Raw genomic sequence first — 72,089 nt, 5'->3', positions numbered from 1 at the left:
AAAATAATAAAAAATATTTAGATATTATTAATAAACATTACAATTTACAAATACTAGTTTTTTTTTTACCCATGCATCGTATTAACTAAATTACATTTAATTGTTTCTTAAATTTTTTCATAAATTTGGAGAAGTTTCATTAATAATATATAATTTTAATTTTAAAAACATGATAATTGATATTAGACTAAATTTAAATAAATAATATTTTAAAATTATTTTTAAAAATTAAATATTATAACAATAGATTGTGTGAAATTCTATTTTTATATGTAATTTCTAACTTGATTTTATTTATTAATTAGTGAATGTAGAGTGTTAATTAAATCTAAATATTGTGACCACTTCTAAATTATTGTAATATTATTTATATTTTAAATATCTATTTTAAATTTATATATAAATATCTCAAATATAATTATTTTTATATGTGAAATATTTCAAATAATTATTTCAAATATAATTATTTTTATATATTCAAATTTACCATACACATATAAGTAGGTGAAAAATAATAATATTTGAAATAATTATTTTTATAACATTAAAAATTTTCATACTTACAATATACATGAAAAAAATAAATATTTAATATATAAAATTATATATAAAGAAAAATAAAAAATTAGTTGATATTTTTAAATTAATATATATTTAACATAATAATATATATAAAAAAACATGTTTTCATTATATAATTACATATTTATTATTTTGTCTATATAAATAAAGCAATTATTAGTTAAAGAGTAAAAATAAAATTAAATAAATAACTTAAAAACATGTTTATTAATTAAAAACATGAAAATAACATGCTTATTTATTTTTTTAAAAAAGCTTGAAACAACGTGCATTAAAAAAAACCCAAATAAATAAGGAAAATGATTTAAACCTAAACATTTGAATGGAAATCACAAACATTTATCCATTTAAATAAAGAAGTTGATCCTCAAAGGAAAGCGCATTTAGTATAAAGTGCTTCATGAAAAATCCTTTTTACGAGAGTGTCTTTTTTACCATGCCAATTCTTAAAATCAATTTATTTAATGATCTACTTCATTATTATTTTTTTAAAAGTAACATTTACCACTAATTTTGCCTTAAAAATAAATTTTATTTTATTTTATTTTTATTAATTTTTCAAGTATTGATTAGTAATTTATCTGTCACCCAATTAAGAAAAGGATACAAAATGGTCACTCAACCATTCAATTTTATTTCTTTGTCACTAACTAGCTAACAGTAGTATCTTTTAAAATTGTCATAATAACAATACTTAACATTTATAAATTATGTCAATTTAGTTTTGATTCTAAAAAAATTTAACCTTCAACATTTACATATTATGTAATTTAGTTTGCTTTTCTAGTTTTGGTTTTTTAGGTGTTCCCATTTTTTGTATCTTTTTAATTAAATATAGCTAACAAATTTATTTTTTTAGTGTTTAGGAAAAAGAGTCACATAAAAAAGTAAAATTATAAAAAAAAATTAAATTACATAATGTATAAATATTAAAGATTAATTCTTTTTTTAAATCAAGAATAAATTGATACAATATATAAATGTTGGGGTATATCACTTTTAAAAAACTACCACTATTAGTTTACTAGTGATAAAAAAGATAAAATTAAATAACCGGTAATAATTTTATGATTTTCATAATTGATAAAAATAATTTTAGTTTCATATTAAAATATGAAATTTTGCCTTTAGAAAACTCTTTCTTTCGCAAAAAAATATGTGTTATTTTGATAATTAATTTAGAAAGAGTATTATTTGGGATTTTTTTTTATGTTATTAGGATAAAAGAAACGAAATATTGAGGAAAAAGGAAAAATCTATGGGCAGGGGTGCATAGTTTGCGTTGGTTCAGACCCATGGTATGTGTTAAAGCTTGTCCAACTGATTTGACATTCCTGCTGTTAAAAGACGAGGCAGGAGAAGGGCGAGACGAGGGAGATTTTTAGTGGCTCAAAGAAACATCGAATGTATGAATGAATGTAGTGGCCTTAGCGTTTCCACTTGGGAAATTCCAGTTGTCGCTCCGCCTTTTCATGGTTGTTGGGTCAAATAACAATAACCTCGGAAACCCGGAAAGGCTAAAACTGTCCAATGAGGCATGACCAATGTCAAGTCAAAAATCAACTAAATCTATTGTTGTTCAAAAATGCATCACAATTAAAAAAATGGAAATTGAAGGAATAGGTTCTGCCTTTGCAGGGATTCCAGCCTTGTTCCTCAAGCAATACCAAAGGTCCAAAACCAAACCAACAAAGCAAAGCTCTTTTTTTTTTAAATAAATAAATACTAAAACAAAAGTCGTCAAACGCGACTCTCTGCTCTCATCTAATTTTCAACCTTTACTCTTCTGTGTGAGGAGAAAAAGGAAAAACCTTTCCACAAATCTCTATCTGCATCTGCTTTGAAACTAAAAATGGAAATCAATAACCACCATGAAGGAGGTTTCGAAATGGAGAAGAAGCCCAAGACGAAGATCGTATGCACTCTGGGTCCTGCATCCAGGTCCGTCCCTATGATCGAGAAGCTGTTGAGGGCAGGCATGAACGTCGCTCGTTTCAACTTCTCTCATGGATCTCATGCCTACCATCAGGAAACCCTTGACAATCTCAGGGCAGCTATGCTCAACACCGGTATTCTCTGCGCCGTCATGCTCGATACTAAGGCTCGTATTCCTTTTTTTCTTTTCTTTCTTTTAATCCTTTAATTTCACTTGTTACTTTAGTTTAACCTCTCTTCGCTCCTTTTTTTTGCTTGGATCCGACTGCTTGTTTCTTCTGTTCCCAACATCAGTAGGATCACAGATCTAAATTTCAATCTGTATGCTTCAATAGTTTTCTTGGAAAACAGTCAAAAGTGCTCAAGGATAAGTTCCAACTCTTCCATTTGCGACTTTTGAGATTAAGCCAAATCGAAGGACGTTAGCCTTTTAATAGACCATAAGTTCAATTATGCAAGAATCAACTGCCTTTGTTAGTATATTTCAGGGATTGCATACTCTTGTTAGCATACGATTATGAAGTTTAAACATAATCGGCCACGAAAAGGTAATGTTTGCGATTGTTTTCTTTTGTGATTGACCCGGTAGCCAACTAGAGAAGAATAGATGGTAATGATGATGATTTTGTGATTGCATACTTTTGATTTGATGACTGATGCTATTTGCTTATAAGCCACCGTTATTATTCTTCATAAAGCCAACGCTTGGGTTCAACGCCTCCCAAGATCCTCCAAATATATGAAAAACATAAAAGAATCTGAACATACCCCTGTTACTAACATAGAAATCTATCAGAAACTGCTTTATCCTTTTTTTCTTTAAACATAGGATATCTGAAGAGCTCTGTGTATTTGCACAACCAGTGTCCGTAATCTTTTATAAAGTATGGAATTTTATTGATTTTTGTCTTGATTACAACATGGTAAAGCTGATTAATTGTAACTGTTTCTTCGTATGTAAACTTCCAGGGTCCCGAGATCCGAACTGGTTTTCTTAAGGATGGAAAAATTCAACTCAAACAGGGTCAAGAAATCACCATAACAACTGACTATAGCATAAAGGGTGATGAGACACTGATAAGTATGAGTTACAAAAAGTTGGCCGAGGATGTCAAACCAGGGATGGTCATACTTTGTGCAGATGGGACAATCTCTTTTACAGTCTTATCTTGTGACAAACAAAAGGGTTTGGTTCACTGTCGCTGTGAGAATTCTGCAGTTCTTGGTGAGAGGAAGAACGTTAATCTTCCAGGGGTCGTTGTTGACCTCCCAACCTTGACTGAAAAGGACAAGGAAGATATCTTGGAATGGGGAGTTCCGAACCAAATTGACATGATTGCTCTTTCTTTTGTTCGAAAAGGATCAGACCTCGTGGAGGTTCGGAAGCTGCTTGGAAAGCATGCTAAGAATATTCTTCTAATGTCGAAGGTATGTCTGAAGAATTTTAGACATGATTTTTATTCTGTTTACATTTTGCTAGCAGAGATTTTTGAAGAAGCAAATCATATAATAGTGGGATCCAATGGTTGTTTTCTTCCCTTTAAAATTCTATGGCAGGTTGAAAATCAAGAAGGGGTAGCAAATTTTGATGACATCCTTACAAATTCAGATGCATTTATGGTGGCACGAGGTGACCTTGGAATGGAGATTCCCATTGAAAAGATATTTCTGGCACAGAAGGTGATGATTTACAAGTGTAACATCCAAGGAAAACCTGTTGTCACTGCAACACAGATGTTGGAATCCATGATAAAGTCTCCCCGGCCAACTAGGGCTGAGGCCACTGATGTTGCCAATGCAGTTCTTGATGGCACAGACTGTGTGATGTTAAGTGGTGAAACCGCAGCTGGAGCTTACCCGGAACTTGCTGTTCAGACCATGGCCAAAATATGTGTAGAAGCAGAAAGCACTCTTGATTATGGAGATGTCTTCAAAAGGATTATGGAACACTCGCTAGTGCCAATGAGTCCGTTAGAAAGCCTGGCTTCTTCAGCTGTTAGAACAGCAAATTCAGCAAAAGCATCTCTTATATTGGTCTTAACCAGGGGAGGAAGTACTGCAAAGCTGGTGGCTAAGTATAGGCCTGGAATGCCCATTTTATCCATGGTTGTCCCTGAGATCCAGACTGATTCGTTCGATTGGTCGTGCAGCGATGAAGCTCCAGCAAGGCACAGCTTAGTGTATCGGGGTTTGATCCCAGTTTTATATGCTGGATCTGCCAGAGCTTCTCATGAAGAGACAACAGAGGAAGCATTGGAGTTTGCTATTCAGCATGCCAAGGCAAAGGGATTATGCCAAAATGGGGATTCGATTGTTGCTCTGCATCGGATTGGGACTGCATCCGTGATCAAGATCTTGACTGCAAAGTGATTTTTGGTTCGCATTTTCAATGTCATTTTTTGGGAGGTTCCCTGGTACAAGGGGTAAGACACTGCTATTCTTATGCATCAGCTTTTTGATGTTCTCTTTTTGGATGAGAAACAAAACTCATTAAGATCACAAGTATAATGTCATGACTATTTTTGGTGTTCCCTGGTAAAAAGAAAAAAGGAAGTGTGATTTTTGGTTCACGTTTTGAATGTTTTACGTAACTATGTTTTTATGGACATTTTGATTCCTTTTGAACTTACAACTGTTTTTGCTTTGCATATCTCCATATACTGTACCTCTGTTGGTACGCCATGTTTGATGCAACCGGGGGAGTTGCTGTTTTTGCTGGTTTTTCTAATTGATGCTGTGGATGCTCTTCTATACTATTTACTTTACTTTTTTAAAAATTAGTAGCGAGATTAGGTCTAGAGTCTAGCTAAATGTTAGGTAATAATAACTTCGCTATTAAAACAAAAATAAAAGAAAGAAATGGAATGGTAGGACTTGAATGTTAGGTAAAGTTATTTGCTTGATCAAAATCTACATCTGATTAATAAATAGGATTTCCCTTGTGCGGACTAGAGTTGTCCGTAGGTTGAGCCAGATTGGATCAGGCGCCCGTCAACGTCTTTCATTTATTTTGTTCTTGATTCCCTTTCCGATGGAGTTTCATTTTCAATGTTATTTAATGTTTGTAGTAATCTTCCTAGTTGTTTAGAACCGTCATTATTGGCGGATAAACATGGTTGTGTTATATTATATATCAAGCTCGACTCTTCTAATGTTTTATAATCCTTTTTCTTCCCAAAAGAAAGGGGTTGAGTAAAATTATATTGAGTTTACGTTTTAAATGATGTGTTATTTTTATTTGGGATTAGATCCAAGTATAAATATTATAATTGGACCGAAATTAAATTTTACTTAATCGAAATGATTTGATTAAATTGTGAAATTAGCTCGATTCAGTCATTTAAGTTAGTTTTAATCGTTAACTATAATAGATTATTTATCTATTTTTAAAATTATTAATGCATATATATATAACTTTAATATAGTATAGATTATATGATATGATATGATATAGCATTACATGATATAATAAACAATACATATATAACAGTTAATATATTATGTATTGCTAGTATAACATATGATAGAATATTACATAAATTTATAACTATTAATGCACGCACATATATATATATATATGATATTAATCTATCTAAAATCAATCACATATATATATAATTTGATTTGATTGAATTGCCTTAATTTGATCAATTAAATTGATTTCTAATCATTAACTATAATAGATGATCAATAGAATAATATAGGATAGAGTTATTACTAAAAGTATTAATATATGTATATATATAACTCTTTGTGTAATTAATATTTTAACAATAAAATCATTGAATAGTATTACGTAAAATAATAATATACATTACAGTATCAGTAGTTATGTAAAACTTATTATATTTCAATAAATGTATATAATTAGTAATATATTAAATGCTATTAAAATTTTAATATCAACTAGTACAAGTCAATAAGCATCAGTATAAGTTGGTATCAGATGAAATTAGTCAAAATACATCGAAATTGTCAAAACACACCTAAATCTTAATCATAACGGAACTTAGATTACTTGTATCAATTGAGGAACTGATTGATACATACCGACTAATAGAGTACCAACTACTATGATCTCTATTAAATATATATATAATTTATGCTTTTTGCAAGACGAATTTGAATTGTGTTGTTAAATATAAAAGTAAAATGAATTATTATATTGAATTCAAAATTATTTAAAACTTAGAAATTTTAGAAAATTTAAAAATATTTAAATATGTCCACTCAATCCAAAGAATCTTAATCTAAAAGAATCTGAATTAAGAAAACTTAAACCTGAAAAACCCGAGTTTGAGAAAATTCAAATCCATACTTATGTGAGGAGAAAAAAATCCAAACTTGAGACATTCAGTCCGAGAAAAACCTGATCCAGGCTACTCGAACAGTTGGTTTACCCTCCTCTAGGTATCAGTTATTTCTATGGGAGGTTTTTACCTTCAACTTCTTATTGTGAAGACGAAGTTGTGTATCACTTGCATTCCCCTTTTTAGCTTGGTTTTGGGTCTCTCCTTTCTAGAAATCCATTCCTGGTTCTCCACGAACTTGGCATCCATGTTTTTCTTTTGTTCTTCCCACCCGAGGTATAGAATCATTGGCAATCTTCATCATCTCCATGTCCATATGTGATTGTAATGCCAACCATCAGTTTTCTCAGTTTATCTTGCAAAGAAAAAAGGAGAAATTTTGGATTTCATTCAACGTAATTCTTGCCGGTAGAATTGTAGTCAATACTATATCCTTAGGAGCTCATTCTCCCATCAATGTTATCCAACTTAACAGAATCATCCTATTCCTATAGCCGTATCACCTCATTCTCCCACAACTTCACTTTTAACTTTCATCACATTCTGATCAGTCAACCTCGTTGTAAGGTTTGCAGACAAGAGGATAGTTGAAACAATTTTTTGTCTCTTTGGTGTTTTGAAGTTTTTTCTTTTCCCTATTATTCAAGGACCTGAAACTTTATCAAGCTTGTTATAGAGAAGCTCATAACCCAAAATCCAACCCAACCTTGTGACCCATAACGCAATCTCGCAAGGTGAACACGATGGAATGCCTTGCAAGGCCAGCTCCTCGTGAGAGAGATATGCCAACACTCCTTGCAACCTTGCAAGGCGGGACACATGAACATGTACGATGATTTTTGGATACGAATCCTGTCGGAAAGATACGTCCAGCATACATGTCAAACCTAAAGGGGAGTACATGTCGTCCTGAGTTATATGCATGACACCTAATTACCCTCTAATATGTCACATCAAGTGATCAATGCCTTATAAATAAATAAGAATCAGTCCCTAAAGGAGGTAGAGAAAACAAATCTCAACAAAGCCTAAATTTTTAAATAAATAAATAAGTGAGATTAATTTTTTTTTAAAATTAAGAATGTAAGACTAAATGTGCAAAGAGTACAGAAACTTAAACAAAACTTGACCATTCTCTTAGCCAAAATGTCTCATCCAGGTGCCGACGAATTTAGTCGATACTAGATTCTAAAGTTATTCTTTCCCTTCCCCCTTCCCATTCCCACAAGCATCATTTACAACACAGATGAAACTTTCAACCAGCCCAAGCAAGCAAATAATAAATAAATAAAACAAATAGGATCACTCAAATTTATAGAAACAAAATTACATCATATGGCATAATTCAGGATTTCGTAAAAAGAATTGTTCAAGGGGCAAGAATCTACAAGAATACAGGGAAAAAAAAAACCAAAACACTTTTGCAAGATGGAAATTCAACTTAAACTAACTATTGTACATTATAGGGAAGGCAGAATGGAAAACTGAAGCATCAATCATATTGAACAATAAACAGGGTGCTAATACCAAACAAACTCAGTTCTCATTTGTTTGAGAAGCATTTCCGGATTGAGAGCTTGAAGCCGTCGAGGACGATGAATTCCCTCTGCCGGACTGTGATCCTGATGTGAACAAGCCATTGAATGGCCATGGAAATGAGAACCTTCTCCCACTTCTCCCATCCCCTTCACCCTCTCCTTCCCCACTACCACGTCCATGAACATTACTTTCACTTTCTCTTCTGTCGCTATTATTCCCAGGCCTCTCTGAATTGAGTTTCTGTCCAACAGCAGGTATTTGATATCTGCAAACTGGACAAGAACTATGGATCTCCAACCATGGCAATATACACCCACTATGAAACTTATGCTTACATGGCATTTCCCTTGCTTCACTACCAGCCTCGAAATCATCCATACACACACAACATTTCAAATTCTCCTCAATTTTCACGGTTGGCAAGGCCATGATTGCCTCTACTTGTGCTGGTGGTGTTCCATATCTTTCGGGATCATTTTGTGCCACTGCCAAATGCTGCAACAATATATCTAAACCAGGACCGATGAAATAATCACCTATAGAACCTATGCGGTCGGAGTTTCGGTTTTGACCACCCTGATTGGAATCATAAGAGCCCTGGACAATGATAGTCTGATTGAAAGGATTGATGAAAATTACTCCATCCCTGTCCCTATCCCTATCCCTATCCCTATCATTCTCAGAATTCTCGCCTTCAGATACCATTCTCTCTCTAACACCTTGAAGCAGCTGCACGATCGATGCAGAGTTCCTTCTTCTATTCCTAATGATGGATTCAAGTTCTCGGTCCAAGTCAGTATCGCCTCCATGGTGAGCTTCGCCATCAGAATTCTCAGCATCCTCTTCTTCAAACTCGATACGTCTAAGTCTTCTGCGGCGACAAGGATTACCCAGCATACCTAACAAGATGGGTGCCCATAGTGAGAGTGCTCGATCAGATTGGATATGGGAATCCATGTCTGGAGCACTGTCTGTCGTACCATTGCTCATTTCTTCAATAAACCCACCCCGACAAAATGGGCATTTAATCTCAGCTTCCATGATGGGAGTAACCACTTGAGAACACTGATAACACCAGTACCTTGCTGCCATTGCTTCCTCAAAAACCTGCTAGGCCTTTCCCTTTCCTATACTCCTATTTCATTAAGGTTCTGTCACAAAAAACAGCAAATAGCATCATCAAAACCAATTACAGTCAATTAAAATGGAAAGCGATCTGCCCAAAAAGATCATTTTATTTGGAACGATTTTGCAGATCTACATAAATAATTTTCCAGATAAAAAGTTCCAGCATATGATTTGAGGAAAAAAAAATCCTTAAGCTACACGCTTATGTAATTAGATCCAACTCCTAAACCCTTCAAAAATTCACTTCTTTCCCGTTTTCTTTTCTTTTTATCCTCAAAGAGACCATCCATACAAAATAAATCAAAAAAATTACAGATTCAGAAGAACCCCAAACTAAACAACTTACAGAATTCCAAGTCATGACAATAAAATCAGTAAAGGATATCTTAAAGAGCATACTCCCTGTTTTTTTGGGGGGGTGGATAAAAAATTGTTTACATGAGAAAGGGGCAACGTACAAGGATCTATGATTCTCAAACCAAACATGAATCTCCCCAGTAAAGATGAAAATCCAAATCAGTGCAATAATTATAATCAACAAAACAAAAGATTTCAGACACGGAAACATACCGCAGAGATGTTCCGATTTCTCTTACCTTGAATTACGACAGCAACACTTGAAGAAAAACAAGAAGAAAGAAGAAGAATGTATTGTGTCCAAACTCCAAACAAGAAATGAGATGAAATGGCTACAGTTGCACTTTTTCCTTTTATTATTGTAATAACATCATCCAAACGCGTTCTCTCTCTCTCTCTCTCTCCTCTATTATTTTTATTTTATTTTACCCAAATATTATTACTAATTAACTAATTCTCATTTTACCCAATTACCCTTTACTTACCTACTTGCATATATGAGAGAAAACCTTGACTTGACTTATTTTACCTAGTCATTAAAAATTTTTGTTAAATTTGCATTTCACATGTCAAATCAAACATCTTATATTTACATTAAATTTTTCATTATTATTATCTTTTTATCATTTCCTACAATCAATTTTTTTAAACAGTACTTTGATGGGGTTTAGGTAGGTTTAAGTATAATATTAGTATATTTTATATTTTTTTAAGTGTAATTTGGTTCGAAATATAGGTTTAAAATTTTATCCAACCCACTCATATTATTTTTAAATTTTTTAAAAAAAATTAGTTATATTATATTATTTTAATATATAATAATTTTATACAGTTTTTTTAATTATTGAAATTTTTTATATAATCATCTTAATATTATTTTAATATTTAAATGAGAGTAATATTATATAGTTAGTATAGGTTTATTATTTTAATATCTTCTAAATTACATAATATATAAAAATAACATAATATAAAGTATTATAAACTTAAAAATGAGTCAACCCAGGCTCGGGCCTTAAATGTTCAAACCCTAGTCGAACCCATATTTTAAACAAGTCTAATTTTTTTGCCCAAGCCCTCTTAAATTTCAGGCAAACTTTCAAACCTAGGCGAGTAGCTCAACCCATGAACGAGTATATTTACAAGTGTGTTGAATAATATATATATAGATATATATATATATAAAAATATAATTTGCTACCTAATTATTTAGTGATGATAAAAAAATATAACTATAAACTCGACACCTACATATACCAAGATTCCAATGATCACTTTTTAAGATTTCCTTATGGATAGAAATTTTGATATGATGGAATAAAAACTCTACTCTAATACGTGTCAAATTTAAATATTTTGTGACACTTATGAGTATTAACTTTAAATAGATTTTGTAGTTTCGTATAAGAAAGAAAAAGAAAAAATAAATATTCCTAAACAACTCTCTCAAAATCCTATTCCTAATCCTCAAAAAAGGCATTCAAACTACTTGCAAAGTTCCCACTACTTAGTCAATTAGCTAATTTTTTCTCTCCATAATTCATGAATTAGTGATATGAAAGTTGTCCTCAAAATATGTTATTAATTTTTATCAAATTTTGAAAATATATTTGTAAATTGTATTATTATGTATGGTTGTGATTATCGCAAGTTAATGTTAATTTTGTTGGATTATTTATTTGTAAGTATTATTACAATTATCAGAATTGTTTGCAATAAGCGAAATCTAATATTTAATAGTCTCAAAATGGCAGATCAATTCATAGCAAAATTCATTTGAATGGAAATATGATTTCGATTAATGATGTAATCATATTACAATTAGATACAATCTTTAACATGACATTTAAGAGTAATCCTTCATATCTTGAGAAAAATCAAGGCTAGAAGTATTGACTGTATATTCAATATGAAGTATAGATTTTTTTAGGTCCATGTTAAGAACTGGTACCCTTAGTGTAGTGATATTGTCAAATGTATTTGTAATTTCTTGAACACATTAGATTAATAAAATTTCATCATTCTCATTAATATCTTTTGTACGATGTCCTGAACGGTTTTTGCACGCAAAGCAAAATGTAAACAAATATTAGCTTATTGATTATCTAATGTTTAATTAATATTAAATTGCATTATGTAGTTGGATCATAATGCAAGAAGACAACTTATATTAGTAGATAATATAAACGGTTCATAGTTTAATCGAAATTGATCAAGTCGATTAAAAGCTACAACGTCGTCTATCAAGCCCAATGGGAGATACTGTTTTGGGTATTGGAGCTAATAACTCCCAGAAGAAAGAGGCATAAATGTGACTATTTGGACTGAAACTAGTACGTTGGGTGTACGATTTCTGCATAATACAACTTCACTGGCAATAATGGAATTCATAGCCCAATAAAGGGTAAATGATATCCTTTCATCAGCATTACATGAATGATTTATTTACTATTTGTTAATAATTGACTTTTTCATGAAGGAATATGTAATGGTTACAATGAGATAATGTAACACCCCAAACCCGACCCAGACGTTATGGCCGGATCCGACATGCCACATCGAAGCATTCAAAACATTTTCGATCCAGAAAGAAAACTTACTGAGTGTTTTAAAAGATAATTTCATTATAGGTTAAAGTGAATGGAAGCTGTGCACCAGGTAGGAAACCGGAAAAGAGGAGGTGAGTCCATTGGACTGCTTAAGTACCAAACTCCCTTCAGATCCAATCCTAGACATGCAAACCGCTATTGCCATACCTTAACATCATGTATATTTCTAGGAAACCGATTTGATTAAGTCCTTTTTAGGAAAAGTGATTAATTTTGGAAAATATCTTTATTGCGGAAGCTTTGCTTGTTTTCGTGTTATTTTGAAATCAATTCCTGTTTTTGAAAACGCGCCCTAAAGCTATCTAATTTCAACATTTAAAATATCAATATTACCTATATTAATAAAACATATAAAAACCATCAAAAATAAATAAGCGGCCTTATTACATTTAAAAGCCCAAAACCTCAAACGTAATTAAAAGGATGTCCAGTTCACCAGAAGAAAATCAAACTTTCAGAACGGGTGGTCACTCCGAATTCCCTCACAGCTTCAAGCCCACTATGGTTGGGGATTTCCTACGTGGATGAAAATAAAAGGGGTGAGTTTGGGGAAACTCAGTGTGTAAGGAAAACCCATTCAAAGCCCAAGTCAGCTCAAGCCTATTGGGCCTAAGCCCATTCAGGTAACAGTGGTACTGGACCAGAGCCCTTTTCAGATTACAATAAACTGGACCTTAGCCCATTATTCAGATAACAGTATGGCCCATAGGCTCATTTCAAAATACATGCAACATCAATAACATATGCAAGCCCATTTGGGGAGACTACTCAACCCACCAACCACTACACTCCACCCGTACCAGCCATACACTCCATGTGGAGATAGCTCAACCCACCCAGCCCAACACTCCACAGTTGCAGCATTGCTGCTCAGTTAACAGTAAATTGAGGCAAAGGCTCCAGTACGTGGACAAGCCACTTTCAGTACTTCCTCCGTCAATATCCCAATCCCATGCATCAGATAATAACAACATGGCATGCAGTAAATAACAACAGTCAAACATGCATTTAAGTCAATTTAACCCTAGGGGTATTTCGGTAATTTATCTCCTAGGGGTAAAACTGTAAATTTTCTATTTTTAAAGGTATTTCAGTAATTTATCTATTTTAAGGTTTTTCATGCATATTCCTACCTTTCACGTACTACAGAATCACGTACCGAGGGTTCTTACTGAATTGGGCCCATTGGCCCATCATTCCAATTTTGGCCCATTAAGCCCAAAAATATCGAGAGCACAGAAATCATGCACTTTGCAGTCCAAACATTACAGCTTACCAAAAACATTAATCGATTTACCTCACGAGCATTCGCACACTCGCAAATCTACAAAATACCGATTTTCGGTATTTCGGCTTTTCGACTTTTGCCGATCTAGACTAAGAAAGAGGGTGTTAGTTACACACCTGTTTGCGACGATATGCTGACGAAATCCACACACGAACCGCCTACAATTGGATTACTAACACGTTAATCTAACTATTCAAATACAAACTACGTATTAACCCCTTACAATATTCGGCCAACCACACCTACAGATCATAGTAAGCTTATAAGAAAACAATAAGCAACTCATTAACAACTTTTTGTCAATGTTTACCACATAATCATAATTTCACTGCAAGCTGTCTTCCTGAGCAACAGTCACTAAATCATTTATAACTGGAGTTAAGAAACTCCAAATCAAGTTCCGTTAATTTTCCTTGAAAATAGACTCATATATCTTTTATCCATAAAATTTTCAGAATTTTTGGTTTAGCCAATCAATACCAGATTTTTCTCAAAGTTTCCCATGTTTCACTGTTTGACTAATCTGACCACTCTTCATTACGAATCAAATTTCTCATTGTAAAGAATTCAAAATATGTTCTTGTTTATTCCATTTGAAACTAGACTCATTAAGCTTTAATTACATAATTTATGCAGCTTCTAACTCATCTCCCACAATTTATGGTGATTTTCCAAAGTTACGTTACTGCTGCTGTCCCAAGCAGATTTATTACCAAATCACTCTTTCACACCTAACTTGCATGCTTGTTATTTAAACATGTATATCACCAATCAATCATCACATATCTATGATTTTACTTAAGTATAATCTCCATTTCATCATTTTAAAGCACAACATGTTAGCTGATTTTTCCCTTTAACATCTAAGGCACATGCATGCTCATTTGTTTGGCTCAACTTCACCTATCTTCCATTTTTCATCAAAAGAACATGAAACAACAACCATTTCCTTCATTTTAATTCACGACTAAATGCTCACAACACAACTAAAAACCAAAATATGCTTCAAGAGTTAAGGTAGAATCAAGAAGAACTCATGAACATCAAGATAGAAGCAAACTACCATGAACTTACCTTCAATTTTCTTCCCCAAGTGACCGAACATTCAAGAGCTTTCTCCTCTCCTTTTCTCTTCTCTAACTTTAGGCTATGATGAACAAAGATAGACAAAACTTTGTTTTTTTCACCCCTTTTTCTTTTAATAAAATTTCATATTTCATCCATTTAATTCTTTAATACAAAAGACATGAAATGCCCATCACGGAACATTTACCTAAACCATTATCATGGAACATTTACCTAACCCATTATCATGGAATATTTACCTAATCCATTACCATGGAACATTTACCTAACCAATTATCATGGAATATTTACCTAATCCATTTATCATGGAACATTTACCTAACTCATTATCAATTTGTACCATGAATTATGGATATCAAGTGCTCATATTGTCTACAACAACATGATGGCTAGCCACTTCATGTAAAATGGGAGGTTTGTCATGCAAATCCTCCTATTTTGCACTCCTATTTATTTGGCCATTTCAATTTAGCCTATAGCATTTTCAAACATTTTCACATAGGTCCTATTTCATAATTTCACTTACAAATGACAAAATCAAAGCATGAAATTTTTCCAACATTCACAGAATTCCCGAAAATTGGGGCGTTACAACTCTACCCTCCTTAAAGAAATTTCGTCCTCTAAATTTACCTGATCCAACTAGTTGAGGGTATTGTTGACGCATAGTCTCTTCTGCTTCCCAAGTAGCTTATTCCCTTCCATGATTACGCCAAAGTACTTTCACTAACGGGACAGATTTCTTTCTGAGAACCTTAACATCTCGAGCCAATATTTGCACAGGCTCCTCCTCAAAGGTCAAATCAGTCTAAACTTCAATTTTTGCAACTGGCAGGACATGAGCAGGGTCAGCACGATAACGCCTTAACATGGAGACATGAAAAACATCGTGAATCCTGTCTAACTCTGGAGGCAATTCCAACTGATAAGCCACTAGGCCTACTCGCTTCGAAACCCGATAAGGCCCAATAAACCGTGGACTCAACTTGCCCTTCTTACCGAACCTTAATATCTTCTTCCAAGGAGAAACCTTTAAGAAGACCATATCACCTATTGAGTACTCAATCTCTTTACGCTTCAAATCTGCATACGACTTTTGCCTATCAGATGCTTCTTTTAACCGGTCCTTAATTATTCTGAACTTATCTTCAGTATCAGCTACCAACTCTGGTCCAAGAATTTGTCGCTCTCCTAGTTCGGTCCAACAACTAGGTGTACGACACCTTCGTCCATACAGTGCTTCATACGGTGCCATTCGAATACTCGTCTGGTAATTGTTATTGTACGCAAATTCTTCCAACGGCAAGTAATCTTCCCAACTACCTCAAAAGTCAATCACGCATCCCCTCAACATGTCCTCCAGAATCTGAATAACCCTCTCTGACTAACCATCAGTTTGGGGATGAAAAGCCGTACTAAAATTCAATCGCGTCCCCAACGCCTCATGCAACCTTTGCCAAAACCGAAATGTAAATATGGGATCCCGATCAGAAATAATTGAAACTAGGACTCCATGAAGTCGTACAATCTCTGCCACATACAACTTGGCTAACTTTTGAAGTGAAAAGTCAGTACGAACAGGTATGAAATGGGTTGATTTGGTCAACCTATCCACAATCACCCACACGAGTCTTTCTTTGATGGTGTCAAAGGCAGCCCACTCACAAAGTCCATGGTTACCCTCTCCCACTTCCAAAGTGGTATCTTCACTGACTGTAACAGTCCAGAGGGTAATTGAAGCTCAGCTTTCACTTGCTAGCATGTCAGACATTTCCCTACAAACTCCGTTACTTCTCGTTTAAGTCCAGGCCACCAGTACAATTCTCGTAAGTCGTGATACAACTTGTTCCCTCCTGGGTGCATGGCACAAAGTCCTCCATGAGCTTCCTTCAATATTGTCTGCCTCAAATCAGAGTCCTTCGGAACACAAATTCTTCCTCGAAAACACAGAACTCCTTCGCCATTTAACCCAAACTCAGAAGTTTCCCCTTTCCTTAACTTGTTGAAAACGAGCGACCAAAGACTCATCGTTCAACTGCTTTTCCTTAATCTGATCCACCCAGGTTGGCCTTACTTGCAATTCAGCCAACAAACTGCCATCATCATACAGACTCAAACGAGCAAACATTGTTCTCAGATCAGATACGGTTCTATGACTTAAAGCATCGACTACCACATTAGCATTGCCTGGTGATACTCGATCGAACAGTCATAATCCTTAAGCAACTCAATCCATCTCCTTTGCCTAAGGTTTAGCTCCTTCTGAGTTAACAAATACTTAAGACTCTTGTGGTCTGTGTATATAATACACATTTCTCCGTACAAGTAATGTCCCCAAATCTTAAGTGCAAATATCACTGCTGCCAACTCTAAATCATGAGTCGAATAGTTCCCTTCGTGAGGTTTAAGCTGTCGTGATGCATATGCAACCACCTTACCCTCCTGCATTAACACACAGCCCAAATCCACGTGTGATGCGTCACTGTACACAGTAAAATCCTTCCCAGACTCCGGCTGAATCAACACAGGTGCTTCAGTCAGAACTTTCTTCAACTTCTCAAAAGCTTCCTGCTGCTTCTCAGTCCATACAAACGGTACTCCTTTCCTTATGAGTTTTGTCAGAGGTGCTGCCATCACAGAAAAACCTTCCACAAACCTTCTGTAGTATCCTGTCAACCCTAGGAAACTTCAAATTTCCGACACCGTCCTAGGTGGCTTCCACTCCAAAATTGTTTTAATCTTTCGAGGGTCCACCTCCCTTCGGCAGAGACCACATGTCCTAAGAAGGTTACCTCCCTCAACCAAAATTCACACTTGCTGAACTTCACAAAGAGTTCCTTCTCCCTTAACACTCGCAGCACTATACGGAGATGCTCATCATGTTTTGCTTCAATTTCAGAATATACCAGGATATCATCAATGAAGACGACTACGAATCGATCCAAGAATGGTTACAACACCCGATTCATCAAATCCATAAATGCTGCAGGAGCGTTCGTCAGTCCAAATGGCATAACCAAAAACTCGTAATGACCATACCGAGTCCTGAATGCCGTCTTATGGATATCCGCCTCCTTGACCCTTAACTGATGATATCCAAATCGGAGGTCGATCTTAAAAAATACAGAAGCTCCTCTAAGCTGGTCGAACAGATCATCAATCCTTAGCAGTGGATACTTATTCTTAATCGTCAGTTTGTTCAACTGGCGATAATCAATGCACATCCGCATCGTACCATCCTTCTTTTTCACGAATAGCACTGGTGCTCCCTATGGAAACACGCTTGGCCTAATGAAGCCCCTATCCAACAACTCTTAAATTTGAGCCTTTAACTCCACTAACTCTCTCGGTGCCATCCTATACGGTGCGATGGACACGGGCGCCGTTCCAAGCAACAAATCTATTCCAAACTCAACTTCTCGGTTCGGAGGCAATCTTGGAAGCTCCTCCGAAAAAACATCTTGGAACTCCTTTACAGTCTTAACCTTATCCACTGTCAATCCCTCCTCTTCTGACTAACTTACAAATGCCAAATAGGTCTCACAACCTTTCTGACTCCACTTTTCGGTTCTTAAAGCCGACACTATATTGGACAAATAATCCATTCGCTCACCTATCACCATAACCTCCTCATCCTTTGTGGTCCTTAACACCATTCGTTTAGCAGCACAATCCAGAGTCGCCCTATGCTTAACAAGCCAGTCCATTCCTAGAATGAGGTTAAACTTTCCGAACGGTAACTCTATCAGATCTCCAGGGAAAACTTTGCCTTGAGTTTCTAAGGGTACATCCCTATATAGTTTGTCTACCCTAATCGAGTAACCCAAAGGACTTAGTACAGATACCCCACTCACAATCTCCTCAGAGCAGTCCAAGTTGTCCATAATCTGTTCTGTGGCCTCCAACCAATATTTCGCCATATTCGGGGCTATACCAGACACGCCCTTAAAGATCTCCGCTCCGTTAGCTCGAAGTCGTTCAGAAATAGATCCCCAAACTCAATTGCCCGTACTTACCCCGACAACCCTTTCCAGAACACGAAGCATTGCCTGTGACAGGGCATCATCCTCAGCACCGCGGTCATGAGACTCTACCTCTGTTGCCGGTAGTACTGGTGCATCCACCGCCGGCATATGTCCCGAAGACGAAGATCTCGCTCGAGCACTTCCTCGGCCCCGTCCACGGCCTCTTCCACGAACGGCTCTTGTACTCATATCGTATTATCTTGATTACAAATTTTTATGCATCAATTAATATTCCAGTGTTTATTACAGATGTTTTATGAATCAGACAGTAGTTCAGAGTTTGTTTTTGCAGAATCGAAGTCTAGCTACAGTTTCAGTCTCTCATCAGATTTTCCTATGGTTTCAGTATCATCCTATCTAGAGTATCTTAATAGGGTTTCAGTACAGACAGATAATTCAGAAAATATTCAGAAAAGTTCAGAGTAATACTTACAGGCTTAGGTCGGAGATTCGGAATGCCACATTCTAAAGATCTAAATTTTGAAAATCGTATTTTTCGCAAAAAAAAAAAATTGTTTTTGAAAATCTTTGTTTTTTTGTAAACCCATTCCACAGACGAGTTGTTGCAACCTAGGCTCTGATACCACTAAATGTAACACCCCAAACCTGGCCCAGACGTTATGGTCGGATCTGACATGCCACATCGAAGTATTCAAAACATTTTCGATCCAGAAAGAAAACTTACTGAGTGTTTTAAAAGATAATTTCATTATAGGTTAAAGTGAATGGAAGCTGTGCACCAGGTAGGAAATCGGAAAAGAGGAGGTGAGTCCATTGGACTGCTTAAGTACCAAACTCCCTTCAGATCCAATCCTAGACATGCAAACCGCCATTGCCATACCTTAACGTCATGTATATTTCTAGGAAACCGATTTGATTAAGTCCTTTTTAGAAAAAGTGATTAATTTTGGAAAATATCTTCATTGCGGAAGCTTTGCTTGTTTTCGTGTTATTTTGAAATCAATTCCTGTTTTTGAAAACGCGCCCTAAAGCTATCTAATTTCAACATTTAAAATATAAATATTACCTATATTAATAAAACATATAAAAACCATCAAAAATAAATAAGCGGCCTTATTACATTTAAAAGCACAAAACCTCAAACGTAATTAAAAGGATGTCCAGTTCACCAGAAGAAAATCAAACTTTCAGAACGGGTGGTCACTCCGAATTCCCTCACAGCTCCAAGCCCACTATGGTTGGGGATTTCCTACGTGGATGAAAATAAAAGGGGTGAGTTTGGGGAAACTCAGTGTGTAAGGAAAACCCATTCAAAGCCCAAGTCAGCTCAAGCCTATTGGGCCTAAGCCCATTCAGGTAACAGTGGTACTGGACCAGAGCCCTTTTCAGATTACAATAAACTGGGCCTTAGCCCCTTATTCAGATAATAGTATGGCCCATAGGCCCATTTCATAATACATGCAACATCAATAACATATGCAAACCCATTTGGAGAGACTACTCAACCCACCAACCACTACACTCCACCCGTACCAGCCATACACTCCATGTGGGGATAGCTCAACCCACCCAGCCCAACACTCCACAGTTGCAGCATTGCTGCTCAGTTAACAGTAAATTGAGGTAAAGGCTCCAGTACGTGGACAAGCCACTTTCAGTACTTCCTCCGTCAATATCCCAATCCCATGCATCAGATAATAACAACATGGCATGCAGTAAATAACAACAGTCAAACATGCATTTAAGTCAATTTAACCATAGGGGTATTTCGATAATTTATTTCCTAGGGGTAAAACTATAAATTTTCCATTTTTAAATGTATTTCAGTAATTTATCTATTTTAGGGTTTTTCATGCATATTCCTACCTTTCACGTACTATAGAATCACGTACCGAGGGTTCTTACAGAATTGGGCCCATTGGTCCATCATTCCAATTTTGGCCCATTAAGCCCAAAAATATCGAGGGCACAGAAATCATGCACTTTGCAGTCCAAACATTGCAGCTTACCAAAAACATTAATCGATTTACCTCACGAGCATTCGCACACTCGCAAATCTACAAAATACCGATTTTCGGTATTTCGGCTTTTCGACTTTTGCCGATCTAGACTAAGAAAGAGGGTGTTAGTTACACACCTGTTTGCGACGATATGCTGACGAAATCCACACACGAACCGCCTACAATTGGATTTCTAACACGTTAATCTAACTATTCAAATACAAACTACGTATTAACCCCTTACAATATTCGGCCAACCACACCTACAGATCATAGTAAGCTTATAAGAAAACAATAAGCAACTCATTAACAAATTTTTGTCAATGTTTACCACATAATCATAATTTCACTGCAAGCTGTCTTCCTGAGCAATAGTCACTAAATCATTTATAACTGGAGCTACGAAACTCCAAATCAAGTTTCGTTAATTTTCCTTGAAAATAGACTCATATATCTTCTATCCATAAAATTTTCAGAATTTTTGGTTTAGCCAATCAATACCAGATTTTTCTCAAAGTTTCCCATGTTTCACTGTTTGACTAATCTGACCACTTTTCATTACGAATCAAATTTCTCATTGTAAAGAATTCAAAATATGTTCTCGTTTATTCCATTTGAAACTAGACTCATTAAGCTTTAATTACATAATTTATGCAGCTTCTAACTCATCTCCCACAATTTATGGTGATTTTCCAAAGTCACGTTACTGCTGCTGTCCCAAGCAGATTTATTACCAAATCACTCTTTCACACCTAACTTGTATGCTTGTTATTTAAACATGTATATCACCAATCAATCATCACATATCTATGATTTTACTTAAATATAATCTCCATTTCATCATTTTAAAGCACAACATGTTAGCTGATTTTTCCCTTTAACATCTAAGGCACATGCATGCTCATTTGTTTGGCTCAACTTCACCTATCTTCCATTTTTCATCAAAAGAACATGAAACAACAACCATTTCCTTTATTTTAATTCATGACTAAATGCTCACAACACAACTAAAAACCAAAATATGCTTCAAGAGTTAAGGTAGAATCAAGAAGAACTCATGAACATCAAGATAGAAGCAAACTACCATGAACTTACCTTCAATTTTCTTCCCCAAGTGACCGAACATTCAAGAGCTTTCTCCTCTCCTTTTCTCTTCTCTAACTTTAGGCTATGATGAACAAAGATGAACAAAACTTTGTTCTTTTCACCCCTTTTTCTTTTAAAAAAATTTCATATTTCATCCATTTAATTCTTTAATACAAAAGACATGAAATGCCCATCATGGAACATTTACCTAAACCATTATCATGGAACATTTACCTAAGCCATTATCATGGAACATTTACCTAACCCATTATCATGAAATATTTACCTAATCAATTATCATGGAACATTTACCTAACCCATTATCATGGAATATTTACCTAATCCATTATCATGGAACATTTACCTAACCCATTATCAATTTGTACCATGAATTATGGATATCAAGTGCTCATATTGTCTAAAACAACATGATGGCTAGCCACTTCATGTAAAATGGGAGGTTTGTCATGCAAATCCTCCTATTTTGCACTCCTATTTATTTGGCCATTTCAATTTAGCCTATAGCATTTTCAAACATTTCCACATAGATCCTATTTCATAATTTCACTCACAAATGATAAAATCAAAGCATGAAATTTTGCCAACATTCACAGAATTCCCGAAAATTGGGGCATTACAGATAAAATAGGATTATATTGTGTGAACGATTTTAACTCAAAGAGATTAAATATATCATATAAATTTAACAAATATATGACAAAATCATTAGACGAGCATTTGATAAATAGTTTTCGTAATGATATATAATAAGGGATAGTTCAATATGATACTTTAGTGGAATGACTCAATGACTAAATAATGTTGCAATTAGTAGATGAAGAATCGGAACTTAATTACAAATTATTTGAGCCCTAATTATATATATGTCTAATTGGTCCCTCCGCTTGCTTGGTACAAGTCTAAACGGTTTGTAATAAAATCAACATTAATAAATGAAAGAAATGAATTAGAAAAATAGATCGCATGTATTAGTATCCACAATGGATGCATTTTCTCAATGTATGTAAAAGATGTCTTAGAGATTAAATTAATTTCTTATAAATATTATTTAATTGATTACAATCAAATAATTGTAGCTTGGAATGGAAATTAAATGAAGTAGTCATTGCGGTCTTAGCGAACAAGTTAGTTAAATTCATTTATTCATAGATTCTAATACAGTAAAGTCATCATGATTTTAGTTAAATTAGAATTGGGTTGATAAAATAATTTAATTAGAAAATTAATTGAATTTATTTTAATTCATTAAATAAATAATATTTTCTTGAGAATAGAAAATTAGTTATTGGGTCGGTAAAATTATATGAGTTTGTTTAAAAATCGAAAAACATATATAATTAATACTAGTAAAAAAATAGGTCCAAAGGCCCATCTACATAGTAAGGAACGACAATCCCAGTGTTCATAAAGAGTTATTGTCGCCCCATATTATCCCAATTAGGGTTTACATGTATTTTTATATTAAAATAATATTAGTTATTTACCTCTAGTTCAATTGAGACTTGTATTTTTCTCTATATATAGAGATCATTGGGTAAGTCAAACACACACCACTTAACGTGAATATTATGTCAAAATCTAGTGTGATTTATTTTCTAAAATAAATACTATAATTTGAGAGAGTTCATCTTTCAATTTCTAGCTTTTGAGAAATTAATATTCCACATAATATTAATATTTTTTTTCATTTTGTGCGATTGGTTCATTAAATTAGAGTCTACACTTTAAGCATACCAAAGTTCAATATTAGTGAAGAAAATTGTTTTGGTCAAAAGATGCGAAACAAATAGACTGTCTAATTCAAACCACATGTACTAATTTGATTAGGATTTATTGCTATAAAAAAAACTACAACCGCTTGATTTTAGAAAAATTTTAATTTTTCACTGTGCAACAAAATTTATTTTTAAATCGAATTTTTCCAACAATCTAGTAGAAGAGGGTGTAAATGTTAGATTATGTGCTCTTAGTGCAGTGATTTCATCATTATGCATGTAATTCTGTGAATAGGTTGATTAAATAAAATTTCATAATTAAATTATTACATTTTTACATGTTTGTCTTGAATGATTTTTGCATTACAATAAAAAATGAATAAATAAATATTGTTTCATTGATTACTTAAGATTTAACTAATATTAAGTTACATCATATGAAGGATTATGGTCCAGAAAAGACAAATTATATTAGTATGTAATCTAAATAAGTTTGTAGTTCAAGGAATTAAAATGAGAAATTGATTCATGAAATTATTATGTTGCCTATTAATTCTAATTGGGGAAATACATTATCTTAGGAATTAGAACGATTTACTCTATTACCTAAATTGGCAATACAATTAACAAAACAAAGTAAAATTTATTCTAAATCTATGGTTTTATCTTTTTTTATATATTTTTTAATAATTCTGAAACTCCAAAATCTAAATGGGAGTTTAATTTTCTAATAATTATTAATATTTTTATAACTTATATATTCTTTTTATACTTTTGCAATAATTAAAATGAATTTTGGCATTCATTTGCTTTGAATCATCTGAATTTAGACAATCATTTGTCTAGTTTCATTCTAGATGTACATTTTTATTAAATTTTTACAAATTATTAATATTTTTTTATTTTTTTACAAATTTACAATTTTACACTCATCGTGAATGATTATGGACAAATGGGTTCATTCTAAATCTATGTATTTTATTAATTTTAAATTATTTTTTGTTTTTTCTTCTTTTTGCTGACGTGGTTGTTTGCCATATCAGCACACTTAACAATCAAACTGGTTAATTGACAATTTTCATTAGCGAGAGAACCTAGTTGATTTTTTTATCATCGAGGGTTCAATAAGATGAAACATTTTTTGAAGAGCATAATTGATTTTTTTTTTCTACCCTTAAACCTTTATTAACAAGTTATATAGATATAGATTGATGGTAAAAATACCATGAAAGCCTTTGTACTAGGAGTCAAATTATATTTTATCCACTCTACTCAAATGATGAACAAATTAATCTCTATACATTAAATTCAAAACCAAATTAGTACTATTAAAAATATCATTTATTTATACTTTAAAAAATAATAGTTGTACACCAAAATGAGGAGGTACATGACACATCACTTCTAACTATTTGCTTATTCTTAATTTACTCATTTTTGTGTGAAGTATATTCATAAATGACATTAGCAAAATGAAATGAATTCTACTTTTGTTGCTAAACGCATTGATTGGGACGCTATACCCTCCATTAGTCATGAAGATTTGAGTCCATCCATAGTTAATTTACTTAAAATAAAATATTTTGGACGAGAAAATTCCACAATGGATCGACTCAAATCTTATCAGAAAACAACTCAGAAGTCTAGTTTTTGTAAATTCCTTGGTAGAAAAATAATTTCTTTATCTTTCATAATACGGAAAAGAAAATGAGAAAAAATCATTCCATTAATCACCGGTAAAAAACCTCTCACAAATCTGTCAAAATGGGAATTTAAAAAAGAAAAGACAGAATGGCGCAGTATTGTTCTGCATTTCTAAAGGATTTTCCAAAACCTACTCTTTAACGCACTGAACCGGACTCTTCATTCCAACTAAACCTAGAGACATCTCAAGGGCATCCATCATACGGCATCTCAAATCTCAATGTTAAGCCCTGGCAACAAGTCAATGCAAAACAGCACAATGGTAGATGTTACCACCTACCATGCCCATGTGCTAGGCTTGGTTTCTAATCTAGACCTTAGAGATAAGAAAGTTACTATGGCTCACTATAAACATACAAATTTGGAACTGCTTCTTAATTTGCAAAATCCCTCTTTTACTTTATTCTATTACTTACAAGATAAACTGATGATTGTCTTGTCTAACTCAGAGCTGCAGCTACATCCTGGGAAAAGAATCACTACGCAGGAAGTTGTACAAATCCCACTCCCACCCATATCTTGGGCTGCCGAATAAATTTAAGAAGCCTCAAGACATATATAAGCGGTAATACTAAGCTGTGTTTTTCAAATATGTGCTTGAATTCGGACAATATGAAGTACTTTTGGATCATTCTCCACCTGTAACTATTGAGTTTGGTAAAGGCGCCAAACAAAGTGATGGACTGGCAAAACTTGAAAGTATTGTAACCAATAAATTAGCAGCACAAGCTCGCATTATATACTGTTGTATAGACCACTTGACATAAAAAAGAACCACACTAATGCAAAAAAGACAGTGTTGCCAAATCCATGGGACAAGGTACACAAACAGTAAACAACAAATTTAACCAAACATGGGACAAGACAACACATAGAATGCTGCCAATTCCAGTAAGAAAAAGACAAGAAAAGCAGCAAAAATACTGCATTACAAACTTATAAGACCGCTACATTTTTAACAGTTAACAAACTTGTATCATTTATTTCAATATATCTTTCCAAATGATTTTTTCAATCTTCAAATAGGAATGAAGAAATATTCCAGACTGGTTCTAACCATTTGATTTCGAATTCTTTGGTTTTTCTTAATGCATGATAGAAATGTGCTAATTGAGGGATTAAACTACTATAAGGTTTTGTGTTGTCAATTTACTATGAATGTTATTGTATATAATTTAGGAATTTAAGATTGTTTCATCTAACTTTTAAAATAACAATGCCTCGTTTGGTTACAGCATAATAACATTAGGAAATAGCTTATTCATTACATATGTATTACAATAGTTAGTATAAATTTAAACTTGAAATTAGAAAGATGAGTAAAAGCTCTCGTAAAAAATAAGACCTCTTCAAAATAAGTGAATTTTTCCTTTTCTTTACGAAAAATAAGCCATGAGAGTGGCTAAATATTACCAATTGAATTAGTTTCTTGTTAACTCATATCCTAACACGTGTAAAAAACAGTACACCTACCAAACATAGCATTACTATTTTGCTTATCTACCAAGCATAAAGGCTTTATGATCCTATATTTTATCTTCCGTCAGTTCTATTGTCTTTGAATCTAGGGCTTAACTTATAACTACCATGTAGTTTTAGATTAAATAGCTTAGGCTTAACATAAACCTATCATCGAAAACTTTCCCTCATTGTTGCTCTTATGATTGGATGATGCAAACTGCAAAGTTTTAGATGTGAAGCTTAGAGATATTTTCATAAGCCCTCATCACCTAGCAGTTCTTCATCATTTGCAATTTCCATATACCTTTTTAGACTATTTAGGGTATTTTATACCAGTTGTATTTTGCTAGGCTTTCAAATGTTAGGCTTTAGTTTAACATAAAATTATCATCAGAAGTTTTCCAGCATTACTGCCATTATTATCCAATATCAAACAGCCTTTCGTGTGACTTTTAACAAGCCCAAGGTCTGAAGCTAACTTCTCCATTCTTACTCATTCAACATTCTTTTCCAATAACGGGTGCATTTGGATATTACAAAGTAATTAGATGAAAGTGTAATTACTAATATAGTAATTACACCCTCTTGTAATTACAAAAATTCTAGTTCCCTAGAAGTGTTTGATATAGTAGGCCAAAATGTATAGAAAATTATCTCCTGTTTAATATATATATTTTAGATTTTTCTAAATAAGATTAGTAAAATAACATGATTATATTTAAAAAATAAAATAAATATCCTACAATTAAAATACTATTATTATGGTATAAAAAATAACTTTTAAACTTAAATCATGTATTCACATGTTTGGAAAGCCATAAAGGAACTGCATTTGAGTATATTATATATAACAACTCATGTAATTACTCCAGTACTCACCCTCCCTCTAAGAATTGGAGTGCTCCAATTACGCTAAATTCAATGAGACCTACTAATTACATTGGTTACCAAATATAGTGTGATTACAAGCAATTACACCCAAATCCAATTACTAAGTGGCTTTCCAAATAAGTCCTAAAAAATCCAAAAAGCTACTGACCTAGCTATCACAACAAGAAGCACAATAGCAACAATTTTAACTCTTTCCGCTATTCTATAATGTAATTTGTGATAGCACATAAGGCCTGGAATGATAATTTATTAAACAAGCCACGGCAAGATCCAAAGAGTGACTGTATTAGGAACTGCATGAATAAACTAGACAAAGAGGATGAAACTGAGAGGAATGGAAAAGCACACTCCACCCAATCACCAGAGTAACTTGATGCTGATGGTACTCAGAAGAAAATCTTATCAGATTAAAATTAACATTCAAAGTCAAAAGTTCTATAACATGGCAGCAACCAGTGGATTCTTATCAGAAATTGGCCAGAACCTTTAATATTTCCTTTACATTGTTGTGCTAAATAAAATGTAATTCTGTTTTCAAGCTAACAATTAAGAGGGGTAATGTCAATAACTTTCAACAATCAAACCAAATAAGCAGAAAGCTTTCAAGAAATAAGATGTCAATCTTCATACTTACGACACTTGGTCGACAAGAAAGTACATAACTAATCTTACCGAAAAAGATTGTATGACAATTTCAAACAGTGAAATCACTCCTAGATAGTATTACCATCAAAATTTAAATCTACATTGAAGTTAGAGACAGACTTATTTCTAATTTGAGCTATCTGTAAGAGTGTATGAATCTATGCAGAAGGATGAATAGGCTGCTAAAAGAAAAACAGTAAAGCACAGCTCTAATGAGTTACAATGTCAACTGAAACTCTAAGGGGAAGTAAGATGCTTAGGCAGAAAGAGTCCTAACAGGCTATGGCTTTAGCTAAGAAACTTCAGCACCAGCAGTGGATCCAGTTCTGCTAACAGCATTATTTTGACCCTATAAAATGGAGAAAGAAAATTTTAAAGAGATAGAGAACCATCAAGTAGTTTTGACTCTTTGTTCTCTTTTCTAAGAACTCAGATACCCAATATTCATATTGGGCCTCGACTATTCTAGAGTCAAGCCAAGTTGGATCCCAAACTAGGGAAATTTTCAGGGCAGTTATTTTTCTGGTTCAAAAGACTCGAAAATAAGACCTTGCTTAGGAGCACCAAACTCCTTACCCCTAGGTCAACAGCGGTTGGTGAACCAGTTTTGACTTGTGATAACAAGAAACATAAAAAGAAGAGTAAGGGGTTATACCAGAAATGAATGTCTACTGGGTTGCTGACGGTCTTCAAAAAGGGAAGAGTAATAAGCAGGATCGTAAATGGAAGCTCCTAAAGCGTCATCAGAGTCATTGTGAGAGCACTGTCTGGAATTGGGTAGGGTTGCATGGCTCAGAAAACTAGTTCTCAAATCGAAATCAGGGTCTAGAGGATTGGCACCACTGTTTACATATGAAATTCCCAGTCTATATATTTGAATCCATAAGAAGGACGAGCAGAATCTAACGCAAAACCCCACGATCTCCATGGCAAGCGTTAATCTGAGGGAGAAGGTGAACAACATTCCATTACGCTCGCTGGACATGTTCCAAATATCGTGGGAAAAGAGGATGAACCACGAAATGTCAAGCAGAATGGCGCAGAAGAGCAAAACGGCGTAGGTTCGACCTAAGCTCTGACTGCTGCTCTCGATGGCAACCAAAGCGAACAATGCGATCCCCAAATTGATGAGCGACACACCGTTGTATAATGCGCCGAGGGATCCGATCAAGGAGCAACCGATCTGATGAATCAAATAACAGCTTTTACAAAAGCACAAAGAAACCCTAGATTTGTTTTGCTTTTAATCTCAAAAGGAAGAAGGTAATTTACTTGGATGTAAATAAGGACGACGGCCAGATTCTGGAGCCTATCATAATCGCGAAGACAAGCGTGAATCCCATCTCTCACATTCTGAGAGCAAAAACAAACCATCATCTGTTGCGGTTCATCCAATTTTGATTGCTTCTTCAAAGCAATCTAATCATAACCAACTCCAACTCCAACTCCAACTCCAACTCCAACTCCAACTCTTCTGTTTCTTTCCTTTCTGTGTATTTGGCTTAGGCCGCACTTCATTCAAGAAATGCAACAACCAAAGTACCAAATATTCTCAAAATCATCAATCAAATGATCCTTGTAATGTTCAAAATTAAATTAATCCTTTTCTAAAATAAATAAATAAACAAATAAATAAAGGGCCACGAACACCAACCTCTTGTCTTCTCTCCTTTTTATTTGCTCTTTTCTCAAACAAACTTTTCCCCCTTCCTCTTCCTCTTTCTCTTCCTACTCTCTCTTTTTTCCTTCTTTTTCTTTCTTATTTTTTGTAATGTATGGTATGCCACTATGCTCTGATTTCGGTTGAGCATTGGTTAGGACTCTGTCAACTAGGTCCAACTGCCCAATGCATAAAGTCCAAACTGCCCCAAGTCCAATCCAATCATCCCCATAATCAATTCCATTAAAATACATATTTCATTCTTTAAAATATTTTTTTATTTTAATTTATCGGAAAGGGGATCTGCACCGGTTTCGGTTGTATAGGTCGATTCACATTGTTTCAGTACTAAAGCAGAATAAACGACAACTTTTTTCATACTAGCGAAAAATTCAATCTATACTACTCGCACTAGCTCATTTACGTTAATTTCAGTCACACGTGTCAAAACATGTTGCACCAGTCGAGGAAAGGATATCCTAAGACAAATAAATTTGTCTCTAACACAAATGACCCTTGTCATAAGCGTTACATATCATTAATCCCTTTGAGATAAATTTATTTTTTCAATATGATCATTTTATTTCATTTCATGAAAAGTTAATTGCTAATACGTAATAATTAAATCATTTATCACTAAGATAAATAACCCATGGTCATATTACTTTTCATCTATTATGTAATATTGATGAAAAAATATCATTTATCTTTTCTCGAACTATGAATTCCGTTGTTATCGAATGATACTACATCATGTAGAAGTCACATACCTAAGGCACTAGCTTTCAGTTTTTTATCTATTTGATCTTGAGTTTTCATTTATATCAAAGTATATAAGTTAAGCATACGTAGTCCATAATTCACTTAAGATTAAGTTATATCACACTAAACGAATCTACAATATATTCTATTTGTGTCATGTTTAATGTACTATCAATCCCATTAGTCACATCTATATATTTATATTCTAAAAATCATTTATTTCGATACCCAAAATAATATATCTCTTCAATTAAATTTGATAGACAACATATTAATCTTTTAATTAATTTACTCAATTCTAATTAGAATATAAACTGATTTGTTGAACAAAAGAAATTTTTTCCAATGTCGTGTTGACCTCTGTAAAAACCCAGCTTACTCCCTGTTGAACTCGAGGTCAAACTTCAATTATCACCCACCTGCAAAAATGGTCCTTCTTTTTCCAATGTGGGATTATAGGCACTAGCTTATTGTTGTGGATAAGGTAGGTGGAGAAGCAGCTAAAAAGCAGCCAATGATTGATTATTATATCGAGTCCTTGCTAAAGTAGATGGCAGGTACTTAAAAATTAAGTTGATTTTTTTGTTTGCCTTTGTTTTCTTAAGATTGATTCCTGAGCATAATTATTGATGCCATTCATTTTAATTTATGGATTTGAGGTTTTTTAATACATTTTTTAAAATTATTTATAAATTTTTGAACCTTTAAATCAAAAAAAAAATATGCGTGTTTTAATTTATGTTTTTTTAATTGTTGTAACAATAATCATGCTAATTTGAATTAATACTCAATCGACATGGAGTTGAATTTCCAACGAATTTCCGACATTATTTTAACATTTGGTTTTTGAGATTATTGTGTTTGAGTTATTTTTATTGTTCTATGTTATTGAAGATAAAAGTTAAACTCATATATGGTTCACTAAACCAAATACATTTAAATAATAATTGAAAATCAAATCGAGTTAAATAAAATTAAATCAAAATGGAAATGGAAATTAAGTTTTGAATCGGTATTCGATTTTTTCAGTTTTAGTAGAATGTTGATAATATGTTTATATATATTTTAGGGTAAATTATAAAAATAGTTATCTAACAATGCTTTTAGTTCTATTTTGGTTATCTAATTATTATTATTCATTTAGTCACTCAACTTTTTAAAATCAAATATTTCAATTAATCTCCTATTAGTTGTTGTTAGATGAGTGACGAAAAGTTGACGTGGGTATTTTTTATTGGCCTAATAATAAATTTAGTCATTTAATGTTTACATATTCTATCAATTTGATCTTAAATCTACAAATTTAACAAATTTAGGCCTCAATGTTTATAATTTTTTTTTATTTTATTTCTATTTTTTTAAAAAAATCAATAAATTTAGTACTCAACATTTACAAAATTTGTCAACTTAAATCTTTTTTATTTTTAATATTTTTCAACGTACCTTCAAAACCTGATGAATAAGAAGAGTATATAATACCATTCATATATGCTCATTTTAAATTAATTTTACTAACTTGGCAATCCACATGTATGCCACATTAGCAATTAAATATTTTTAAAATTTTAAAAGTATTTAAAAATTATTTTTTATAATTTTTATAATTTTTGAATTTTTAAAAAATTTAATAAATAATTAATTGCTTATATGACATCCATGTGGTAAGCCATGTGTATGCCATATCAATAAAGTTAACAGACAATAACTTTTTCATCTATTTTTAAGTAATTTGACAAACAACGCAAGTTTAAAGTTAAAAATGACGAAAACTTAAATAAATGGCTAAAATGATTTTTTTTTGTATATTCGAAAAGCCAAATAAATCACTATGCTTTCTTTAAAATGTGCCAAATTCTAAGGGAAGAGTGTCAATAATATAATTATATTCTAAGCATATATATTTATATTATATGTTGTTTTGAATTGTATTTGAAGATATGATGAGCTACTAATTAGAACATTTGGCATCGGTACTTAATAGTTTTAACTTTTTTATTTTATTTTCTTTGAGTGTAGCATTACGATTCCTAGACTTTGTTTTTGATATAATGCCTAGAACTATCCATAACCCTTCCTCAACCATTAAATAAGAAGATAATACGCTTCAGCACGCTCGAACTTAAGTTCTCTTGCACTAACAATAATACCGACGTCAACTAAGTTAAGACTCAATTAACACCTACACTTGTTTTTTTAAATGAATTATTTTGTGTTCTTTCTAAAGCAAAGCAATGAAGAAGTAGTCGACTTCAATGAAAGTTTCGTTGGATGTCGTAGAAAAACTCTTAAGCCTATTTTTAATGGTAAAAAAAATACTTTCCTTTTATTATTATTATAAAAAAAATTAGTTTGAACTTATCAAGTCTTAAACTTAGTAGCAGTTTTAAGAAGCAATGATGAACTAAGCCTTAATTAAGGTCGATGTACGATATACAAAGATCAAAAATCTATTGAGCTTAGAAAATTATGGCTAGTTTAGTATTGCTTTTGAAAAATGTTTTAGAAAAGTGCTGTAGAAAAGTATTTTTGAAAAGTTTGATTTAAGATTTAAATGTTTATTATTGTTGTCAAAAAGTGTTTTTAAAAAATAAAATGTTCATTTTAAACGTGTATTATAAAGTAACAAATATGCATTTAAATAATATTTAAATTAGTTAATATTGTGATATTTTAACAATAATATAAAAGATAATTTATTATAACTTCTTGTTAATATTTTAATATACGAAATATAAATTTTAAATATTTTTAAGCAACTCCTATTAATTATTTGTAAAATTTAATTAGAATATATAAACTATATTTTGAATATTTAAATATAACCATTAAATATTTGTAATTACATACTAACACCTTTGTATTATTTTATTTTAAAATGTAATTTGAATATATAACCCATATTAGATATTAACATAAAATAGAAAACATAAACCTAACAAATTAAAATATTACATGTATTTGGATTAAAGTTTCAAGAAGAGGTAATATTTATATACCAAATATAAAGATTACAAATTTTACATTAGCACTTGCAATTTAAAGTGAATTTATTAAACTAGAAGCCATAGTATTTCCTGTTAATTTCATTTTAAAACCACTTGAATTGTTAAATTTGCCGTTATCATCATCATCACTTTCTCTATCATGCACATCTTCAGTATCAATAATATTCATATATGTCCTATTAATATTTTCGTACTCCATAAAATCTGCATCATTCTGATCGACATGTTTTTAGATAAAACTGTGTATCGCCATTGTAGCAACAATGATCATCGTTTGCTTTTCAGAACTATACCTTGGCATATCCCTTAAATTGACCCATTTTTTTTCAAAACACCAAAAGTTCATTCAATCACATTACATAATGATGGATGTAAATGATTGAATATCTTTTTTTACCAGATATAGGTCTACCTCTACGAAAGTTAGGTAAATGATGTTGTTGTCCTCTATATGGTCCAAGATAACATTTCATTTGAGGATATCCAGAGTTGGCAAGATAATATTTTCCTACATATCATAATATGATAAACAATTAGTCCAAGAGTTGCTTATTTTTTTAATTATCAATTAAAGATCTTATCCTTTATTATTTAAAAATAAATAAATGAAATATCTTATCATTTGGTGGGTGTGGAAATTTGTATTTTGGATCTCGAATTGCATTAAGAAATATTTTAGTGTCATGTGCCAATCCTTCCCATCTAGCCATAACAAAGGTGAAACACATATTAAAATCACATATTGCCATAACATTCTGAGTTGGGATACATTTTCTTCCAATGTAGGGAATTTGTCTATTTGGTGGAAGAATAACAGCAATATGAGTACCATCAATTGCACTTATGCAATCTTGAACAAATAATCATATTAGTCTCATACATATTTTTAATCGACAAAAAATATTAAAATATAATAATATAATATTAAAATTTAACCTTAAAATACGACATATATCTAGAATCATTACATATTTGTTCGGGTACTGAGCTAAAAAAAAAATCATCAGGTGCCATTAGGTCAATGATCATCCTTGAAACTTTCTCAAGCACAATTGCAAAGTATCGACTTATTTTTGCTTCAAACCTTTGAAATCTTTCTCGACATTGGGAAACTTTGGCACCGATGCCCAAGATGTACAAAAAAATCCCAACATTTCACGAGAAGATATGTCTTAAAGTTTGCAAATTGTATATTGTCTCCAAAACTCTCAACAAACTTGTGAATACAATTTTTGACATCTTAAAATTAATCATATAACGTGATCTATGACCGTCAAGGTTCTCTAGGATCCATGCCTCACCAAACTATTTTGAATCCATGCATAGTTGCTTCAATATATACTTCTCATAATATATTTGCACAAAAGAATATGCAACAACAAATAACTGGTTAAAATATTTCATTTGTTGTAAAATCTCTTTCTTCTCCCTTTCATTATCACTTTCATCACCGCTCGAATTGTCAATCATACTCATCACCTGTGAACAATTTTATATCCAAAATCAAACATAAAAAACTATTGATAAAACTAGATTACTCATAAATAAGTAGAACATAAATTCAATATCCAAAAATCAAATATAAGCAACTATTGATAAAAATAGTTTAGCATTGTTGTTTAGTCATATAATAGATATCTTTAGACCTTAGAAGACTAGAAAATTTTCAACTCTCCTCCATTTCCGTCTTAAGCCACAAAGCTCTAATCTTGGGATTAATTGATGAAAACATAATTCGTTTGTCCTTATTGAGGAATAATTTCAGTGAGAAAAAGTATAGCGGACTAGCTTCTGGAACTTCCTCCGACATGCTATTAAGCACTTTGACTACTTGTGGAATACCATATGGATCTGTAAAAGGAGTCAAACTACATGTGGCTTGACTCATATTGTCAGCTGCATTGCATAATTTTTCAATTTGACAATTTTTCAAATTTACCGAATAATCTTGTAGCCCCTCCAATTTACTTTGAGGATTTCTTCCTTCCAATTTTAAAATGTGAAGTAGATATCTCAAGTGTTTTTCTTTTTTGACCATTTTCATCAATGTGAACATCATTTGAAATGTGAATATCATTTGAAATGTAAACATCATTTCTCGCATTTTCTTCCTCATTCTCTTCAAGTATGTCATTGTCAACATTTTTAAAAAGTTCACTATGGAGTGTACTAGAAGAAGGTGCCCATGTTTTATCATCGGTTGCAACTACCCCAATGAACATCTGATCTAACTTCCCTTCAAATTCAAGATCAATGCATGATGTTCTAAATTTTCAAGCTTCAGGCGCAACCTACATATAAATTGGTAGTTTAATAAGAAATTATCAATAACATCATAAATAAGAAAAAACAAAAATGTTAAGAATTATTAATGTACCTTTAGCCTACTCCCTCATTAATCATCTGATGCATCAACGGTTCTTTTGATAGAATTCTACCCTAAACCAGTATCTCCGCCTTTAAGTTTCTCCAAGCCTTCCATTCTTTTTTCAAGGCATCCCACCTATTTTTAAGTTGTCTTTGTGAATAAGCCTTGCCTATTTCTTTCTTGAAGTTGGTCATTATTTTCAACCATCCATCTTTTGTGAAATGAGTTCCAGGTCTATTGCCTTTTAATATCCCTTTAATACAAATATCACATAATATTCCTGTCAATCTCTTATCTTACTTGCTTTGACCTTTCCACCACTAACTTCAACTGTCAAAGCACTTATCTATTGTGTATATGAACATATTCATTTTAGCTAGTAAAAAAAAGAAACAAGAAAACCATAAATAGACACAACAGATCAAAAATTTATGTGCAGAATTTATATAAATATTTGCATAATGTCAATGCAGGCTGTAGAGAGAGAATTGTAGAGCAGGAACTGATGAGTTCAAAATCAAATGCTTTCACAGAACAAATATCAAATTACATAAATAAAAAGCGCAAATATAATAAGCTAAATAGGGTATTAAGGGAATGAAATGGAACCTTCGACATAGTGTTTTTTAATAAAGCAAACATAATAAACAAAGTTGTATAAGAGTTGAAATGTGAAGAAGCTTTTTTTTTCAATGGATCTAAGCAGTCTTAAATATAAAATTATTATTACATCTCTCTCAACTTTCATTTCATTACATGTAAACTTTTTGTTTTCTGTCAAATAAAAAGAAATCTTTAGTGTCAATTATTTTGTTTCCCCCTTCTATTTGATGACTAAATAAAGTACTGAAGACAAGAACAAATATATGAAAAAATCAACATGATTGAGCAGATAAAAAAAGGACACCTTTATGTTTGGAATTGGAGATACCGTAAGTTTAAATATGGCGGATAAAGTTTATGGGTTGGGAAAAGATTTATCTAAATACTCACATTAAATGAGAATAAGAATTGATGAATAAATCAGATTCTCAACAAAAACTTTTAAGTTTTGACATTTTCCTGAGAAAAATTAATTTTCTCCGATGCAACAAACAACAAAAAGTAGACAAATTCGTATCAAATCAAAACAAACCCAAGAAACTATATTATAAACAACCCAAAAATATACATACCATGGTATAATCAAAGACTCCTTAAGTTGTTGAGCTTCTGCAATGACTATATCAAACTGACTCTCATTGCAAATTTGCTGCAATTCAACTATCAATGGCGTATCATCCAACTCCTCAAATTGCCTTTCTTCTCCCCAAGCACTAAAGATCCCAAATTTCCCTTCAAACCTATTAATTTTCTCATCAAAACCCAATATTTTTCTCTTCAAAGAAAACCCAAAGCTTGAACAAGGGATTTTTTTCGAGAAGGATACTTAAAAACAAGGTAAACAGTCTCTTGAAAAATTAGAATTTATTTGAGTTTTAAGATATTGAGAGAAACTTAAGGCGAAATAGGGAAAAAAGAAAAACCCAACAAAAGAATCAAACTCAACAACCAAATAGAAAACCCAGGAAAACCAAAGGTGAAACAAGAAAGTTAACTTGAAATGGGGAGTAACCAAACTCAGCAACAACCAAAAAGAGCTTAACTTGAAATGAGGGAAAAACGAGAAAGTTAGATGGGGAGAAGTCATAAAAGACAGGATTAGGGGAGTAGAAAGAAAGAGAGGGAGAGAGCGATAAATACCTTGGAGAAAATGGAAGAAGCAAAGAAAATGAAAGAGAATGGAGAGAAAAAGTAATTAAGCTTTGAAAAGTACTTTTGGGAGAGAAAAACTAATTTTTTTTGTAACGCCCCAAAATTCTTATTTTTTTTTGCTAAAATGTGACACAATTGTATATCTGCTTTAGTGGTTAAGTGTTTTGAGTAGTGGAGTGAGTTGAGAGATTTGAGGGATATGAGGAGTTGGAATTATCCTGATTAATTTCCTTTTTTTTTTAAAATTTCAGCTCCCCTTCCCCAAAATTCTGATGTTAGTCTGGTGTATCTGCCTCTCTGCCGTTTTTCTTGTTTCCAATCTCCCTTTCGATTTTATTCGTATTTTATCGACCATCACACCTAGATTCTTGTTGTTTTTACTTTCGCCTTTCAATCTTGGTAAGTGGAGGTTTGATATCAAGTAGCTTGTGTTTTTCAAAAAAACGTTGATTGGGGTCCCTTGTTTGTTTTGGAAACAGCGAATCAAAAGGTTAGGAGCTCTCATTGTTCAAACTCGTAGCTGAATCATTCAGGGTTGTTGCGTAAGTGTTTAACGTTTGATTGAAATACTGTCGGTTTCGTGATTTTAGTTTAATCGAGATTTATTATTGACTTTGGAAAGTTTGTGGTATCGATTTTAGGTTCCAGGAGACTCAGGAGTGTTTTCGCTACGAAACAATACCATGTGTGTACCCAGAAACGTAGAAAACAAGGTTTCAGTGAAAGTCAAAAACCTTACTGTCGACGTCACATGTGCCTGTGGTCGCCCGTGTAGTAGGACGTGTGTCATAACACGGGCGTGTGATCGACGAGGCCAGACCATGGGCACAAGACATGACCGTGTGATGGCTAGGTAGGCCGTGTGCGACACATAGGCTAGACTGATTTGGGCAGTGTAGGATTCTGGGCCAGGTTGTGTGATCCACACGGCCAAAGCCAATTTGGGCCGTGTGGGTCCACACGGGCAAGCCACATGGGTGTGTAAGGCCATTTGTCTGAAATGATTCCTAGGGTTGCACGGGTCGCCCAAGTCAACTGTAAACCTACCTACTGTAGGGTAGGTAAGCGTTACCTAGACCCCTAAATGCATGATCTGAGTGTATGTGATGCATGATAAACTATGCATGATTACTGATTACTGATAAATATATGTATACGTATGACTGATGGTTGCATAATAGCATGACATTCCATTCAATGTTGCATTGCATGGGGTTGGGTTGATTTTATTTGGAGGAAATGTACTGAAAGGCTTTTAAGCCTAATATATTGGCAGCTTAACTGCAAACTACTGTTTTGTGCCACATTCGGTACTACATGTAGTGTAGGGATGGGTGGGTTGATTTAATCCCCACATGGAGTGTAGGGTTAGACGGAGATGATGTGTAGAGGCTAGTTGGGTAGGACTCTGTTCATTGATACTGTAACATTACTGTTACTATGATGGGCTAAAGCCCTTATGCATATCTGATACTGAACTGAAATGGGCTAAGGCCCGAACTACTACTGAGACTGAAATGGGTTTAGGCCCAGAATGCATTGATTGTATGTATGTTTTCTGTGGGGATTACACACTGAGTTTACATAAACTCATCCCCTTCTGTTTTAACTTTACAGGTAATCCTTAGACCTGACGGTTTAGTGAGGCGGAGGACTCGACAGTGGCCACACGTATTTAAACTTCTTAACTCTCGTTTATGGTTTTATTATTTATGGGGTATTTTTATTTAGTTGGACTTTATGGATTGTTTTGCTTTAACTTTGAAAATTTTAACTGTTTTTACGGACTTACAACTTCAAACATAACAAAATACTGGTTTTTCTAATAACCAAGGTTTTCCATGAAATGAACTATTTTACTTAAAATAAATTATTTCAAAAGCTTCCGCTACGAATTGTGTTTTAAAACTATCGACTAGAAAAGTAAGCAATTTTCGGAACCAATAAGAGTAATAAATGAACACGGTTTTAACATAATAAATTAGTTTTCAAAATTCCATCCCACGTTACATCTCCAGATTCGGCCATAATATCTAGGTCGAATTTGAGGTGTTACATTATTAACTTCTCTATTTGGAAAAAAATACTTTTGAGAAGTCAAAAATTTATTGTTTAGTATTCTTTTTGTTGTAAAAGTGCTTCTAAACATAGCCTTAAGCTCATAATGACTGCCCAAAAATCAGTCTTGTAATTGGAGCCTAAGGATTGTGTAGTCTTGTCAAAATATCATACCTAATGATATTATTTTGGCATAATAACTTTTTTAGCATTCTAACTTTACAAAAAAAATATTTTAACTCTCAATTTATTTATTTATTTTTGTCAAATTATCCTAAAGTGGATGATTAAAAAGTTAAAAAATATTAAAATTTCTATCTATTTTAGCGTGATTTGACAAAAAAATACAAGTTTAAGAATTAAAAAAGACGAAAAATTAAATAAAGAGTTAAAATAATTTTTTTGTAAAGTTGAAATGCTAAATAAGTAATTATCCTATACTTTTTCTCTATAGTTATATAAATTAAATTATTAAAGTTAATGTTTTTTTTCGTTGAATGGGTTTTTAATTATTTATTTGAAAAAAAATATTATAATTCATTATATTTAATTCTTGGTAATTTAACTTGAATAAGTTTCGAAAATAACATCGAGATCACTATTTAACTTAACTCATAATTTAACCCTTAAATTATTTCTATATATTTTTTACTTTATTATTTGAATTATCATTTTCATTTCAATTTACATTAAATAAAATGTTTTGAATAAAAACTTTGGCACTAGTTTGAAAGTTTAAGTTGTTTTGTGTTTTCAATAATAATAATAATAATAATAATTAATGAAATATATAATTTAAAACTAATTAATAATAACATAATAAATATGTATAATATTAAAATAAAAAATTAAATTAGGTGTATAATGAAATTTAAATAAGTATATACATCATATTAAGTATATTAAATGTACTACAATTATTTATCATAGTGTTACTATTAGTCATGAATTAGTGTTGAGTTGACTTATCACATTAACTTAATCAACAATATTATATCAATATATACTATTGATGTAGGTAATAAAATATAGTTAAAGTATAAATATTATATTAAAATAAAACTTTATTCAATAGTAAAGTTAATGCTTTATTGAAGCAAATAACACGAGTTTTAAATCTCATGACATGACATGTAAATTTTTGTATTTTTTAAAATAATAATTAAAAACTCTATCACACTTATATATATATATATATATGTATATACCATGTATTATTAATATATATCTTGGATGAAGATAATAAATTTTGCATATTAAAATAAAAATTTATATTGTATATCAAAGTAAAACTTGAAAATTTTAAAGTTTTATTAATGTAATTGGTGTGGATTCAAATCTTACTGTATATATATTTTTATTAAGCTAAAAAAATTAAAATATTATTAAATAATATAAAATTATTTCGTAATTTTAGTAATTAATTGATAATTTGTGAATGATTTAAATAAATAAAAATAATAATTTATGGCAGGATTAGGCCTTTAGTTTTCTGGTTTGCTAGTTTTATGGTAGCAGCATCCGCCAAGAAAGTCCCACCCACGTTGGAGCCTACTCATCATAGGCTTATAATTTTTTCTTTTTCTTTTGGTAAAAAATCTAAAAGAAAGAAAGGGATATGGAAGGGAACTCTGGCGGTGGCGGCGGAGTAGACAGAGGAGGCGGTGGCGGAGAAAGAGGAGGAAACGATGTGGAGCTGGTTTGCAAAACACTTCAGGTAGAACACAAGCTGTTCTACTTCGATCTCAAGGAGAACCCACGCGGGCGTTATCTTAAAATCTCGGAAAAGACATCGGCTACCAGGTCAACCATCATCGTCCCTTCTTCCGGCATCTCCTGGTTCCTCGATCTTTTCAATTACTACGTCAACTCCGACGACCACGACCTCTTCAGCAAGGAATTGCAGCTTGACACTAAAGTCTTTTACTTTGACATTGGCGAGAACCGGAGGGGTCGTTTCTTGAAGGTAAGCTTTTACCTTCACCGAACCACTTTCTATTGCTCTTTTTCTTTGCTCGACTCAAATTCCACTTGTTGTTTTCTCTTTTGATGTCGATATTTTTCCTATGGAATGATATATTGGCTAAATGTTTGCTGCAATCTTCTGTTTCCTGTATATGATGTCGTGCTTTTAGTAGAAATGGTTTTGGGGATCGGATCTCTTCTTAAATTGGACTGTGCTGGAGAATCACATTCTTAACTATGCTGTTGTTATAACTATACCTTAGCTTTATATCACTTCGAATGCTGGACCCTTTCGTATTCGTCTCCAACCTGACACTGTAAACGTTAACCATTACGGCTACAAGAACCCTAACCTTCTGATAATTTAGGGTGGTGAATACTATCTGTTGTATTTCATCCTGGACAGTTGATGCTGGTTTATGGTTTTTTCTTTTAATCGAAGAAGAGCATTTGAGTCCTTCCATAAATTCAATTCCCTGGTTCCTCTTAGCTTGAGAAGGGGATAGAGGAAGAAGAACACTTTGGAATAACTGGTCCTGGAGAATGACAAACCCCGAATTAGGAAATTTGACTTAATTAGAACTACTTGCTTAAAGCAGGTCTTATAGGATTGCCACCCAACATGCAAAATGCACATTGATAATAGTTGGGAGAAGACTAGAAACTTTTTTTGGTGTTTGAACTCGACCCAAGAGCATATGGTTCATTAATAACTCCTATAGTGGGAAACCCTTTTACCTGAGATGAATTAATTTTAATACTCCACCAGACATTGAAATTCCTAATTGCTTTTTGCATGAGAGTTTCCCTGTTTCTTGCTAATGAAGCTTCTTTTTCATAACCTCAATCTGAAGGTTTGTTGCAGCTCAAAATGGTTCCTTTATTAGAATGATATGGATTCCTCCAATTCAATATTCCTTGTTCGAATGTCAAGTTTGATTCTGTCAGCCATCTAACATCAATTGATGCTTTTATTTCCTAGCAACAAAAAGGCTTCCTTGAAGCTCCTAATATCAATTTTCAAGCACCATGGTTTTGGTCTATATTTCCTTCATTGTAAATATGGCTGTTTGAACCTTGGATCAGCTTCTTTTCCGCTCCTTAAAGTAAAATGTATGTTGGAACTGAGGAGTTTCCTCCCATAGAAATGGTCTTAGTTTCTCCAATTAAATATTCTCATCTATGAAGGGATCTTTGGTGCTTGGTTCTTCCACCCATTCTTGTTAGCATTAATAGCTCTACTTCAGAGTATGACAATGCTGTGTTGAAGCTTCAAATATCTAGTTTCTGTCTCTTTGGCTTTGGTTTTTACTTCCTTTGGGTATTGTGGCTGCTTGATGTGAGAAAAAGAAAAAGAAGAAAAAATGTCATAATTAAAAACCATTGTTTCTTACTTGAACCTTGCATCTTTAATCAACTTGTAGATTGTTGCTTATTGCTTAAATTTGAGATTTCTCTTCTAGGGTTTATTCCTTCCAAAACTTGGCTAGTTTCTTAATTAAAGGTTGTAACTGGATGGGTTCAGTTAGGTTTGTATTAAGGCATTTTTATTTTCGATTCTTTTTCTTTTTAGGTTTTAGGTTGATAAAGTTCAGGAAGTTTCCTTCAAGTCAATTCTCTCTTGGTTTTCTTGGGTTCTGAATAGATCTTTGTTCTGGTTCAACTTTTACCACGTTAGGCCATAGATGCAATTGGTTATGGATTTGTGTTAGTTTGTTTTGAGCCACTTTTAGTTTGTTGTTGTTGACCTCTTTGGATTGCTCAAATAGACTTTTTAGTTGAATTGAGTTGGTCATTACAGTCAAATTTTCCTTTAACCTTCTTGACTTAAAGAGAATTAGTAAGGCATCTCTTTAAAACAACTTAATAAGAGTGGAAAAACATTGATGCTCTACATGTCATCTTACTATGTGTAAGATACCTCAAAAGGAAAGCTGTTTCCAGATTGCTATATGAAAGGATAAACTATAACTTTTTGTCAATCTATTCAAATTGATTATCTAATGAACCATAATGTGAACTTCCTAGAGAACCGAAAATTAAAGTAAGATGGATTGATGGAACCAATTTTGTGGATGGATGATGAATTTTGATGTTCCTATGCCATTTTGAATTCAATTGAATTTAACAAAGCATTGTTTGGACTCTAACCAACACTCTAAGGTTGAGAACTCTTGCTAATTGGAGTGTGAACAAAGTAAACACCACAATCTTGAAATTGAGTTGTTGCCATTTTCAAAGAAAGAACAAGAATTGAATCTTGTAAAAGCTCTTAGAGTAAATTACAAAGCATAGTATCCCATGTATAGACTTAAGTTACTTGAAAAATAAGTTGGGAGTGTGAAGAAGTAAACACCATTATCTTGAAGGTTGAGTTGCTGCCACTTTTGAAGAAAGAACAACAATCAAATCTTGTAAAAACTCTCAAAGAGTAAATTACAAAGCATAGTATCCCATACATAGACTTAAGTTACATGAAAAATAAGGAAACAACCCTTGCTTTGCCTTTAAGCTTAGTCATAAAATTTTTTAAACTAAACTAATCCAAATTTAAGAAAGCAAGTTACGATTGTACCATTAATAAAGTTGCATATTTGTCTCATAATAACTAGAATAAATAATTGGTCTCATAAAATATCATAAATTCAATTCCAAAGTTAGCCTAAAGCTGATCTAAAACTTGAAAACTCATAATTCTATAATTGAACTTATGTAAAAAAATTTGCTCGTGCATACTTTAGTAAAACAAAAATACCTTGAGCTTTGAAGTTGGTTCGGTTCATTTCAAGATGTGTTGGAAAGCTAAGAAGGGCTACGATTCTATGTTGATAAAACAACCCATATATGCTGGAACCCCTCCAAAAATTCGTTGCAAGTTGACACATGTTTCTACTTTATAAAACAAATTTAAATGAATTAAAATTTCCCTCCTAGGCATGCATCACTTATCCAACTAGGATTATTTTTCCCTTGTTAATCTTTCGAAAATATTAATTCCCATGTCATGGGTTGTTATTTGATGATTGTCTTTTTCTAGAGAGATTGTTTCTTAAGCGCTAGTATCATAGCAAAGCTTCTAAAAAAAAATCAACCACAAGCTTTAGTTGTTTTTAAGCAAAAAAAGTAGTTGCTAGATTTATTTTTTGAGAAAGGAAACTAGTAAAAAGGCCCAACATATTATTGGTAAAACCATAGACTTGGATAACCCAAAGCTTCCTTGATATGCAGACTTGAAAATGAAAGGATGAAGAGGTGCATTCAAATGCCCTGAAGCCACTCCAGGTGCAAATCCCTTTGTTTTACCCTAACACTATGTTTGGATTAGATGTAGTAAAGGAAAAGAAAGGAAAGAAGTGGAAAGCTAAAGAAAGTAAATAATTACCTATCATCTTGTTTGGATAGTTAAAATTAGTGAGCGGAAAGAAAGTTAAGTAATTTTAACAATTTTTGTTTGGATAAACAGTGGAAAGGAAAGAAAATGATTAATTATAATGAATTTTTACAATTATAATCTTTTAATAAAACTATTTATAAAAGAAATAAAGAACAAAAAGGATATTTTACATCTTAAAATTTTGTTTTCCTTTCCTTTCCTTAGCTTTCCCCCCAAATTGGGGTAAATAAAAAAAAATTAGCTTTTAAGGGAAAGCAAAGGATACTTGACTTCCCTTACTTTCTCTCGCCTAACTTAAAAATTCTATCCAAACAAAGGAAAGGAAAATATTTTCCCATACTTTTCTTTCCTTTCCTCTCCCTAAGTCCAATCCAATCAAAGGCTGAGATTTCATGTTAGGGGATTTGATTCTGATTTGATTATGACTTTATTTCCAAGAATTTCCTTAGTTTAAATAAAATTTCCTAATAAATTTGGATACTTTATTGTCATTTTTGTTTTCTTTATTAGAATATGAAATTACAGTTTTGCATCTTATTTTCTAAATTGTAGATCTCTTTTTAGGAGGTAAATTATTCATGAATAAAACAAGTTGAAAGTTTCAAAAAAATTAAAAGTAGTCAACCACGTTAGAGGTCCACAATCATAGGCAAAAATAGGAATCAAAATAAGAGAAAAGACCATTTCTTTTAATTTGATTTTTTTGGTACTCTTTCGTTGATTCGAATTGGCACTTGGGACATAATAATTTTGGCATCAAAGTTAAACACCATGAACGAGAAAACCTTTGATGAGGAAATTTGAAACTTGCTCTACAAGGCTCAAGCTTGGTACAAAGCTCAGGTGGCTGCATCAAAGGCACAAGTTGATGCAAACCTAGAACAGATTGAGGCCTTGCTTCATACCTTCTTACATGGGAAGGGGGCAGAAACTTTTGACCAAGGCATTTCAAACTACACCAGCGACTAGATTGCATACTTGGGCATTCTTTTCAACTGTAGGAGCAGTGATAGATATATGACAATCCAAAATGGCAGGATGGGTGGGGGAATAATGCCTAAATACACCAAACTTGACTTCCTACATACAATGGATCAAATGACCCTCTTGTTTGGCTCCATAGATGTGAAAAATCCTTTGCCAACTGGAATACTACCTCATAGGATAAGGTTCAGTTGGTCGCCTTCATCATCTTAGGAGAGGCGCAAATGTGGTTCTATCAATTGGAACAGGAAGAACAAAATATGACATGGGTGATCTTCAATGGATATTGTTTGCTTTGTTTTGGCCACCCATGAGTGGCAACTTGTTAGGAGAACTCATCAATTTGAAGTAGACATGTTTGGTTGAGGAATACCAATGGCGATTCTAGCAGTCTTGGTGTGCTCATCATTCGTGCGAGTCAATTAACAGCTGAACCTGTTCATTGCATGCCTAATTGACCTATCAGACTTGATGTGGAATTATACTACCTGCCAATTTGGTTCAAGAGATAAGTCTAGCAAGGCCATTTGAAGAAAAATTGCAGGTAGAAATGGGTCCACAGAAGAAACCTACTTTTGTCTAGACTTCCAAAATTACACAAACAATGACTAAGATGATTTAGACATACAAACTTAGGCTACAACTGCATCTTGCAGTGCCCCTTCTACCTTTGCTAAGAAGCTGACAAGAGGAGAGATGTTTGAACGACTTGCAAAGGTCCTTTATAATTGCGATCAGCAATATGAGTTGAGCCATTAATGTAAAAGAGCTCTTGTGGTTGGGAATAGAAGATAGTGAACTAATGGAGGCAACAAAGGATACAATGGAACTGTGTCTTCAAGCTTAAGGACAAGCTTTCTCTCGATGATTGGAGTAACGTTAAGGTGATTTGATTTTGATTTTATTTCCTGGAATTTCTTCATTAGTTTCAATAAAACTTCCTAATAATTCGGATTGGTTAAATTTTGTCATTAGTCCCTATATTATGTGTAAGTTGTAGATTTTGTCCATATACTTTAATTTGATCATTTTTAATCCTTGTACTTTTCAAATTTTAAAATTTCAGTCTTAACCAAACAATTGCTTAAGTTTTGTTATTTTTAAAGTTTGATGCGACAAATATATTATCGCATGTGTATTATCATGTCAGCTTACTAGTTTCACATATTATTCACACACACAAAAAAAAAAAACAGTTAATGGATTTAATGACTTTTTTAACTTCAAGATTGAAATTTCAAAATTAAAAAAATATAGTAATCAAGAATAATCTAGTTGGAGAATATAAACTAAATCTACAACTTTACGCATAGTATAGGACTAATAGAAGAATTAAACCAAACAAATTTAACTATTTCTGTTTGATTAGGATTAAAATTTTAAAATTCAAAAAGTACGGAGACTAATATTGACCAATTCGAAAAGTACATGGACTAAAGTTTATCAAATTAAAGTCCAAAAACTAAATCCACAACCTACATAGAGTATAGGGACTAATAACAGAATTTGACCATTAGGATTCTTTTCTGTCATTTTTGTTTTCCTTGCTAGAATATTTAATCAGGGTTTTGCATCTTATTTCCTAAGTTAGAAACCTATTTGAGAGGTAATTATTCATGAATAAAACAAGTTGAAAGTTCTAGTATTTTAAAGATATGTATGCAACTGTAGGCAAAAATAGAAATGAGAGTAAGGTTAAAGACCCTTTCTTTGAATATGATTTTTGTGTTACTCATTTGGTGACTTGATCCCAATCTCGAGAGCATACATTTCAATATAGTTCCAAAAAAAATGAATATAGATTCATAAAAGACCTAACTAATTTAGAAAGGACCCAAATGTCAAACAAAATGGAGATGGGTAGCCATAGAAGAGAAATCCATTGAACCAAAGGGATTGCCACTTCGTCTTCATAAACTAGAGAACTTTTTGATTGACGGATTTGTAGCAATGAATTTGGGGAAAATTACACAAGTTTTTTCTTTTAGTTTGTTGAATTTCTTCCCAACCGCAGCTTTTGTTTTCCCCTTTTGCTCCTTGGCCATCTTAATTAGAGCTTAAATCAGGTTTTCTATTCTCCTATCTTGAGCTAGATGACAATAAAATCAACAGTTTTTTTTCAATAAGGAATAATCCTCTTCTCTTCTCTAAACATTATGCTTTGGTGGAAATATTTGTAGCTTGAGCTACCTTGAGCTCTGAGTCTTGTCAAAGATGAATTCGTTTGTACCTTGTTTGAGCTTTATACTATGGTAGTTATTCTACCAAGTTGTCAAGTTTGTAGAATGCAATTCATTTAACAAGTCTTCTTCTATTGGACATGAAGTTTATTATCAACCAACCAATTGATATCTCTTTCTACAAGCTTTAATACCAACTTTTGCAGAATGGACGTAAAGTGGCTACTACATGACTAAACAACTTGTGAAAATAGAAAGGTACTTGTTTTGGCTCTCAAGGATATAAGAAAAACCAACATTATTAATATTGCATGAAAATGGTGATAATAGCATGTGCTTATTATATGCTAAAAACTATTCTAGAAAAATCCTAAAGAATTAGCATCCCTTTTGGCACCCACTTGACAAACAATGCCATAGAAACAATTAAAAGTAAGAAATCTACTTTCACATGGTAAAAGTTTTAATGTAACTAATCCAATGATTATGCTTGTATAACAAAAGATGCTTCATATGTAAGTTTGTTGGTGTCCAAAAAATTTAAGACGTTACCTCTCCTAATTACATGTGGGGAATGATCTACTATTAACATTGCAACATGTTGATTTAATGCCTTGCAATTTGTATTTTGTTCTTTAGATTATGTGATGCCTATTTGTGAGAACCTTCTATGAGAGGACTAGACAAAGTTGAGTATGGCTTTAAGCAAAAACGTATATTCTCTTTAGTCCCTTATCTTTGAAGATGGAGTTCACAAAATAAATGAGAGAAATTAGATGAAAATGTCAAATATGTACTTATAGTTTGTCCTGGGAAACTCTTGTTACTCTTGTAACTTTTTATTTGGTTAGCATGTAGGGAATGCCAATGGTGGAAAACTAGAGTTAGGGACTATATTTAAGTAAATGTCTAGATTGAGTAGGTAAAAGTCATCCAAGTTGAGATCAGAATTTTTTTGATGTATGCTGATGTGGCATACTTATCCGCATGGCAGGCCACATGCCAATTTCTCGTTGCTTCCATCAGTTGCATCAATATTTGCTAACTGTCAAATCAGTCGACAGAGCGCTCAATTGTTTTTTTTGTCATTGAAGGTTCAATTGGTTGGACTTTTTCCCTTAGTGCTCAATTTTATTTATTTTTTACTCAAGACTTTATAGACTCTTTTCCTTGCTAATAGGGATGGCAAGAAAACTTGAACGTGAGAAGTTTCGACTATCGGCCCAGGTTTAGGTTGGGTCTAATTCTTCAATTAGTTGGGTCAGGTTTAGGAAAAGCCCGCTTAGTCCTAGAATAATTATTAAAATACCTTTGTATTCCTAGAATAATTATTAAAATACCTTTGTATGTATAATATCAGTTTAAAATATATAATAAAATTTAAATTAATATTTGCTCTAGCATAATTATACCTAGAGAACAATTAATAATATCATTAAAAAATATTATTCTATTTTGATAAAAATTAAAAATTTTGGTATATCAGGTCGGGTCAGAATCAGGTATAGCTTTGATTTTTCAGGTCAGGTTTGGGGTACGTATATTAATATTTAATTTCGGATTGGGTCGGGGTCGGGTTATGTTGGTGTATTATCTGTTTGGAGTTGGGACGGGCAAAAAAGCGCCCCACTGCACCCCATCACCATCTCTCCCTGCAAGTAAGTATCATATCTTGTTTTTTATTCTTTGCATTAACTTGTGTTGTTTGGAGGATTAGAAAAGTCAAAAGTAAGAGTTCATCTTTTGAAAAAAAAAATGTTTCTCTAATGAAATTATCTGTGAAGGTGTCTGAAGCATCTGTGAGCAGAAACCGCAGTACCATTATTGTACCAGCAGGAAGTACCAGGGATGAAGGGTGGGCAGCCTTCAGGAACATATTGGCAGAGATCAATGAGGCATCAAGGCTTTTCTTATTGCCGAATCAGGTATCTTTGGGCTATATTCCTATGCTCCTTCCTTTCCAGTTACTCTGCTGCTATATATTAGTACCATATTTTCATTTAGTCTCATTCAATTTTCAACCTGACTGCTTGTGTCTAAATGGGTTTTCCGAAGCAGCAAAGTTCTGAACCTTCAGAACGTCTTGTTGGGCTTTCAGATGATGTAGGGGCGGGATTCATATCTGGACACAACCAGCCTAGCTCAACTTCTGAATTGAATGTAGATAGATCAGTTGAATTGCCACCACAGGATGAAACTGGTAACATGGGGGTTTCAAAGGTGATCAGAGCTGACCAGAAGAGATTCTTCTTTGATCTTGGGAGCAACAACAGAGGACATTTCTTGAGGATATCTGAAGTACTCTCCATTCAACTTTATTTCTTTGTCTTATTTTATATACGCGTATATTAATAAAGTGTAAGATATGGAGTGTTGGTTGATAAGAGGATTGTTCAACATTGCAGGTTGCAGGTTCTGATCGGTCTTCCATCATTCTCCCACTGTCAGGATTAAAGCAGTTCCACGAAATAGTGGGTCATTTTGTGGAGATAACAAAGGATCGCATTGAAGGAATGATGGGTGCAAATCTTCGAACGGTGGATCCGCCACAAAGGTGAATGGCAGGCAGTGGAAGATGGTAAAAATAATTGTCAAGTTTGGTTTAAAGCCTCTAATTGTAGAGATGCAATTGTGGTGTCATTCAAGGTTTGGAATAATCCGATTTTTGTCTGTTTGATTAACAGAGAAATATTGGAGATAAGTTGTGAAGGGAAATAATGGACAAATTGGTTGTAATTTGTGAGTTTGATGGTGTGGCCTTTCAATAATGTCTACTTCTGTTTAGTATCAAACACTGCTTGAATGTACTAATATTAATTAATTAATTAATTAATTAATTACTTAATTCCATTTCCAAAGAAAATTAATATGTTCTACCTTTTACTGGATTGCACAACTCAAAACTTCCTTCTACCCTCCTGTTAATCCACAAAGGATTGAAAGAAAACAAAAAGCCCGTAACTACCATTCCCTCTTCTTTTCTGTTAATTTTTTGGGAAATAATAGAATTAGTCATTTAACTATTAGTGTGTTTCTATTTTGGTTATCTAATTATAAAAGTTTATAATTTAGTCACTAATGTTTTAGATTTTTTCTATTTCGGTCTTTCATGTTTTAGATAGTTTCTATTTTGGTCACCTCTGTTATAGTTTCTATTTTGGTCACCTCTGTTAAATGGTTAATGAAAGTGATGATGTGACTTTTTTTAATTGGTATAATAACACATTTAGTCCTCAATATCTACACATTCTATCAATTTCATCCTAATTCTATATAATTTAATAAATTTAACCATTCATATTTACAAATTTTATTGGCTTGATCCTCAAACACATATAATTAAATATAATTATAATTATAATTAAACACAATTAAATGTTGATAAACTTATATGTAAATTTGTGATTTTGATAAACTTAAAAACTCAAAACCCTCCCCAAAACTTAGTAAATTTGTAATTTTTATAAACTTCATTCATGATTGTGCTAATAGTATTTTCATTAGAAGAACCCAATTTTTCCTATAAAACTAAACAAATAATTAAAAAACAAAAAAGGAAAGCAAAACAACTTCCTATAAGCCTTCATCAAAATCATCTTTTGCATTCTTATCAACTTGAAAATTCATGTAATAATATACACTCATCTCAAAGCATAAATTAATTATAAATTCCATCATCATCTAAATTGTTTGCAATTTGTTTAGAAAAAGATGTAAATTTTCCAGGTTTCCTTAAATTTTAAGTATTTTTATATATTTCTTTTAAATTTTTAAATATTTTTATAGAAAGAATAGATTATGGCATCTCAGTGCCACATGTCACAACCTAAAAGTGCTAAATTTTAAGTATTTTTATATATTTCTTTTAAATTTTTAAATATTTTTATAGGAAGAATAGATTATGGCATCTCAGTGCCACATGTCACAACCTAAAAATGTTGTGTGTCCCATATTTAATATTGTTACAAAAAGTATCAAAACCCTTGACGGAATGAAAATTTGAGCATCAACTTAGAACAAAAAAAGAAATCACAAAATCGAGGGGCTAAATGTTATAATATAAACACAGGAATGAGTAGATCCGAATAAAATCCGGTATCTAGGATAGTCTTAAAGAAATAAAATAAATTAAACGTGTAAATGATTTTTAGAATAAGAAAAAAGAAACATATCACGCACTGAGAGAAATGAACCAAAAAAAAAAAAAGAAAAGAGGAAGAAAGCAGCATTTGTGAATAAACAAATGAATTGTTCAAGAAGATGAAAAATATGAAGATTTAATGCTTTGAACTTGGTTTGGTACACATTTATTTTTAATCAGAAGTATGAGCAATCAAATCATAACTCTGGGATGCAAATGGTTTTCCTATCTCACCCTAAAATATTTAATCAGAAAAATAAGACAACATTGACTTGAAATGTATTTCAAAATTTGCATGATTAGCCAGAACCAGCAAAAATCCAGGATTTTATTTGACGCAATCAATTAGTCCAGCATTACTCCACGTCTCTGAGAAGTGACAACGCTCTACAACCCCATTTTTTTCTCTACCTTCTGAATCTGGTTGAGGAATATCCAAGTCATCTGCATAAGACAACATCCAGTCATTAGATATAACTAAAAGCTCGTTCACTTCACACTTGAGCTTGAGAAACCACATATGGAGGACAGAGGAAAGTAAATACCATGACGTGCGGAGCAATCCTAACACAATATACGGGGAACCCAGTGTAAAATTTGAATGGTCCTCCAGACTTGAGGGTTTTCATGGCACAGTCCAAAGAGCCGCTATATGGATACTTTCCCGAAGCATCAGGTTGCATTTTCTGAATTTGTGTTTTGACGTAATCAAAAGGCAAACTGCAAGCAGCAGCAAAGAAACCCGAAACAGTACTTGCACCTGAGACGATGAAAAGGAACATTTATCAATATGGGAAGAGAGGGCATAGCCATTTCTTTGCTAAATAAAAAGAAATGTAAAAGCCAGTTAACTACACGAGTTTTAGAATTAGTAATGCATGCCAACCAGCGGTCTTATAAATTGGAAAATGTATCACAATCAACTCTGAAAGCATATACACCAATTATTTTGATTTACAAAGACTAAGTGACCACGGTAGAAAGTGATCTAGTCTAAAATTCTGAAATCAGGCGCAGCTGTCACTTGGATGAGTCATATAACCAAGAGAACCCATGAACCAGAACAGAAGAGCTTGCCTCACTCGTGAGTAAATATTTTGTATTTTTATATCTTTGATCTTTCTAGCTATATACAAGATAAAAGGTAGGGCGGATAAGCCCAAGAGCCTAACCAACCGCTGAAAGCAGTGAGGTAGTAGAAAACAGTTCTCAAATTAAGAAACAAGTAAAAACAACGACAGCCAATCTTCCTGTTCAAATCTCTGAATGTATCATCGAAACATTAAGAATTCCTGAAAGGACATAGGCATCAAGACCAAGCCTTTAAAGAAGATGCACAAACCCAAAGATCACCAAAGCAACATCTCTTTGATGAAGCATACCATTTCTAATGCCCAACCCTATTTGGATCTCCAATAACGGAATGGGCTATATATTACTTACATATATGTAGTCTTACAATTATGGTTCTCATTTATTTCAGCAGAGCCAATATTCCTGTTATATCATTGGTTATTAATTTATTTTCAGTTTTTTATTTATTCCATTCTACTCATTATTAGAAAAATAGGTGCAGAAACAAAGCATAAACAAGTAATTTGCTTCAAGGAAAATCTTTAAGCTTCTGAAATGGAATAGTAAAACTATGCGATTGTCAGGGTAAAATATTATGTCCAGAGCAATCACTTATGCATATGACATTAAAAAAGGGATGTAATTAATGCTTAATTTCAAAAGGGAAAAACAAAAAACTAAAATTACATGTGGTCATCCAACTCGATAAAATGTTTTAACAATATTTCCTTATATTAGCAATGGACTTCTAACAAATGAGTATTGTTCAAATAACAAATTTAGAAATATAATAGTTAAAAGACTCTTACCTAGCACCGTAGCAGCTTCTCCTAAGCCAAGGGAATCCTTGCAAAACTCAACACTTTGATCATAAGAGGCAAGCATTCCCATGTTCAAAGCCATGGCTCTGACTACGGTGGGGCCTGCACCTTTCCAAAGAGCCAAAACCCCTTCATCCACAACAATACGATAGAGTGCATGGAATGCATTGGTGTAATTTCTGCGCTGAGCAACAGGCAAAGTAGCATCAGCCTGCATACGGATAAGTGCCAAATCAGCCGGGCTGCCAACACAGGCTCCAATAGCACCAGCAGTCAGACCACACAAAGCCTTCTGATATAGAGGTAAGGGCTTCCCATCATTGGCTTCAATTGCTTTGTTTGTCAACATTCTGTAGAAACAATGGAAATAAATCAAAAGCTGAACCAGAACCACATAGAGTATCCAAGTTTAGTTCAAAAGCAAACCACGCCATACACAGGCAGTGGAAATAAGGTCATAAATAAAATCCACACTTCAGAATCAAACTATTGATCATTAACAAAAAAGGAAGTATCTTGAAACGTATAATCAAAGTTGCACAATGTTTTACATTCTATCCCATTTTTAGGCACTCACTTGAATGATCCCAATCGAGCAGTAGTGTATGTAGCTTGCCTGAGCAGTCCTGCTGATAGACCCTGTCCAAAAATTTACAAGTGAGACGACAGACACAGGATGACTGAAATATCCTCTTGATTCAAATTAGAACATCAAAATAAATTCCTCAAGACAAGGTCACCAAACCTATGTATAACCACAGATGAGCTGCAGTTTCAAGTTGTGTAAAGTCTAACCTCCAGTTAATCGATGTAACAAGAAAGGATGTATTTATGCCAATATCATCCTTCACTTATACTTCTAACCAATAATTAACATCTCATTCAATGAAACAGCACTAAATTCCAATGTTTTGTCAACTCAACACCTATAAATAATTTCACATACATCATTGAACACAAATGTAGAAATTTTCGAAACGTTGAATATCCTTAAAGGAACTATGCTAAACGATGTGAAAATTAAAGATCTAGAATCCATCACAGGTCTCAGAGGCCGATAATAGATCCAGCATCTGAAAAGTTAGATCAAGAAAAAAAAATCAAAATTAGAATGAAGTAGAAAAGAACCTTGTAAAAGGCACCAACACCCTCCTCCCTAAGCATGTTCTTGGTAACAGTTGCTGCCGATCCTTGACCCAGTTGGATTCTTACCTACACCAAACCAAAACATAAAAAGACCATTAGCCGAAACGATACAAACCAAGCTAGAGAACAGAAAATTATGAAAGAAACCCAAGCAAATCCCAGATCTAATTTAACTTTGAAAGGGAAAAAGAAAAGAGCTGAAGATCTGATCTACCAGAAATAAGAAAGGAAAAAAATGAAGGTAAAGAATAGTGAAAACCTTGATCATATCGATGGGTTGGATGACACAGGTAGCAAGCATACCAGAGGCACCACCATTGACAAAAGGTTTAACCGTAGGCCAAACCCCAGCAGATTGAGCCTTCTTCTCCTCCGCCATTTCTTTGAGTTGAAACAGTGAAGGGGAAAGAGAGAAGAGAGTTGAGGGGCCGCCTTTTGTTAGGACTGAAAAGAGTGAAAATAGGAAGGGGGCGAAATGTGAGGCTTTCCCAATCTATTTCTTCTTTATAAATGCAAACCCTGCTTCCACATTGTTGGCTATAATTTAATACATATATTTTATTTATATAAAAATGGAGAATGGGGTGTTCCTGGTCACAATTAGGTTGCCTTAGTTTATTTCACTGGAAAAGTTTGTACTTTTCTGCTATTAATTACATCACCTTCATTTGTGGGTAACTACAATGCTCAATTTTTTAATATCATTAAAAATATCCAATATTTTCTTTGAAGTGTGACAAGTATAACTACAAGTATATCTTTGACCTACACTTGATAATGAGCCAAATTTGGAGGTTTGTTTGAAAAATAAGTTTAGGTAAAATATAGGACTCGTTTTATAAATGGGTCGAGTTTTAGGTAATTTTTTTATTCAGGCCCAACTTGCCTAGACCTGAATTTGCAAAAAGAAATTGTTAGTGTCTTCCTATTGTGTTTTGTTATTGTTTTAATGTCGTTTTGCTATTATATTGTAATTATTTTGTTGTTGTTGTTTGGATATTGTATAATTATTATTTTATTGTTAAGTTTGCTATTATTTTAAAGGCATTTGCTTGTTATTTAAGTATAAATGTTTTTTAAAATTTATTTTTAATTTATTTAGAAACATTTATTTTTATTTTTTAGTGTATTTGATGTATTATATTTTTAAATTTTATTTTTATATAAATATAAAATTATAAAATAATTTAATACAGGTAGGCTGGACTTGGATTTTAGCATATTTATCTGGGCCGAGCTTCGGGAAAATTTTAGGCCTAAAATTTTGTTGAGGCTCGACTCGACTCATGATCACCTCTGGTTTGTTCAAACTAAAAACTAATACAATCCAGATTTCGAAACCTACATAAAATTACGAATGATGACACTCAAACCTGAGTGCTTAAAACTTAAGTTCTTCGCCTTTTACCAATTGAGTTAAGGTCTCATAATTTTTAATGTCTAAAAAATAAAATAATATAAAAAAAGGTAAAATAAAAAACTTTTAGAAATATAAGACATAAGAATTATTATGGTGATTAAAAAATTAATGGTTTAAAAATTTATTAAAAATAATATGATAATAAATTTTTTAAAAATCTTATAATCTCGTTTAGGGGCCGTTTTTAAAAAAAATTTAATTTAATTTTTAAGAACTGATGCTTAATTATTTTTATATAAATTATGTTATAAAAGTATTGGAGGTATTGTTTAAAAATAGAGAAAGTTATTTTAAAATAGGGTTTATTTTTTTGTCATTTTAAATTTTTATTAATTTAGTCACTCTAAATAAGATAATTGTGCGGATTATTCTTTTAGCGAATTATTGACGTAACACATGATTTTTTGTATTGACTTTTGACTAAATTTTAGGGATCTCATTATAATTAGTTTAAAACTTGTTTTCTCTAAATTTTAGTCAAAAGTCAACAAAAAGAATGTTATATGTCAAGCACTTGATGAACTAATATATCACATCAACAATCCGTTAAAAAAACAGAAATTTTAACCACAGTGATCAATTCACATAATTATCTTATTTAGAGTGACTAAATTAAATTTTTTTTAAAGTGATCAAAATAAGATATACTCTATTTTATAGTGACTAAAATTATAATTTACCCTTAAAAATATGGACATATATTTGGAAAAAAACTGAACATAAATTAGATTTTTTTTTTCTCTCTAAAAAGGAAATACGTTGCGTAATTTATCCGATCCACCGTCGCAGTGGAACACGCTAGCCCACCAATTTTCTGAATTATATTTATATGTTAAAAATTTCAGAATATAATATTTACTCCAAAATCAAGTCTTCATTTCCTATTTCAGAATGTGATATTTTCTAATATTTTGAATTTCTTGATAACTTTTTGCGATAAAATATGTGGTGTTAAATCTCTTAACTACTTTGAGTGGCACATAATTGAGTTGATTGCAAGCAACTCATTTACTACCTTACCTTTGTAATTAATTGAATTTTTTATCGCGCATTGAATCTTACTTCAATTGGTATGTATATTGTTGCCAATGCAAGAGGATGTGTGTTTGAGTATGTTGAAACACATTATATTATTGTTTATAGATTAAGGAGGAACTATAAATAATTTAAACATTGGGTCAAAACGAGTATAAATACGGTCAAAACTTATAATAAAATTATTAAATAATTAATGCTACTTTTACTTTTGAATTTATAATTTTTATTTAAAAATTATATAAAAATATGAAAATATAAAAGTCACATAATATTATTAATTATAATTTATAAAAGATATTTTTAAAATTTTATATTAAAATGATAATTCTATTAAAAGTAATTTCAACTCAATAAAATATTTAAATAATAATAGTGGATAAAATTCAAATATACCATCAAAAAAAAAACCAATAGGATTCAAATATATTTTGGATTCTATGAATTCCTCCTTTTACGTGGCTCTGTGCAGCATTATTAATTAACTCCACCTATCCATTGGCCTACCATACCATGAATGCCTGCCCAATTAGTCATCGCCACTTGGGGTTATAAACCTCCAAATAAGTCAGCTATGATTTGGGGTAAATTTTACTAGTGGCTATCCAACAATTTGCGTATTTATGTTTTGGTCATTTAACTCTAAAAATATGTTATTTAGTTATTAAAGTTGTCAAAAATTGATCTTTTGGTCACTTCTCCATTAAATCATTAACAAGATGTTGATGTGGCTTTTTTATTTACATAATTACTATTTAGCTTCTAATATTTACAGATTTTATCAAATTTAGTCCTAATTTTAAAAATATTAATAAATTTAGCTCTCAAGTTTGCACATGTTTGTCAATTTAATCTCAATTCCAAAAATTTCAGATAAAAAATTCAAAAAACTTAAAAAAAAGGAAGTTACCAAAAGAATTTATTTTTCAATAAAAATACATAATTCTTTTAAATTTATAATATTTAAATATATAAAAAAATTGTTTTTATGAACTAGCTTTAGCAATAGGAATGGTCCTCTAAGTATAAAATACATGATTATTGAATCAAATATTGCTTGAAAATAAAAGAAAATAATAAAAACATAATCTGAGACTTGATATACAATATTTAACAAGCCATTATTTGAGAACTTTAAAAAAGGTTTGGCTTTCATTTGAGAACTTTTATAAAGGTGAAGCCCTTATATGAGTATTTTGAAAGGTTTGGCCCTTGTATTAGTAACACCTAAAAGGTTGTGCCCCAATTTGAGCATTTAGCCATTTATTTATGGTATCAAAACAAAATTCAATGGCTCAAATTTCATCCCATCACAACGCACACTTATAAATTCTAATATTCTAACATATACATGTTCAAAATGTAAAAAATACATTTGTAGGGTAAAATTATCATTTTGCCCCTTAAATCAAAATATTACTTGATTGAGCCCAAAACTCTTAAAATAAATTAATATACTAGCTCGTGACTCAATAGATTCCCAATTTCAAATAATTTCACATAAATCATAATTCTCACACGGAGTTGTGATCAATATGTTCAGAATGTTTGGTACAACAAATCGAAAAAATTCGGGGTATTATAAAGATATCTCAAGTGTCGAAGTGGGGGTTTGTTGTGACAAGTGGTATCAAGAGCCAATGTTGAAGGAGTGTTAATTTTATCAATATGCTCTATGGTTTGGCATTTTTTGATCTTCCAGTTCCGAAAATAAATTTTCATTATTGCTTGAAAATGGTCCTAAGTTGCTCAATTTTTAGAAAGTGATGTAGTGTTGTGAAAGTGCATGCCTAAAATAGGTTTTAACAAGGAAAGACTTGGTAATTGAGAGTTTTCAATATGGCCCACTTTTTTTTCCTAGGAATCTACCGATGCATTCTCACGGACCATGTTCAATATTTTAGTACTTAGCTAGTACCATCAGACTTGAGATTGAGAAATTTAATGGAAGGATTAATTTTGGTTGGTTGCAAGTACAAGTAAAAAATGTGTTAATACAATATGGGTTACACAAGGCATTGAAGGGAAAGCCAATCAATTAGGATTTTGAGAGGGTCTAGTATGAGAGACGAAGTTTAGGAGGAGTTGGATTTGAAAGCTACAAGCGCAATACATCTGTGCTTGGAAAATATTTCTCTTGAAATGTGCAAGGAATATCAAGTGCCAAAGTTCTTTGGGAAAAGCTTGAAGGGTTATATTAGATGAAGGGCGTCTCAAATAGGTTGTTGTGGAAGGAACAATTCCATACAATTTCAAATCACCTTAGTGCTCTCAATGATAGCGCCTCTAAACTAGAAGCTATTTGAGTGGAAATTGAAGATGAAGATAAATCTCTTAAGGCTTATATGGTCTCTTCCATCTTCCTATGAGTACATGAAACCTATCTTGATGTATGGGAAGAGAACTCTGAATTTCACAGAAGTTTCCAGCAAGCTCATTTTTTTAGGAGATAAGGTTAAAGAATGGAGGTCGTGCTTCATTAGACTCTGTATTGACAATGGGAAATTAGACTAACAAGTAGAAAAACATTTCAATTTGCTTGGGGCTGGGCACCTAAAGAAGAATTGTCCAAATGGAGCCAGTATTTCGGCAAAAGGCTTTGTATCAGAAGCTAGTTGTGCCACCATTGTCATGGATGATGGTAATCTTCTATGACATTGAGAAGTACATCCTCATGATATGTTTGCCTTACCATGGAAAAAGATGTGGTGTTGTTAGCGGATCTAAAGTTGCACATTGGCATTGATGCAACACACACGGTGGAATTATGTCGACGGCTAAAGAACTTCTGAGGAAAACCAACATGGAAGTTACACAATAAATTTTAATAGTTTTTCAACATGTGTTGAAGTGAAATGTTTAGTGAATGTACTTTTACGGTAGAGTAAGATCATTTTTCCGAGTTAGAGAATTATGGTTATTAGTGAAGATAATAGAAACTGAACCAATGTCCATTTTCAATCAAGGTGGAGATTTATTAAGGTTAATTGAAAATGTTTGTAGTAAGAAAATAAAGAAAAAAGAGTTATCCTATACGAGAAGAGAAATCCCACATCGATAAGGAAACAAAGACTAAAGGGTTTCAGAGTCTATATAAAGTACAAACGCACCAAGTCAAAGTATTAAGCATGACATTTGACTTTTTTTCAAATTTATCTGTTTATCTTATATAAGATTGTTTGGGAGGTGTAATTAACTATTTACTTTGGAAGCAAGAGTTTATTGTAACAATTTTCACATAGTGACTTCTTTTATCTTTAATAACAGTGGTAATTTTTCTCTAATTTAATAATCTTTCACGTTAATTAATTAATTAATTATTTTTCAACATGGAAATATCATTTTTAAGTGTCAAAGTTGGCTTCGTCCTATAACACAATCAATCATTGAATTTCAATACCGAAGAATTAATTTAAAGAACAAATCATCGTAGATCTATCTTACTACCAATTAATTATCAAATTTAATTATTTTTTTATATTAAAAATATTGTGAATACACATATCCTTTCATGTTATTCAAATCATAGTAGAACTTCAATAAATAAATGTGCAATAAATAAGTAATCTCGGTAAACACTAATAAAATTTTATAATTTCAATAATACAGTTCAAACTAGACTTGATCATGGTGAGATCATTTGTTTAGCTTTGAAAGTTCGTTCGAAAAATGAAAGATTTCGATAAAAATGTAGATCCGAAAAATGGACTATAAAAAATAAAATCTATTTTTTAAAAAGACTGAGCCTCGGATAAGAAATTTTTGTCCCCTGCTGAACTGCCTAAAATTTTTTTCTACTATTGTTTTGCTGTCGTTTTGCTATTATATTGCTACTTATATAACACTTGTTTTATGATTAATTTTGCTACTATTTAGAGGCATTTATTTGTTAAGTTACAACTATATTAGTGCTATTAAGTATAAAGACTTTTTTAATATGTCTGAATTATCGGGAAATATTTATTTCAATATTTTTTAAAATTTTATTTTTATATAAAAAGATTTAATACAGACAAGTCAGGTTGGATTCAAGCTTAGCATTTTTTTATCTAAGCCAAATCTGAGCAAAATTTTAGATTCATTTTTTAGGTCAAACCCAGACTTAAAAAATAGGCTTAAAATTTGATATCGGTCCTTGAAATTTGAAATGAAAAATATCCAAATTTTAAATGCAAGATATAATTTGTTCTTTAAGGTCTCATTTACAAGATTTAGTTGTAATAATAATACTTAGATCTATCTATAGTCCTTCCTTAATCCAAAAATAGGAGGATGATACACTTCAGCGTACTCAAACTCATGTTCTTTGGCATTAGCAATAATGCCCATGCCAATCAAGCTAATACTCAATTTACTTATAAAATGTTTTTTATTTTATTAAAAATAACTTTCAAATATGATTTAAAGAAAAGTAATTGTTTTCCTAGAAAAATTAATCTTTTTTATTGTTTGGTTTATTTTGGATATATTTTTTGAAAGTTGATTTTAATAAAATAAACGCAAAACATAAAATAATAATTAATCTTAAATAAATTTAATAATTACCAATGCTTAATTAAAACTTAATTTGAAATTACATATTTTTCATATATCAAAGTATATAACCACGTGTTGGAGTTGGAAGGGATAAATGAATCTAACAATGATTTAAATAAATACTCGTATTTATATTATTAGAACATTCATATTTTATACTTTAAAAAATTAAAATATTAATAAAAAATTTTCCAATAATATATTACATTTTTTTTAATTTAAAAATTATTATTAATAATTTATTATATTCTTAAATATAAATATGTATCTTTGACAATATTAAAAAATATAAATTTAATAACATTGAAAATTATAATATTAATATCAATATGTTTAAAATTAAAAATAATAATTTATTATAAATATAATAATATTAAGTTTGATTCAAGTTAATTTTTATATAAAAATTAAGTTACTCGCAATGAACTAATTTTTTAAAAATGATTTAAAATGGTAAGTTATTTTTTAAAAAGTGGGTTTATTTTTTATTGATTAGTAATTCATTTTATTTTTATCAAATTACCCGGACCTCCTTCTCAACCCTTAAATAAGATGATAATGTACTTAAACGCATGTCCTCCTACACGGATAATAATATCGATGGCAATCGAGTTAAAGACTTAATCAGTAAATATATATATTTGTAGCAATCTGACTTGACATTACATATATAATATTCTGGAAATGAAAATAGAATCTCAAATATAAGTGTTATATGTTTGCTCATAAAAGACCAAAGAAAAGAAAAAGAAAATGTTGCATTTCTTCAGGGAGAAGAGCATATACAGTTATCAGCAGCATCCATTGAAATGCTTTGAATTTTTTTACATTCTCCTCAAAAAGAAAAAAAAATGTTTTATAAACATGAAAGAATTGAGATCTGATCCGAAGAAAATAGCAAAAAAATCTAGTAATACAAGACCAAACGCCTGGCACATATGGTGCATGAATAATTTCTCTTGACCTTGAAGCAAATGGGCAAGAAACATAACCTCCATCGTCTCTCAACATCGACGGCCTCCACTTTGCCCCCACAGTGCGGACAAAACCCAGGAGCTTGCATTCTTCCCAAAACCCTCTCTTCTTTACCACACAACAATACCAAACACATTTTCTTTTGTTTATTCCCTTTGCACAAACAAGTTTCTTAACCCTTTTTATCTGACCTACCGGCGGCTGAGAGATTCAATCCCAAAATACTGTTCTCAACTTTGAATGTCAACAACGACGGCAGAAGAAATATAAATCAAAGAATGAAGTTAGGTTATACGTAGGGTTTAGATTTCGGTGTGTTACATTCCCAATCAATAATACAATTTTATTTATTAATCTTATAATCCTTCCTTGTCTCTATAAACATATTATATATATTTAGCAATCTCATTATAAGTTCTGATTATAATTCCTCTTTCTGACACAATGCTAGAACTATTCATATAATTCTTCTCTAACTCATAAATAAAAGGATAATACGCTTCATTGCACTCGAACCCCTCCTATATTGAAGACTTAATCCACATAAACATATTATTTGATAGATTGTGATGATGAAATAAGCTATTTTATGTTTTAATATATATAGTTTGGTAGCTCTCATCTAAAATTGAAGTTAAACATTATTATACATGGAGGAAAATAAGAAAAATGTGACAAATGCTTTGGCTTCTAACCAGATTCCAGGGTCAAATATATTATGCTTTGACCCCCAACAGGAGACTTGACTCACTCCACTCACTGTGCATGGGTTGATCCCAAATTTTCCCAAATGACTCTTTAAATAATATCAGTATAGTTGTTACCTCATTGATTATTTATTTATATTAAATTATAGAGTGAAAGTTAATTTAAATTTTTTTACACTTTATTTCGTTGGAATTTAGTTTATCTACATTTGAAGTTTAAAAATTCAGATCTAGTTGTTATTATTTTTAAAATTTTTCTATTAATCTTATTGGTGTGATATTTTAAAATTTTAAAAAATCACTTGGTAGTCATATAACAATAAAAATAACGTTGGAAACATCGATATGAATTTTTTATTAAAAGCACTTGTTCGAACTTGTCATGAGAAAAAAAAATAGAATAATGTTCTTAATTAGAAAAATTGACATTGGCATTTTGATTGAAATAGTTAACAATATTAACTATTTAGGCTAGCTAACAACATTATAAAAGTAGAGGGACCAAATTATATAAAAATCAAAATATATAGATTAAATCTCAAGTTTCAACATAATAATGTTAAAAGAAAGCAAGGCAAATCCAAAAGAAATGGAAAGCCATGTGTCAGACTCTAAGATTCTTAGGGCACTCAAATTATATATAATCATGTAATATCTTAATCGAAAAGTTAACAAGATTAATTATTTGGACTAATTTAATAACATTATAAAAATGATAGAGATCAAATTATGTTAGAAACTAAAGTATAAATATTAAACCTCAAATTTAGGCATAATAGAGGAACCAAAATTGAAATATAACCATTACGTTAGAAACTAGTAAACAGGTGTCAAACAAAGACATCACTTGGACAATCTTCTTATAATATACTAGTATGGTTCAACCACGCTTCATGTTTAGTTGATTATTTGTTTGTATTAGAACTGAGTTGTAGTAGAACTGGTTAAGCCATTAGTTCGTATGGTTGAATTAAAAAAAATCATAAAAAACCAAATTCAATCAAATTTTTAGCCTGGTTCAACCAATCCATACCAATTCGCGAATCAATTGATCTTATGCCTCTCTCTGAATAGATATCCCAACTAGTCCGGTTCAAACAACCATGATTCTAAGTCTGGTTCAAACAACCATGAATCGATTGGTCCCTCTACTTTTTGGATTTAAAAATCCGTTTTTCAATTTATATATAACTACTTAACATTTTAGATGAAAAGCTAACAATAATAACTATTTGACCTAATTAAAAATATTATCAAAAATTGAAGTAGTTAATAACATTATAAAAATATAGAGACCAAATTTGGTTAGAAGTTAAAGTATAAGGATTAAATCTTGAGTTTAAACATATTAGAAGGACCAAAATTGGAAATTAACCATTTATATAAAATTAAAAAAAAAGAAAAGAAAAAAAACATGGTTGGTGTGTGCCACATGTATGCACGAAGAATGTCCTATCTCTCTACTTTTTAGATTTCAAAATCCTCTTTCATATTATATATAACTTCTTAACATACATTTTAATTAAAGGCTAACAATATTAACTATTTGAACTAATTAATAACATTATCAAATATTGAACTAATTAATAATATTATAAAAATATAGAGACCAAATTAGGTTAACAATTAGACTATAAGGATTAAATATTGAATTTAAGCATATTAGAAGAACCAAAATTAAAAATTAACCATTTTTATAAAATGAAAAAGAAAAATATGGTTGGTATGTACCACGTGTCAGCATGAGAAGGTCCTTCAACCTTCTTTAATATATAGGTACTACTATGGTTCCTAGCTCATTCTTCATGTTATTATTTGTTTGTGTCAAATTATAGAGTAGAAATTTGAAGGTTAAAATATGCTCTAAATTTCTAAACATTTTCTACATTTGGAATTTAGTCCCTACATTTATATTCAAGAATTTAGTGCCTCTAGTTTCTAGAATTAAAAATTTAGGTCTAATTACTACCACTATTAAAATTCTTTTATTAAATTCTTTGGTGTTCCTTTTTGAAATTAAAACACACACACACATAAATACTTGATAGTCATATAACAATAAAAATAATGTTAAAAATATTGATTAAGATTTTTTTTCTTAAAAACACCCATTAAAACTCGTCACGATAAAATAAATTTTTTGTTGGAATAATGTTCTTAAGAAAAATTAATGTCATGATTTTGATTGAAATAGTTAATAATAGTAATTATTTAGACTTACTTATGACATTATAAAAGTAGAGGGGTCAAATTATGTTAAAAAGTAACGCATATAGATTAAATCTCAAATTTTAGCACAGTTCAGGGGCTAAAATTAGAATTTGACCATTTTCTTATAATGCAAAAATGCAATGCAAGCCTAAAAGAAATAGGAAGGCACGTGTTCATCTGTAAATCTCATATGCCATTCAAATTATATATAACTGTGTAATATTTTAATCGAGAAGTTAAAATTTTTTATTATTAGAACTGATTAATAACATTTTAAAAATATAAGGATCAAACTATGTTATAAATTAAAGTATAAAGATCAAATCTCAAATTTAGACATAATAGAGGGACCAAAAATAAAATTTAACCATTTCTCTAAAATGTAACAAAAAAGAGAACAAGGGAGGACACTTGGTGGAAGGAGGACATAATAGAAGGACCAAAACATAAAATAACCATTTTTATAAAATGTAAAAAAAAAAAGAAAAGAGATAGGACAAGGAAGACACGTGGCAGAAGAAAAAAAATGCATTCAGCACAAGAATATATTATTGGATTGTCGAGTAATTAAGTCAAGAAAATCGTTGATTATAGTACAAAGACTGTATTGCAAATGTATAATCGCTATTGAGTTTTTAAATTAAAAAACACATAAGGACTTAAATAGCAATACAATCAAAGACTAGAATATCAATTAGCCATTTTCTAAACTTAGTGGTGTAAGATGATCTATACCATCCATTTCCGCTAAAATTAGAGTAATTAAATCATACCCTTAAGCTTGACTTAACTAATTCAAAGGGTAGATTTTATAATTGCTAAGTTTATATCAAATAGCCTGTGACAGCCCAAAATTGACCCTAGTCGGGAAGTGGTTTCGGGACCACAAAACCGAGTCATAAAAATAATTGATTTCCATATTCTATGCTTATTATGTGTGTACATGAGTATGTGGAAGTTTCATTCTCCAATTTTGCCAATTGCATGAGAAATTATTAAATAGGGATTGATATGAGACATGGTGAAAATATGATAGGCTAATTTAAAATGGTCTATTAATGCATGTTGTGAAAATGATGGGTTTGCATGTCAAATTACCCAAAATTTGAGCTAGTGGTTGGCCATGCTATGGGTGGAAACATGTTGGGAACATGTTGGCCTAGTGAGGTATGTAGGAAAAAAATAAAATAAGGGGCATGGGCATAAAATAATGAAAAGGAGTATGATGAATACAAAAAAAAAATGTGTGTAGTTGTTTCCCCCCCCATTGCCGTGAGCTAAAGAAAAGAAAGGAGAAAATTTTTGTTCATCCTTTCTCATCTTCATTTAGCCGAAACTAGAAAGAAAAAAACAAAGAAAAAAAAATGCTCATCCTTTGGTTCATCCTTGGCCAAAAATTTTAAGGAGGAAGGAAGAAGAAAGGTTGAAGAGGTTCGGCCATGCATGTAGCTAGGCTGAGGTATGTTTGATGATGTTCCATGAGATGCATGCATGTTTTAGTTGTTAGCTTGAGTTCTACCTAGCCCATGGTCTAAATCTTGCTATGTGATGGAAATGACACTCGGCCATGGATGCATCATTCTTGGTTGATGTTTGATGTTGTGGTGATGAGGCATGAGGATGAGTTAAGATTCGGCCTAGGTGGAGTTTGTGTTAATGCCATTGCATGCTAAATATGAAGCTTGTTAATGATGCATGTGATGGTGGCTTGATGATTCTTGAACCTCCTTTTTAGCATTTTTGAGTGAGCACATATGTGCATTGGTTGCTAAATGGAGAAGAATCGGCTAGCAAGTTGTGTGCTAAGGCCGAATATAACTTTTGCATGTTAATGAGCAATGCATGTGTTAAATTGATGGAAAGGGAGAGGATGCTTTACTAGTGTGTATATGTGTGTATTAGCCAAGTTTTGAACTTGAAACAAAAGGGTGTTTAGTCAATACAAGTGACCATACTTGTAGAATGTATTAAGTGTTGAAATCGGCCCCAAAATAGACATGCATATTCGGCCAAGGGGGAAAAATTAGCTAAAATGTTGAGTTTGATTCATGATTCCGTACATATGTGACTTTAATGTCTAATGTATAAATATGGGCTAAGTGCCTTGTGTTCCTCTTTTCGATGCTCAAATGATTAAATCAATTTATTTGTTTAATTAAGCTCAAGAGCAAAGGGGAACTAAATCCGATAAAGGGAAGGAAAAAGTGGTCGAATAGCTATCGGAATCGTTCGACAACACCCGAGGTAAGTTCTTGAGTAAGAGAGCTTAAATTATGATGTGATTAGATCATGTTTTAAGCAAATTAAAATCATGCTCTTTGTGTGGCTATTGAGCCGAATTTGCAAGAATGATAAATGTCTTGTGTTTGAGTTTTGCTAACGAAAATGAAATACGAATGGGCCATGATTTATTGTTAAATGTGCATGGTTATTTGAATGATGTCCGGGCTAAGTCCCGAAGGCTTGTGCTAAGTGACAATATCCGGACTAAGATCCGAAGGCATTTGTGCGAGATACTAATTCCGGGCTAAGCCCGAAGGCATTTGTGCGAGATACTAATTCCGGACTAAGCCCGAAGGCATTTGTGCGAGTTACTAAATCCGGGTTAAGTCCCGAAGGCATTTGTGCGAATTACTATAACCGGGCTATGTCCCGAAGGCATTTGAACGAGGAGCTATATCCGGTTAAATTCCGAAGGTACGTGATTTGGGAACGAATGAACTTGCTGTAAAATTCCAGTTAATACTCTCGAAACATCCCAACATTGAGGTATGTTTCGTATGTGCTTGAATTTAGTTGAGCCCTTACAAATAAGTATTTGCTCAGTTGATAAACGAGCTACCGGCCTTTGGCTGAGTTGATCTTTTGTGTATGTACATAAGGGTTGATAATGTGAAGCAAGTACGATATCGTAAATTTGTGCATATGAAATTATCCGTTTAGCTATATGAATGCTATACTTTTGTTGTGCTGGAATTCCTTGCTCAAAACTTACTAAGCATAAATTGCTTACTCCGTTTCATTGCTCCTCTGTTTTATAGATTTGGTTCTCCAGCTATCGGACTCGGGATCTTGAAGTCAAAGTCGCCCACACTATCAAAGCCCCCCTTCTGGTACAATTTTGGTTGAACTTCGAAATGGCATGTATAGGACTACCCGTTTGTTGTGGTTCGTGGACCCTTTGGACTTGTATAAATTTTGGATAGCCATGCGAAAATGGCTTATATGTGTTTGAGTATAATGTTATAATCATTTGGTGTGGATATGCTTGACAAGGATTGGCCACGGGGATAGTTAATCACTTTCATAAATTGTGCTATTTATGTAAAAAGGGCTAGTTGAATCATGGAAACCATGAAATAGGTAAAGTCTACCTTAAAGGCAGATGCTGACAGCAGCAGTGATGTAGATTTGGAAAATCACTAAAAATAGTAGGAATGGAATTAAATAGTGAATAAATTATGTAAACAAACCTTGATGAATCTACTTTCATAGGAAAGTAACAAAACAATCATACGGACAGTATGTTAAGAGATATTCAGGTTCTCGTGAGATAGGACCAGAACGGTTTCTGGATTCCCTGTTCCGACTTTGGAAATTCATTATAAATTAACCAGAGATAATTAGGAGTCATACCATATATGTATAGATTCCTCTCTGAGTCTAGTTTCTATAGAAACAAACGGCATCAGTATTGGAGCCCTGTACAAGGAGATATCCAAGTCGTAATGCACAAAGGTCAGGGTAGTCGATCCCTGTAACATGGGAGACTTTGACTAATAAACTGTACTAATTGGCCCGACCAAAAATTCTATAAAAAAATATGTAGATGGGAATATGAGTCTAGTTTCAGGGAAAAATCACGAAACTGATTTTCGAGTTGTGAAACTCAAGATATGATTTTTAAAGCGACTAGTACGCAGATTGGCAGTGTCTGGGAAATATTTTTTTATAAGGGGTTTAAAGTCTGTTAACACCTCGTGTTCGACTCCGGTGTCGGTCTCGGGTTCGGGGTGTTACATTTGATTGGTATCAGAGCTACGGTTTAGTCGATTCTAGGACTACCGTAATGCGTTGGGTCTAGCTATACATGCCATTTTATGTGATTACTTGATAGTGTGGTGATTTCTGACAATTGTAAATGTGTTTATTTATAGTAATGGATCCCGATCCAATCGAGAGGTAGCTGATGATCTTGAGAGTGTAGCGCCTGCTCCCGCACAAGGGACAGCGCCGGCGGACTCTCAACCTAATGCTAGTAACCCGAATGATGAAGCTAGACAAGCTTTCTCTAGCGTGATGAATGATTGGTTCAACCAATACATTCGAACTAATACGGCTGTCCCACAACCTCCATTCTCAACTAATACCACCCCCGCACCTACAATACCTCCGGTAACTGACCAAATAAGGTCAAATAAGCCCCCAGTTGACAGAATCTGAAAACATGGGGCTACTGAATTTAAAGCTACGGATAGCGACGATGCCGAGCAAGCTGAATTTTGGTTGGACAACACTATCCGGGTACTCGATGAGCTATCTTGTACACCCGATGAATGCCTAAAGTGTACTATCTCCTTGCTACGTGATTCTGCCTATTATTGGTGGAGTACTCTGACTTCTGTTGTGCCCCGAGAGCAAGTAACTTGGGAGTTTTTCCAAACTGAGTTTCGGAAAAAGTATATCAGTCAGAGATTTATTGATCAAAAACGGAAGGAATTTCTTGAGCTTAAGCAAGGTTCCATGTCAGTTACTGATTACGAGCGAAAATTTGTTAGACTTAGTAGATACGCTCGGGAATGTGTTTCGTCCGAGGCTATCATGTGTAAACGCTTCGAGGATGGGCTGAATGAAGATATAAAAATGTTCGTTGGCGTTCTTGAAATACGAGAGTTCGTAGTACTGGTCGAGCGAGCTTGTAAAGCCGAAGAGCTTAGAAAAGAAAAACAAAAAGTTGATGTGGGAACTGGAGAGTTTCGTAAAAGATCTTCGGGAAAGTCTCTTCAACAGGCATCGAAGAAATTTCGAGATGATGCGGGCCAGTTTAGAGGCACTTCGGGCCTTTTTAGACGAGATCGTGATCGACCCCCTGTGGGTACACGAGGCACTTCGGTCGCCAGTGTTGGGAATGAACGTCGAGATAGAACGAAATGTCGATATTTTGGTAAATGGCATTCGGGGAGTTGTAGATTCCCTGACCGCTCCTGTTACAAGTGCGGATCAGTTGACCACTTCATTAAAGATTGCCCGAGGTTGTTTGAACAGAATGAAAATCAGAGTGGGAAACCGGGTGCTACCACTGCTCGAGGTAGACCATCTGGAAATACGGGCAATGCTAGTGGTGGTCAGAGAGGATCTAGAGATGCTACGACCAGATCCGAGGCTCGTGCGCCTGCTAGAGCTTATGCTATACGTGCCCGCGAGGATGCTTCTTCGCCTGATGTTATTACCGGTACTTTTACTCTCTTTGATACTAATGTAATTGCTTTGATTGACCCCAGTTCTACTCATTCTTACATATGTGAAACCTTAGCATCCAGTAAGACTTT

The 72,089-nt window shown here is 32.5% G+C and overlaps 6 protein-coding genes across 8 annotated transcripts; 2 read left to right on the top strand and 4 right to left on the bottom strand.

Moving 5' to 3' along the window:
* The first annotated feature begins 2,330 nt into the window (after nt 1-2,330).
* LOC107963806 (pyruvate kinase, cytosolic isozyme-like) lies at nt 2,331-5,146 on the top strand. The gene is made up of 3 exons (NM_001327740.2): nt 2,331-2,683; nt 3,487-3,945; nt 4,075-5,146. The coding sequence occupies exons 1-3, from the start codon at nt 2,435-2,437 to the stop codon at nt 4,885-4,887; spliced, it is 1,521 nt and encodes a 506-aa protein (NP_001314669.2). The 5' UTR covers nt 2,331-2,434; the 3' UTR covers nt 4,888-5,146.
* Nucleotides 5,147-8,115: 2,969 nt separating this feature from the next.
* Nucleotides 8,116-10,267, bottom strand: LOC107963807 (E3 ubiquitin-protein ligase SIRP1). Of its 2 annotated transcripts, none has more exons than XM_016900286.2 (2): nt 10,091-10,267; nt 8,116-9,517 (listed from the first exon to the last, which is right to left on the bottom strand). In XM_016900286.2, exon 2 carries the CDS (start codon nt 9,456-9,458, stop codon nt 8,364-8,366), a length of 1,095 nt encoding a protein of 364 aa, XP_016755775.1. In that variant the 5' UTR covers nt 9,459-9,517; nt 10,091-10,267; the 3' UTR covers nt 8,116-8,363. The 2 variants fall into 2 exon arrangements, with proteins under 2 accessions (XP_016755775.1, XP_016755774.1); XM_016900285.2 differs by having other exon boundaries at nt 10,065-10,232.
* A 15,083-nt stretch (nt 10,268-25,350) lies between these two features.
* Nucleotides 25,351-30,235, bottom strand: LOC107963242 (uncharacterized). The gene is made up of 5 exons (XM_016899808.2): nt 30,184-30,235; nt 29,998-30,101; nt 29,616-29,696; nt 28,999-29,526; nt 25,351-28,692 (listed from the first exon to the last, which is right to left on the bottom strand). Exons 1-5 carry the CDS (start codon nt 30,233-30,235, stop codon nt 28,636-28,638), a joined length of 822 nt encoding a protein of 273 aa, XP_016755297.1. The 3' UTR covers nt 25,351-28,635.
* An 11,184-nt stretch (nt 30,236-41,419) lies between these two features.
* On the top strand, nt 41,420-51,319 carry LOC107962559 (transcription factor Pur-alpha 1). Of its 2 annotated transcripts, none has more exons than XM_016898998.2 (4): nt 41,420-41,917; nt 50,259-50,399; nt 50,533-50,772; nt 50,880-51,319. In XM_016898998.2, exons 1-4 carry the CDS (start codon nt 41,570-41,572, stop codon nt 51,030-51,032), a joined length of 882 nt encoding a protein of 293 aa, XP_016754487.1. In that variant the 5' UTR covers nt 41,420-41,569; the 3' UTR covers nt 51,033-51,319. The 2 variants fall into 2 exon arrangements, with proteins under 2 accessions (XP_016754487.1, XP_016754486.1); XM_016898997.2 differs by having other exon boundaries at nt 50,530-50,772.
* A 1,403-nt stretch (nt 51,320-52,722) lies between these two features.
* LOC121223778 (mitochondrial dicarboxylate/tricarboxylate transporter DTC) lies at nt 52,723-56,276 on the bottom strand. The gene is made up of 6 exons (XM_041106180.1): nt 55,916-56,276; nt 55,639-55,722; nt 55,088-55,149; nt 54,499-54,860; nt 53,161-53,375; nt 52,723-53,059 (listed from the first exon to the last, which is right to left on the bottom strand). Exons 1-6 carry the CDS (start codon nt 56,033-56,035, stop codon nt 53,003-53,005), a joined length of 900 nt encoding a protein of 299 aa, XP_040962114.1. The 5' UTR covers nt 56,036-56,276; the 3' UTR covers nt 52,723-53,002.
* A 7,055-nt stretch (nt 56,277-63,331) lies between these two features.
* On the bottom strand, nt 63,332-63,835 carry LOC121223777 (uncharacterized). Its single transcript, XM_041106179.1, has one exon. It carries the CDS (start codon nt 63,756-63,758, stop codon nt 63,555-63,557), a length of 204 nt encoding a protein of 67 aa, XP_040962113.1. The 5' UTR covers nt 63,759-63,835; the 3' UTR covers nt 63,332-63,554.
* Nucleotides 63,836-72,089: the final 8,254 nt, after the last annotated feature.

This window comes from Gossypium hirsutum, chromosome A03, assembly GCF_007990345.1.
Source record: "Gossypium hirsutum isolate 1008001.06 chromosome A03, Gossypium_hirsutum_v2.1, whole genome shotgun sequence".
NCBI lineage: Eukaryota > Viridiplantae > Streptophyta > Magnoliopsida > Malvales > Malvaceae > Gossypium > Gossypium hirsutum.
The sequence above is the reverse complement of the archived record's forward strand: the minus strand, read 5'-3'. Positions and strand labels throughout refer to the sequence as shown.

Bases quoted from the DNA above. Each gene is read 5' to 3' on its own strand.
- LOC107962559 (XM_016898997.2), top strand. From the start codon at position 41,570: ATGGAAGGGAACTCTGGCGGTGGCGGCGGAGTAGACAGAGGAGGCGGT. The intron at 41,918-50,258 runs GTAAGCTTTTAC...TTATCTGTGAAG, and splicing joins GGAGGGGTCGTTTCTTGAAG to GTGTCTGAAGCATCTGTGAG. The intron at 50,400-50,529 runs GTATCTTTGGGC...GGTTTTCCGAAG, and splicing joins TTTTCTTATTGCCGAATCAG to CAGCAAAGTTCTGAACCTTC.
- LOC121223778 (XM_041106180.1), bottom strand. From the start codon at position 56,035: ATGGCGGAGGAGAAGAAGGCTCAATCTGCTGGGGTTTGGCCTACGGTT. The intron at 55,723-55,915 runs GTTTTCACTATT...GGTTTGGTGTAG, and splicing joins AACCCATCGATATGATCAAG to GTAAGAATCCAACTGGGTCA. The intron at 53,060-53,160 runs GTATTTACTTTC...TGTCTTATGCAG, and splicing joins GGATTGCTCCGCACGTCATG to ATGACTTGGATATTCCTCAA.
- LOC121223777 (XM_041106179.1), bottom strand. From the start codon at position 63,758: ATGTGTTTGGTATTGTTGTGTGGTAAAGAAGAGAGGGTTTTGGGAAGA.
- LOC107963806 (NM_001327740.2), top strand. From the start codon at position 2,435: ATGGAAATCAATAACCACCATGAAGGAGGTTTCGAAATGGAGAAGAAG. The intron at 2,684-3,486 runs GCTCGTATTCCT...GTAAACTTCCAG, and splicing joins CCGTCATGCTCGATACTAAG to GGTCCCGAGATCCGAACTGG. The intron at 3,946-4,074 runs GTATGTCTGAAG...ATTCTATGGCAG, and splicing joins ATATTCTTCTAATGTCGAAG to GTTGAAAATCAAGAAGGGGT.
- LOC107963242 (XM_016899808.2), bottom strand. From the start codon at position 30,235: ATGGGGATGATTGGATTGGACTTGGGGCAGTTTGGACTTTATGCATTG. The intron at 30,102-30,183 runs GTTGGACCTAGT...ACAAAAAATAAG, and splicing joins TGGACTTTATGCATTGGGCA to AAAGAAAAAGAAGGAAAAAA. The intron at 29,527-29,615 runs GTAAATTACCTT...TTGATTCATCAG, and splicing joins TCGTCCTTATTTACATCCAA to ATCGGTTGCTCCTTGATCGG.
- LOC107963807 (XM_016900286.2), bottom strand. From the start codon at position 9,458: ATGGCAGCAAGGTACTGGTGTTATCAGTGTTCTCAAGTGGTTACTCCC.